Raw genomic sequence first — 72089 nt, 5'->3', positions numbered from 1 at the left:
GGTCTTGGTGAAATCAAATGTGGATGGGGGAGTGGCTGGGGTGCTTGGGAGGGTACGGGCAGATTTGGGTTCACTTTTTGATTTTGAAGTGGCAAGATATGGGTTTCACGCAGCAAGAGAACGTTGGAAAGGTGTTTATGGTTGAGAAGGAGTGGTTTGGGTAGGGGGGGTTTTGGGTTTGTTTTGTTATTGTGGTTGGGCCACCACTGCCTTTAAGTTCAAATTTTGTGTGTTGCGTGTTTCCTTTGAATTGGTGGCTTTTTATTTTGTTTTGTTGTGTTTATTGTGTGTGTGTTCTTTGGTTTTATTGTCTGTGTATTCCCATGTATTGCTTTTGGTTTTATTGAAATAAAAAAAAAATCTGTTCTTATCAGTTTAATATCTGATACGTCCCCCATCGGGGGACTATACATATTAAATGGATTTTTCGAACAGGGAGTCGGAAGCGGGGCTTGCTCCGTCCGCTCCACGCATCGACTCGGTATTGCAGTACCTCCGAGAACGGTGCACCCTCTGTTTCCTGTCAAAGAGAAGAAGGACTAACCTTCACCCCACTTAAAAACGCTGCCCTGCTCAAAAAGCAAGCTAACAGGAAAGAGAGCTTTTGGGAACTTGGTGCTAACACTTTTTCTGGTGTTCTCACTGTTTATCTTGGAAAAAGGGAAAAAAGGTCAAGAGACTGTGTGTGTGTGTGTGTGTGTGTGTGTGTGTGTGTGTGTGTGTGTGTGTCTGTGTCTGTGTCTGTGTCTGTGTCTGTGTCTGTGTCTGTGTCTGTGTCTCTGTGTCTGTGTCTGTGTCTGTGTCTGTGTCTGTGTCTGTGTCTCTGTGTGTGTGTCTGTGTGTGTCTGTGTCTGTGTCTGTCTGTGTCTGTGTCTGTCTGTGTCTGTCTGTGTCTGTCTGTGTCTGTCTGTGGTTTATTTTGTGTCTTTCCGTCTGGTTTCAAATCCACAGGCAACATTACATGTGTACCACTATATCAACTCCAAAGTAGAATTGTGAACTCTCTCCCTTACTTAGCAAGCTAGCATTAGCAAGAGCACTTGCGAACTAGGTGCCTGCGAAGCGCTTTTTCGGCCTGTTTCAGATTTCCCTCCATTTTACTTAAAAAAAAAAAAAAAAAAAAACGATAAAGGTCAGGAGGTCATGTGTCTGGCTGGCTGGCTGGCTGGCTGCATGCCTGCCTGCCTGGCTGCCTGCCTGCCTGCCTGCCTGCCTGCCTGCCTGCGACAGTGTCCGAGCTGGCAAACCCACGAGACTCTGGGCCGGAATATAACAAGTGTACCCGGATTCTAGGCCTCCGACCAGCATACAACTCTGGTTTCTCTTCAATCACGCACAAGTTTTTCGCCTTTTACTAAAGACTTCCGTGGAGAGCAACGCTCACGAGTTCAACGTATTTTTGGACGGGCTTTGCTCCCGGCAGAGCCCCATACCTTGTTTGAAATGAAATTGGCGCGGCGTACGCAGAACGGCCGCTAGGTCCGCTGCTGTCTTTGCCGCTCGTCCGGCTTTGATTGGGCCGAGTGACGGATCTCCTCGGTTGCGGCCCGCCGGGGGGTGGAAAATATGGAGCGCTTCACGGATTTGCGTGTCATCCTTTCGCAGGGGCCATGCTAATCTTCTCTGTATCGATCCAATTTTAGTATATGTGCTGCCGAAGCGAGCACATGGAGTGTGGGCGTAGCCAAGCTTTTGTTTGACGCCGTTTGTTGAACACGTGGAACCTCGCGGTCTTTGGGGCTGGCGGGGGATGACAGAGGGTGTAGCCGGAATTGTCCCGCACGCAAGGAAGCCCCGGGGTCCCGGGGGTCCGGCGTCAGCGGCCTTCCTTTCTGGGGTTATCGCTTCTCGGCCTTTTGGCTAAGATCAAGTCGTTTACCGCGGTAAGGCCCGGTACTACCTTAATGGACAAAAATGAATGGGCATGCATTGTTCATTGACGCTCTACCCTCCCAAAAAAAAAAGCTGCCTGTTTGGCGGCAGGAGGCTAGTTTTACTAACTTGGTGTACAGCCCTCCTGCCAAAACTGCAGTTCATGAAAATTCCACTAGAGGGACTCTAGCTCCACCGAACTCAAACTGGAGGAGAATCAGGGTTTCTAGAGTTGGGCAGCTGAGGTGACCGTCGTTTATATTGCCCGTGTACAGTTGTACTGCCCAATTGTACGCCCAATGGGTCTGCCCATTCTATTCGGTCATGGACCCCCGAAGTCAAAAATTTTGACATTTACTAGGCAAATGTACAAATTATACCGCCCAATTGTACATCTTATGAGAACACCCATAGACTTCGGTCAGAGAACCCTGGAGTCAAAATTTTGACTTTTACTAGGCAAATGTACAAATTATACCGCCCAAATGTACATCCTATTAAAACACCCATAGACTTCGGTCAGATGACCCTGGAGTCAAAATTTTGACTTTTACTAGGCAAATGTACAAATTATACCGCCCAAATGTACATCCTATTAAAACACCCATAGACTTCGGTCAGATGACCCTGGAGTCAAAATTTTGACTTTTACTAGGCAAATGTACAAATTATACCGCCCAAATGTACATCCTATTAAAACATCCATAGACTTCGGTCAGATGACCCTGGAGTCAAAATTTTGACTTTTACTAGGCAAATGTACAAATTATACCGCCCAAATGTACATCCTATGAAAACATCCATAGACTTCGGTCAGATGACCCCGGGGTCAAAATTTTGACTTTTACTAGGCAAATGTACAAATTATACTGCCCAAATGTACAACATATCAGACCACCCATATGCTGTTGTCCGAGACCCCCAAAGTCAAAATTTTGACTTTTACTAGGCAAATGTACAAGTTATACGTCCCAATTGTACAACATATCAGACCACCCATATGCTGTTGTCCGAGACCCCCAAAGTCAAAATTTTGACTTTTACTAGGCAAATGTACAAGTTATACTGCCCAATTGTACAACATATCAGACCACCCATATGCTGTTGTCCGAGACCCCCAAAGTCAAAATTTTGACTTTTACTAGGCAAATGTACAAGTTATACTGCCCAATTGTACAACTAATGAGACTACCCATACGCTTTGGTCCGAGACCCCCGGAGTCAACATTTTTACATTTACTGTGCAAATGTACCTATAATACTTCTCAATTGTGTGCCCGATGGGATCACCCATAATACTCTTCACTCCATACTCCCCCATTCCAAATTATGACATTTACTGGGCAAATGTACTTAGAATACTTCCCAATTGTACACCCAATGAAATTGCCCCATTATACACCTCAATCCATATTCCCCCAGTCCATATAATGACATTTACTGGACAAATGTACTCATAGTACGTACCAGTAGTAATCCCAATTGAATTACCCCATTTTACACTTCACTCCATACTCCCCCAGTCCAAATTTTGACATATACTGGGTAAATGTACTTATAATACCGCCTAATTGTACATGAGAAGGAGACATCTTAAAGACATGGGAGTTGGATTTTACAAGTGTACATGAAGAAGCAAATGTATTACACATTATTATTAAGCATTTTAAGCCTTTTCTACATTGTACAATTGGGCAGTATTTCCTACCCATTCATTTACATTGCAAATGTACACGAGTCAGTAAGGATAAGTCCTGTACATTTGCAATGTATTTGAATGGGTAGGAAATACTACCCAACTGTACATGAGAAGGAGACAGTCTGGACAGGGTGCAGAGTGATAAAGGAGGCACTGTGTCATAGAGGGAGGCATGGACTGATGGAAGAGGGGTAGAGAGAGATATTGGAAGCACAGGGTCATAGAGGAGGTGTGGAATGATGGAGGTGGTCCCCATGGATATAGGAGGCGCAGTGTTATTGAGGAGGCATGGACTGATGGAGGGGTGGAGATCAGGAGGATGGGCAGAGTGATATAGTAGGCGCATGGTCATAGAGGAGGTGCGGTATGGTGGGGAGATCAGGAGGAGGTATGTAGTGCTATAGGAAGAGCGGAGTCACAGAATGATGGAGGACTAATGAAGTGATGGATGAGGGGCAGAGGCGAGCAGCAATAGAGGTGTAGACAAGAGGTAGAGTAGATGAAGAGCAAAGTTAGAGTTCCCCTGATGCACCACATCGAAAATGGCTTGTCTGTGAGGGATAAAGGTCAAAATAGGTCACCCAATGGATTCCATTGGGCGAAACAGCTTTGGGGGACGGGGTCACACATGACATCTGGTGGACGCAGGACGAGGCCACCCTGTGATAAACATATCCGAAGGACAGCTCTTTACGACACTCGGAAACACTTTAAAGGCTGTGTTGAGTAGCCAATGTATTGTCAATGGGATGACTTGCAAAAAGTTTCGGGGGTCAGAGGTGACTTCCTGTGGACGCAGGAGGCTACAGATCGTACCAGGTAGACTAGGCCCACCCCCGATGAACATATCCGAAGCACAGCTCTTTACGACACTCGGAAACCCGTTAAAGCTTGAGGTGAAATTTGAGGAGTAGGCAATGTATTGTCAATGGGAGAGAGCAAAGTGTACAATTGCTGAATACAAATTGAACAATTGCAGAATGAAAAACTGCACACAGCTGGCATAACTGTGTGGATGATTCATCACCCCATTCCCCCGATGGAGCACGTCGAAAACGGTGTGTCTATGAGCGACCTACAGGCCGCAATATGTCAAAAACACATAAATCACTACTACACAGGATGTGTTTCGGGCCTTGTTTACGTCCAGGGCCTGCGTAATACATTGCCAGTGGCAATGTATTACACAGCAAATGTACAGTCCAAGAAAAACACAACAAGAGTACACCGTCCACAAGCAATGTTCATAAAAGGGGAGAACATACCTCATACCAGTTAGGGGTTCCCCTCTGTGCATTGCAAATGTACAGGAGTTACCTTAACTGACTCTTGTACATTTGCAATGTATTTGAATGGGTAAGAAATACTGCCCAATTGTACATTTAAGAAAAGGCTTAAAATGCTTAATAATAATGTGCAACACATTTGTTTCTTGATGTACACTTGGAAAATCCAACTCCCATGCCTTTAAGATGTCTCCTTCAAATGTACAATTGGGCAGTATATCCTACCCATTCATTTACATTGCAAATGTACACGAGTAGGTAAGGACAAGTCCTGTACATTTGCAATGTAAATGAATGGGTAGGAAATACTGCCCAATTGTACATTTAAGAAAAGGCTTAAAATGCATAATAATAATGTGCAACACATTTCTTTCTTGATGTACACTTGAAAATTCCAACTCCCATGCCTTTAAGATGTTTCCTTCAAATGTACAATTGGGCAGTATTTCCTACCCATTCATTTACATTGCAAATGTACACGAGTAGGTAAGGACATGTCCTGTACATTTGCAATGTAAATGAATGGGTAGGAAATACTGCCCATTTGTACATTGAAGAAAAGCCTTAAAATGCATAATAATAATGTGCAACACATTTGTTTCTTGATGTACACTTGGAAAATCCAACTCCCATGTCTTTAAGATGTTTCCTTCAAATGTACAATTGGGCAGTATTTCCTACCCATTCATTTACATTGCAAATGTACACGAGTAGGTAAGGACATGTCCTGTACATTTGCAATGTAAATGAATGGGTAGGAAATACTGCCCAATTGTACATTGAAGAAAAGGCTTGAAATGCTTAATAAATATGTGCAATACATTTCTTTCGTGATGTACACTTGGAAAATCCAACTCCCATGTCTTTAAGATGTCTCCTTCAAATGTACAATTGGGCAGTATTTCCTACCCATTCATTTACATTGCAAATGTACACGAGTAGGTAAGGACATGTCCTGTACATTTGCAATGTAAATGAATGGGTAGGAAATACTGCCCAATTGTACATTGAAAAAAAGCCTTAAAATGCAAAATAATAATGTGCAACACATTTGTTTCTTGATGTACACTTGGAAAATCCAACTCCCATGCCTTTAAGATGTTTCCTTCAAATGTACAATTGGGCAGTATTTCCTACCCATTCATTTACATTGCAAATGTACACGAGTAGGTAAGGACATGTCCTGTACATTTGCAATGTAAATAAATGGGTAGGAAATACTGCCCAATTGTACATTGAAAAAAAGCCTTAAAATGCATAATAATAATGTGCAACACATTTGTTTCTTGATGTACACTTGGAAAATCCAACTCCCATGCCTTTAAGATGTTTCCTTCAAATGTACAATTGGGCAGTATTTCCTACCCATTCATTTACATTGCAAATGTACACGAGTAGGTAAGGACATGTCCTGTACATTTGCAATGTAAATGAATGGGTAGGAAATACTGCCCAATTGTACATTGAAAAAAAGCCTTAAAATGCATAATAATAATGTGCAACACATTTGTTTCTTGATGTACACTTGGAAAATCCAACTCCCATGCCTTTAAGATGTTTCCTTCAAATGTACAATTGGGCAGTATTTCCTACCCATTCATTTACATTGCAAATGTACACGAGTAGGTAAGGACATGTCCTGTACATTTGCAATGTAAATGAATGGGTAGGAAATACTGCCCAATTGTACATTTAAGAAAAGGCTTAAAATGCTTAATAATAATGTGCAACACATTTGTTTCTTGATGTACACTTGGAAAATCCAACTCCCATGCCTTTAAGATGTTTCCTTCAAATGTACAATTGGGCAGTATTTCCTACCCATTCATTTACATTGCAAATGTACACGAGTAGGTAAGGACATGTCCTGTACATTTGCAATGTAAATGAATGGGTAGGAAATACTGCCCAATTGTACATTGAAGAAAAGCCTTAAAATGCATAATAATAATGTGCAACACATTTGTTTCTTGATGTACACTTGGAAAATCCAACTCCCATGCCTTTAAGATGTTTCCTTCAAATGTACAATTGGGCAGTATTTCCTACCCATTCATTTACATTGCAAATGTACACGAGTAGGTAAGGACATGTCCTGTACATTTGCAATGTAAATGAATGGGTAGGAAATACTGCCCAATTGTACATTGAAGAAAAGCCTTAAAATGCATAATAATAATGTGCAACACATTTGTTTCTTGATGTACACTTGGAAAATCCAACTCCCATGTCTTTAAGATGTTTCCTTCAAATGTACAATTGGGCAGTATTTCCTACCCATTCATTTACATTGCAAATGTACACGAGTAGGTAAGGACATGTCCTGTACATTTGCAATGTAAATGAATGGGTAGGAAATACTGCCCAATTGTACATTTAAGAAAAGGCTTGAAATGCTTAATAAATATGTGCAATACATTTCTTTCGTGATGTACACTTGGAAAATCCAACTCCCATGTCTTTAAGATGTCTCCTTCAAATGTACAATTGGGCAGTATTTCCTACCCATTCATTTACATTGCAAATGTACACGAGTAGGTAAGGACAAGTCCTGTACATTTGCAATGTAAATGAATGGGTAGGAAATACTGCCCAATTGTACATTGAAGAAAAGCCTTAAAATGCATAATAATAATGTGCAACACATTTGTTTCTTGATGTACACTTGGAAAATCCAACTCCCATGCCTTTAAGATGTTTCCTTCAAATGTACAATTGGGCAGTATTTCCTACCCATTCATTTACATTGCAAATGTACAGGAGTTGGCCTACCTGAGTTTTTTTCTATGTAAATTTGTCCTGTTAATGTCAAGAAATGGACAGTGGAAGTATGTACAAATGTGTTCTATGGGGTAATCACATTAGGTGCACAATTGGGAAGTATTCTAAGTACATTTGCCCAGTACATTTCAAAATTTGGACAGGGGGAGTATGGAGTGAAGTGTATTATGGGTATATCCATTGGGCATACAATTGGGATGTATTGCATGTACATTTGCCCAGTAATAATCACAAATTTTGACTGGGGAAGTATGTCCTGATGTGTATTATGGGGAATCCCATTGGGCGTACAATTGGGAAGTATTGCGTGTACATTTGCCCATTAAATTACAAATTTGGACTGGGGGAGTATGGAGTGAAGTGTATTATGGGTAATTCCATTGGGCGTACATTTGGCAAGTATATTATGTACATTTGCCAAGTTTTGTTCAAAATTTGGACTGGGGGAGTATGTTCCCATGTGTTCTATTGATAATCCAATTTTGTGTACATTTGCAATGTATTACACAGCCACCGGCAATGTAATACACTGGATATGTACATTTGGCCAGTAAATGTCAAAATTTGGACTGGGGGAGTATGCAGTGAAGTGTATTATGGGTAATTCCATTAGGCGTACATTTGGCAAGTATATTATGTACATTTGCCAAGTATTGTTCAAAATTTGGACTGGGGGAGTATGTTCCCATGTGTTCTATTGATAATCCAATTTTGTGTACATTTGCAATGTATTACACAGCCACCGGCAATGTAATACACTGGATATGTACATTTGCCCAGTAAATTTCAAAATTTGGACTGGGGGAGTATGGAGTGAAGTGTATTATGGGTAATTCCATTAGGCGTACATTTGGCAAGTATATTATGTACATTTGCCATGTATTGTTCAAAATTTGGACTGGGGGAGTATGTTCCCATGTGTTCTATTGATAATCCAATTTTGTGTACATTTGCAATGTATTACACAGCCACCGGCAATGTAATACACTGGATATGTACATTTGCCCAGTAAATTTCAAAATTTGGACTGGGGGAGTATGGAGTGAAGTGTATTATGGGTAATTCCATTAGGCGTACATTTGGCAAGTATATTATGTACATTTGCCAAGTATTGTTCAAAATTTGGACTGGGGGAGTATGTTCCCATGTGTTCTATTGATAATCCAATTTTGTGTACATTTGCAATGTATTACACTGCCACCGGCAATGTAATACACTGAAAATGTACATTTGCCCAGTAAATTTCAAAATTTGGACTGGGGGAAGTATGGAGTGAAGTGTATTATGGGTAATTCCATTGGGTGGTCTTTTGGCAAGTATAGCTTGTACATTTGCCATGTATTGTTCAAAATTTGGACTGGGGGAGTATGTTCCTATGTGTTCTATTGATAATCCAATTTTGTGTACATTTGCAATGTATTACACTGCCACCGGCAATGTAATACACTGGATATGTACATTTGCCCAGTAAATGTCAAAATTTGGACTGGGGGAGTATGTTCCTATGTGTTCTATTGATAATCCAATTTTGTGTACATTTGCAATGTATTACACAGCCACCGGCAATGTAATACACTGGATATGTACATTTGACCAGTAAATGTCAAAATTTGGACTGGGGGAGTATGCAGTGAAGTGTATTATGGGTAATTCCATTAGGCGTACATTTGGCAAGTATATTATGTACATTTGCCAAGTATTGTTCAAAATTTGGACTGGGGGAGTATGTTCCTATGTGTTCTATTGATAATCCAATTTTGTGTACATTTGCAATGTATTACACAGCCACCGGCAATGTAATACACTGGATATGTACATTTGCCCAGTAAATGTCAAAATTTGGACTGGGGGAGTATGCAGTGAAGTGTATTATGGGTAATTCCATTAGGCGTACATTTGGCAAGTATATTATGTACATTTGCCAAGTATTGTTCAAAATTTGGACTGGGGGAGTATGTTCCCATGTGTTCTATTGATAATCCAATTTTGTGTACATTTGCAATGTATTACACAGCCACCGGCAATGTAATACACTGGATATGTACATTTGCCCTGTAAATATCAAAATTTGGACTGGGGGAGTATGGAGTGAAGTGTATTATGGGTAATTCCATTGGGTGGTCTTTTGGCAAGTATAGCTTGTACATTTGCCATGTATTGTTCAAAATTTGGACTGGGGGAGTATGTTCCCATGTGTTCTATTGATAATCCAATTTGGTGTACATTTGCAATGTATTACACAGCCACCGGCAATGTAATACACTGGATATGTACATTTGCCCAGTAAATTTCAAAATTTGGACTGGGGGAGTATGGAGTGAAGTGTATTATGGGTAATTCCATTAGGCGTACATTTGGCAAGTATATTATGTACATTTGCCAAGTATTGTTCAAAATTTGGACTGGGGGAGTATGTTCCCATGTGTTCTATTGATAATCCAATTTTGTGTACATTTGCAATGTATTACACAGCCACCGGCAATGTAATACACTGGATATGTACATTTGCCCAGTAAATTTCAAAATTTGGACTGGGGGAGTATGGAGTGAAGTGTATTATGGGTAATTCCATTAGGCGTACATTTGGCAAGTATATTATGTACATTTGCCAAGTATTGTTCAAAATTTGGACTGGGGGAGTATGTGTACATTTGCAATGTATTACACAGCCACCGGCAATGTAATACACTGGATATGTACATTTGCCCTGTAAATTTCAAAATTTGGACTGGGGGAGTATGGAGTGAAGTGTATTATGGGTAATTCCATTGGGTGGTCTTTTGGCAAGTATAGCTTGTACATTTGCCATGTATTGTTCAAAATTTGGACTGGGGGAGTATGTTCCTATGTGTTCTATTGATAATCCAATTTTGTGTACATTTGCAATGTATTACACTGCCACCGGCAATGTAATACACTGGATATGTACATTTGCCCAGTAAATGTCAAAATTTGGACTGGGGGAGTATGTTCCTATGTGTTCTATTGATAATCCAATTTTGTGTACATTTGCAATGTATTACACAGCCACCGGCAATGTAATACACTGGATATGTACATTTGACCAGTAAATGTCAAAATTTGGACTGGGGGAGTATGCAGTGAAGTGTATTATGGGTAATTCCATTAGGCGTACATTTGGCAAGTATATTATGTACATTTGCCAAGTATTGTTCAAAATTTGGACTGGGGGAGTATGTTCCCATGTGTTCTATTGATAATCCAATTTTGTGTACATTTGCAATGTATTACACAGCCACCGGCAATGTAATACACTGGATATGTACATTTGCCCAGTAAATGTCAAAATTTGGACTGGGGGAGTATGCAGTGAAGTGTATTATGGGTAATTCCATTAGGCGTACATTTGGCAAGTATATTATGTACATTTGCCAAGTATTGTTCAAAATTTGGACTGGGGGAGTATGTTCCCATGTGTTCTATTGATAATCCAATTTTGTGTACATTTGCAATGTATTACACAGCCACCGGCAATGTAATACACTGGATATGTACATTTGCCCTGTAAATATCAAAATTTGGACTGGGGGAGTATGGAGTGAAGTGTATTATGGGTAATTCCATTGGGTGGTCTTTTGGCAAGTATAGCTTGTACATTTGCCATGTATTGTTCAAAATTTGGACTGGGGGAGTATGTTCCCATGTGTTCTATTGATAATCCAATTTGGTGTACATTTGCAATGTATTACACAGCCACCGGCAATGTAATACACTGGATATGTACATTTGCCCAGTAAATTTCAAAATTTGGACTGGGGGAGTATGGAGTGAAGTGTATTATGGGTAATTCCATTAGGCGTACATTTGGCAAGTATATTATGTACATTTGCCAAGTATTGTTCAAAATTTGGACTGGGGGAGTATGTTCCCATGTGTTCTATTGATAATCCAATTTTGTGTACATTTGCAATGTATTACACAGCCACCGGCAATGTAATACACTGGATATGTACATTTGCCCAGTAAATTTCAAAATTTGGACTGGGGGAGTATGGAGTGAAGTGTATTATGGGTAATTCCATTAGGCGTACATTTGGCAAGTATATTATGTACATTTGCCAAGTATTGTTCAAAATTTGGACTGGGGGAGTATGTGTACATTTGCAATGTATTACACAGCCACCGGCAATGTAATACACTGGATATGTACATTTGCCCTGTAAATTTCAAAATTTGGACTGGGGGAGTATGGAGTGAAGTGTATTATGGGTAATTCCATTGGGTGGTCTTTTGGCAAGTATAGCTTGTACATTTGCCATGTATTGTTCAAAATTTGGACTGGGGGAGTATGTTCCCATGTGTTCTATTGATAATCCAATTTTGTGTACATTTGCAATGTATTACACAGCCACCGGCAATGTAATACACTGGATATGTACATTTGCCCAGTAAATTTCAAAATTTGGACTGGGGGAGTATGGAGTGAAGTGTATTATGGGTAATTCCATTAGGCGTACATTTGGCAAGTATATTATGTACATTTGCCAAGTATTGTTCAAAATTTGGACTGGGGGAGTATGTGTACATTTGCAATGTATTACACTGCCACCGGCAATGTAATACACTGCATATGGACAGTTGTCATACCATGTATCTGGTTATCTATTTCACTGTTTCTGGATGTACCCCTGTACTGAGAAACATCCTGTGTAGCAGTGATTGTAGTGTAAACCTCCAAATTTGCACTTGGGGGAGTTTGGACCTAAGTGTATGGGTAATCCCATTGGGCGTACAATTGGGAAGTACAGCATGTACATTTGCCCAGTATTGTTCAAAATATGGACTGGGGGAGTATGTTCCCATGTGTTCTATTGAAAATCCCATTGGGCGTACAATTGGGAAGTATCGCGTGTACATTTGGCCAGTATTTTACAAATTTGGACCGGGGGAGCATGTTCCCATGTGTTCTATTGATAATACCATTGTGCGTACAATTGGGAAGTATTACATGTACATTTGCCCAGTAAATTACAAAATTGGACCGGGGGAGTATGTCCTAATATGTAGTATGGGGAATCCCATTGGGCGTACAATTGGAAAGTATCGCGTGTACATTTGGCAAGTAAATTACAAATTTCGACCGGTGGGAGTATGCACCGATGTGTATTATGGGGATTCCCATTGGGCGTACAATTGAGAAGTATCGCGTGTACACTTGGCCAGTATTTTACAAATTTGGACCCTCGGAGCATGTACTGACGCGTATCATGGGGAATCCCATCGGGCGTACATTTGCAATGTATTACATTGGCGCCGGCAATGCATTGCGCGGCTCAGGCCGGCGTACATTTGCCACGCAATCCCGGCATTAGGCTAGTACGGTCGCACGCCACCTGGTGGAATTGTCCGGTAGCGCGGTTTTTGGCACTTTTCGGAAAAAAAATCATGTCTCGGGCCCCGGGGGCCCCAGAGACGCGCCGTTTCGACTTTGGCGGACTGGAAGACCGTACGGATTTTACCAGGGGGGCGGCCTATTTTTAGCGCGAAAAAAAAGGGGGGGTACACCAAGTACGGGAGGCTAGTATTTTTTCAGGCCTTTTGCGCGGCTGGCGCCGACGACGTCCCTTCGTGTAGGTACAATGACCCCTTAGTCTGAAGCCGAGAGGGCGTTAAAGGCTGATTCTTTTCCGGTGACGGAACTGGGTCCACGGGTCCTTTCCGAGAGGTTATGGCCTACTGGCCTACAACAATGCTGGGTCGGTCCCCAGGACCGGACTGAAAAACACGATAAGGTTTGCATGGAAAAAGGACGATGAAGGCCGGATGCCAAGGGACACCTTTGCAAGGGCAGTACTGATGGGGGCGTTAAAACTCAAGGTACCGGAGGTGATGTGTCTGCAGGGGAATGCAATGGAGGCAGCGTACGACATGACTTTCTACACGGAACGGATGTGTGAGACAACGATGGACAGGGCAAAGACCTTGGCAGGTGAGCGGCCACTGTCATTCTTTAATATTACCTGTCTTGCAAAGACAAATTTCCGGACGATGAACGTACACATGTACAATCCCCACGTTTCGGACTTGGCGATAGAGGCTTTCCTTAGTCGCTTCTGTGACGTCACGTCAGGGGCGAAGATGGTAAGGGACTCATTGGGGTTCTGGAACGGTCGTCGCCAGTTCCAGGTGCTCCTTCGGCCTGACCCGGGGGGTTTCGATGGCTTCCTTCACCCCCCGGCCTACTTTTCACTTGGATCTGACAGGGGGATGCTCTTCTATGCCCGTCAGCCCCCTTTCTGCAGAAAGTGCATGCTCTATGGACATGGTGCGGCAAATTGCAGCGTCCAGAAATGCCGCTTTTGTCATGCCGAAGGCCATGAGGCCAAGGACTGTAAAGAGCCAAAAGAATGCCATGGCTGTGGTAGTAGGCAGCACCTGTTCCGCGATTGCCTGTCCCGCCAGAAATCTTATGCCGCAGCTGCTGCAGGGAGACAGGGAGCTGGCGTTTCGGAGGGGGGCAAAGGACCTTTCGGGGACAGCGTTGCGGCCACAGTGGGGGATGAGCAGGAGAAGTCACTCCCAACGGAGCCCACTCCAACCATCGAACCCAGGGCTGGGCGGCCATCGGAGATACTGGGGGGTAAGGTCGAGGGGCCAGCAACCCTGCAGCAGGGGACGGAAGGGGGTCGTGGAAGGAAGGGGGAGCCCGTGTCCACTCCTGCTGGGGCAGGGGGGCTAGGGGCCCTGGTGGAAATGGTAGAGAATCTGCCGGTGGTGAGGTCAGGTGACTGGGACGCTTCCATAGAGGGGCTGCTTCCAGCTGGGGGAAGTGGGGTGGAGTCGGCAGGCGTGGGGAAAACCCCAGAGCTGAGCCCTTACGAGGGTAAGAAAAAGAGGGCGAAGCGGAAGGGTGGGGTCACGGATGGGGAGGAATGCCTGAAGGAGGGGGTAGGGAAACGGGCAGTCGGGCCTCGGGACAGTCCCGTCGAGATTGTTCCGGAGTCCCCCCTGAACACCCCCATGGCTGTGACAATGGAGGACGTGGAGTCATCACCACCTGCCTTGTTCCTTCCTCCGGGAATCCGGGGGCCGCAGGACCCCCTTGTAGTGGCGGAGACCACTATCCCCAACCCGATTCCGGCATCTTGGGCATCGGCCCAGGGGGTGACGGACATAAGTGGGGATGAACTTGGGCCCTCCTTTGATGGGGTAGACTTTTCCCCAGAAGTGGGGAATGTGTTTGCCCCCTTAACGGGGGATATTGAACGAGGGAACATGAGGTGAGCCCCCTGTCATGTAGCTAAGTACCAGAAGGAATGGGTAAAGGGGGGGTCTGTTTGGGGGGTAGGGGGGGTTCACTCTTCCGGGGTAGGGGTGTTGTTCGGAAATAGGGAGGTGATGGTGGAGAGCACACTTGTAGTTTTGCCGGGGAGGGTCGTGGGGGTAGATGTCACTTTGATGGGGTGTAGGTATAGGGTGATTGTGGTGTATGGACCACAGTTGGCGGTAGGCAGGAGGGAGATGGTGGACTCCCTGGCACCGTTGTGCGTCACAAACAGGCAGTTGGTGATAGGGGGTGATTTTAATGTGGATTTAGGGTTGGGAGGGGATAGCAGTGCGGGGGCCATCACCGGGCTAATGGCCTGCCATGGCCTGGTTGACAGCGGCCTGTGCACTACCCCGGCGATGGCCGGTCCCACTTGGTGAAATTCCCGTGGGGTTGCACGGAGGCTCGATTACATTTTCGTCCCTGGGTCCCTTGGTCGGTTGTCCGGGCGGCTGTTGCCGGTGTTCTTCTCGGACCACGATGGGGTGCTCCTGCAGGTGGGTTCCCCGGGTTGCTTCTACGGTAAAGGATACTGGAAACTTCATCGGGCATTGCTGGAGGAGCAAGCTTTCATTTATGCCTTTGTGGAGTTCTATCGGGGGCTCGAGGGCCTCCGGTCAATGTGCAGGGGGGTGTTGGAGTGGTGGGAAATAGTGAAGGTAAGGATCAGGGTCTTCATAATAGGGTATTGCAAGAGGAGAAACAGGGAAGAAGGGAGAGAGGTCGATCGCATCCAGAGGCTGCTCGAATTAGAATACGAGGTAGGTAACCTTGGCGGCTCCTTTGACTGGGAGAGAGCAACCGCCCTGAAGGCACAACTCAGGGAAGTACACGAGCGAAAGGCTCGCTCCTTCCTGGAGCGCGTGCACAGAGGGTTCCTGGAACACAATGAGACCTGCTCTGCCGAGTTCTTTAAGTCAGTGAGGGCTAGGCAGAGTAATAAGGGTATGTACGGGGTCAGGGACGGTAGAGGGACTGTAGTAAGGGAGCCAGGGGAGATGGTCAGGGCAACTACCGCCCACTTTCAAGGCTTCTTCCAGGAGAGAGCCGTGGATGTAGAGCAGGGAGACGTGTTCTTAGGACACCTCTCTCGGCGTGTACCAGAGGATATCAGGGAAGCGATGGTTGCCCCGATCTCCCTTTCGGAGGTTGAGAGCGCCCTGAGGAGGATGGGGAAAAGGAAAGTTCCTGGGGTGGAAGGGCTGCCGGCCGAGTTCTACCTCAAGTTCTGGGGGACGCTGGGCCCGGCGGTCCTTGAGGTCTTGACAGCCATCCTTGAGACGGGGACTCTGGGGGGATCAATGGCCATAGGTGTGCTAGCCCTTCTGTACAAAAAAGGGGATGCAACAGACCTAGGCAACTGGCGGCCGTTGACCATGCTGTGCGTGGACTACAAGCTGCTGGCGAAGGTCCTAGCGGACCGTCTGCGCACAGCCCTACCCTACGTTGTCCATGAGGACCCATGAGGACCAGACGTGCGGGGTAGAGGGCCGCTCGATCAGGTGGAATCTACAGTTGATTAGGGACTCCGTCGCCTGGGTAGAAGATAGGGGACTGCCGTTAATGGTGGCAGCGCTCGATCAGGCGAAAGCCTTTGATCGAGTAAACAGGGACTATCTCTACCGTGTTTTAGGAAGGTTAGGATTTGGGGGGAAGTTCATAGGGTGGATCCGTATCCTATACAAGGAGGCACAATGCAGAGTGAATGTAAACGGTCACCTGGGTGATGTTTTCGACACTTCCTGTGGGGTCAGGCAGGGATGCCCACTTTCGGCCCTCCTCTTCGTGTTATACATGGAGCCCCTGGGGGCCGCAATTAGGGCAGACACAGAGGTGGAAGGCTTGCTGATTCCGGGAAGCGGCGGGCTGCACGTCAAATTGACACAGTACGCCGATGACACGACCCTGCTGCTCTGCAAGGACTCGTGCCTGACCAGGGCTCTTGCCATCATTGAGGACTTTACACGGGCGTCCGGGGCAGTCCTTAACCTTGCCAAGTCATTGGTTAAGTTCTTTGGAAGATGGAGCGGTAGGTCGGATGTGCCCGGGGGGTTATCTCCCTGTAACGGGGCCTTAAAGATCCTCTGGGTCCATTTTGAGAATTCGGGCTCAGCGTCCTTGAACTGGCAAATGGGTATTGCGGTGGTGAAGGGTAAGTTAGCGATGTGGGGGGCTAGGTCACTGTCCTTCGTGGGCAAGGTCCTGGTTCTCAAAGCAGACATCTTACCGTCCCTTGTGTACCTGGCGCACATTTACCCGTTGCCAGCATGCATGCGGAAGCATCTGGTGAGATTGGTGTTTCGGTTTATGTGGGGTGGCAGGTACGAGTGGTTCGCCAGGGAGCGTATGTTCTGCCCCATTAGTGAGGGTGGCAGGGGAGTACCGCATTTCCCTCTAAAGTTGGATGCAATTTTTGTGTCCTTCTTGTTGAGGGAGCTTGCTCATCCAGTGATACACCCGTCTGGGTACCTACTGCGGGTGTTTTTCTCGTACCAGGCGAGAAGTGCTATGACGTGGTCCAATACGGGTCCTCGTGCAGAGCAACTGCCGTGGCATTTTGATCATGCTGCCAAGTGGCTACGGGCACACGCCGGGGTTGAAGTCGCCCGAGTAGGTCTGGACCACCGTCAACTTTACGCAGCGGTCAGACAGGGAGGATGCCCGGCGCCCGTAGTGGGCATCCCGGCTGTGGTCTGGGACGGGGTGCAGCCGCGGGGTCTGGACAACCGGCTGAAGGACCTGAATTGGCTGTGTCTCCACGAGTGTTTGCCGGTACGGCCGATCATGTGCCTGCATGGCTTGACACGGTCCCCAACCTGCCCAAGACCCTCTTGTGGCGGGGAGGAAACAGTGAGCCACGTATTTTGGGACTGCGCCTTTGCTGGGGTAGTGTGGGCCAGGGCACAAGTGCTATTAGGCAGGGTGAAAGGGGACTTCAAGCTGACCTGGGCCAAAGTCTGACGGGGTGTTGGGGGTGCAAGGGGGACGGATAGGGAGGGTTTCCTGCTCGGGCTCATAACGAGCCTCTTTAAACAGGGACTATGGGAGGCCAGGCAGGACCTGGTACGAACGGGGAGAGATCAGGGGGTGGAGGGGATCGTGAGGAGGGTGGAACATGACTTGAGGGGAAGGATGAGGAGAGAGGTGGCCAAGTGGGGTTTCCACGCTCTCAGGGAGCGGTGGAAAGGGGGTTTGGGGGTCACGTGTGGGGAGCGCGAGTAGCGTGTAGGGATTTGGGAGGAGGGGGGTCTCGGATCGCGTGCCTTGTGCGTACTCACCTAACCGTGGCCCAGATGGGGGGCTGGGGACTGTGTTTGTTCCTTTTAAAGGGGATTTAATGTGCTTGTGTACTTTTGGTTTGGGGATATGGGACTGTGTTGGGGTGGGCTTTAATGTCCCTGTGTACTTTTGGTTTGGGGGGTTTTGATGTGCTTGTGTACTTCTGGCTTCAGGAGGGTTTTGATATGATTGTATACTTTTGGTTTGGGGATATGGGACTGTTTTGGGGGGGCTTCAATGTGCCTGTGTACTTTTGGTTTGGGGGGTTTTGATGTGCTTGTGTACTTGTGGCTTAGGACTGTTTGGGGGGTTTGATGTGCTTGTGTACTTTTGGTTTGAGGGGTTTTTGATGTGCTTGTGTACTTTTGGTTTGGAGGTTGGTGGGAGGGGACTGTTTTCTGTACTTACCGGTGGTGCCCCTGGGGGGCTTGGTTGGGAGCGAGTTTGGGTGGGGCTTGTTTGTTTACTTTGGACCCGTATGTGGGTGGCATGCATGGATTGTCCTGCACTGGAATGGAAATAAACATTTCAACAATCTGTTCTCATCAGTTTAATATCTGATACGTCCCCCGTCGGGGGACTATACATATTAAATTGATTTTTCCAACAGGGAGTCGGAAGCGGGGCTTGCTCCGTCCGCTCCACGCATCAACTCGGTATTGCAGTACCTCCGAGAACGGTGCACCCTCTGTTTCCTGTCAAAGAGAAGAAGGACAACGTTAACCTTCACCCCACCTAAAAGCTCTGCCCTGCTTAACAAGCAAGCTAACAGGACAAAGAGCGTTTGGGAACTTGGTGCTAACACTTTTTTCTTGGAAAAAGGAAAAAAAGCTCAAGAGACTGTGTGTGTGGTTTATTTTTGTGTCTTTCCGTCTGGTTTGAAATCCACAGGCAACATTACATGTGAACCCATATATCAACTCCAAAGTAGAATTGTGAACTCTCTCCCTTACTTTGCAAGTTAGCATTAGCAAGAGCACTTGCGAACAAGATGCGTGCGAAGCGCTTTTTCGGCCTGTTTCAGTTTTCCCTCCATTTTACTTAAAAAAATAAATAAAATAAAAACGATAAAGATCAAGAGGCCACAAGTCTGGCTGGCTGGCTGGCTGCCTGCCTGCCTGCTTGCCTGGCTGCCTGCCTGCCTGCCTGCGACAGTGTCCGAGCTGGCAAACCCACGAGACTCTGGGCCGGAATATAACAAGTGTACCCGGATTCTCTGCCTCCGACCAGCATACAACTCTGGTTTCTCTTCAATCACGCACAAGTTTTTCGCCTTTTACTAAAGACTTCCGTGGAAAGCAACGCTTACGAGTTCAACGTATTTTTGGACGGGCTCTGCTCCCGGCAGAGCCCCATACCTTGTTTGAAGAGAAATTGGCGCGGTGTACGCAGAACGGCCGCTAGGTCCGCTGCTGGCTTTGCCGCTCGTCTGGCTTTTATAGGGCCGAGTGATGGATCTCCTCGGTTGCGGCCCGCCGGGGGGTGGAAAATATGGAGCGCTTCACGGATTTCCGTGTCATCCTTTCGCAGGGGCCATGCTAATCTTCTCTGTATCGATCCAATTTTAGTATATGTGCTGCCGAAGCGAGCACGAGGAGTGTGGGCGTAGCCAAGCTTTTGTTTGACGCCGTTTGTTGAACACGTGGAACCTCGCGGTCTTTGGGGCGGGCGGGGGATGACAGAGGGTGTAGCCGGAATTGTCCCGCACGCAAGGAAGCCCCGGGGTCCCGGGGGTCCGGCGTCAGCGGCCTTCCTTTCTGGGGTTATCGCTTCTCGGCCTTTTGGCTGAGTTCAAGTTGTGTACTGAGGTACAACAACCTCTTAGCTGAGAGCCAATGGCCGGTGGGCGTGAAGGTCAGTCAGCTAGTGCTGGACTGCGAAACACTTTACAGTTTGTTTGGGCGGGCAGGGATGCGGTTATTTGGAATCGGGAGCGTTTTGTCCGGGCAATCCTATTTGAGGGATTGAAAGTGGACCCGGGTTTGGTTTATTGTCTTCAGAGGAATGTTGCGGCTGAAGGATTTGATCTGACCTTGTCGGACCAGACTCTGTACCGTCGGTGCCTTCAAGTTTGCAAAGAGAAGTCCGCGGTGGAGCCGTTTAACCGTTTCCGGATATTTCCTTTGTGTAGTTTAATTGTTAAGGTTGTTACAGTTCAATCAATCAATCAATCAAAAATTATTTATAAAGCGCTTTTTACAACAGCAGTTGTCACAAAGTGCTTTACAGAGACACCCGGCCTTAAACCCCAAGGAGCAAACAACAGTAGTGTTGAATTTCAGTGGCTAGGAAAAACTCCCTAAGAAGGTCGAATTTTAGGAACAAACCTAGAGAGGACCCAGGCTCAGAGGGGTGACCAGTCCTCTTCTGGCTGTGCCGGGTGAAATATTAAGAGTCCAATTGGAATAATAAATACATTTCTCTGGGCTAAATCCAGAGTATATTTGATTTTAGACTAGGTCAGAAGTATGACCAGGTGGACAAGGACAGGAACAGCAACGGTCCCCCCAAACCAGGTAATCCGCAGGTGTGGACCAGGACCTCATCTCCTTCTAAAATTTAAAATTGGAGGAAACTGAGAAAAGTTAGTAGTACATCCCTCATGTCCCCCAGCACAATAATATAGCAGCGTAACACCTTGGAAACTGAGACGGGGGGGTCCGATGACACTGTGGTCCTACCCGGGGGAGGCCCCGGAGAGGGCCCAACAGGCAGGAAATCAATCCAACCACATTGCCAGGCATCAACCAAAGGGACACCCACCAACCGCAACCCCCCTGAATGAGGGCTGAGTATTGCTAGGAGCGTACAGCCCATCTGCACAAGTGCGCAATAGAGAGTCAACAACAAGCCAGTGAAAGGCATTGGAGGGAGGGCATCCCAGTGGCGACGAGAGCCCACCTGGCAAGACAGCAAGGGTGGACAGTATCAAGCCTACTGGTCACCTTCACGCCCCCGGGCCAGGCTACACCTAATTATAAACCGTGCTGTAGAGATGAGTTTTTAGTAGACACTTGAAAGTTTGCACTGAGTTTGCATTTCTAACCTTAATTGGCAGAGCATTCCACAGGAGTGGAGCTCTATGAGAAAAGGCCCTGCCGCCAACTGTTTGTTTAGAAATTCTAGGTACAATTAAAAGGCCTGCATCTTGCGATCTAAGGTTACATGTAGGTATGTATGGCAGGATCATTTCAGCAAGGTAAGTAGGAGCAAGTCCATGTATTGATTTATAGGTTAAGAGTAAAACCTTAAAATCAGCCCTAACCCTAACAGGCAGCCAATGTAAGGATGCCAGGACAGGAGAAATGTGTTAAAATTTTTTTGTTCTAGTTAGGATTCTAGCAGCTGTGTGCAGCACTAATTGAAGTTTATTTATTAATTTGTCTGGATAACCAGAGAGAAGAGCATTGCAGTAATCTAATCTAGAAGTAACGAAAGCATGGATTAATTTTTCTGCATCAGTTTTTGATAGAAAGTTTCTAATTTTTGCGATGTTTCGAAGATGAAAATAAGCAACTCTTGAGACATATTTTATATGTTCTTCAAAGGAGAGGTCAGGGTCAAGGGTAACGCCAAGGTTTTTTACAGTTTTTTGGGATACGACCATGCAGCCGTCGAGGTTCACAGTGAGATCTGCTAACAACGCTCTTTGTTTTTTGGGTCCTAAAAGGAGCATTTCTGTTTTATTTGAGTTCTCTGTCATCCACTTCCTAATATCTGAAACGCATGCTTCCAATATAGCTAATTTAGGGGCTTCTCCATGCTTCATTGAAATATATAACTGTGTGTCATCAGCATAACAGTGAAAGTTAATATTGTGATTTCGGATTACATCGCCCAGAGGGAGCATGTATAGTGAGAAAAGTAATGGGCCCAGAACCAAGCCTTGAGGAACTCCAAAGCATACCTTTGACTTGTCAGAGGATATGCCATCCAAACTAACGAACTGATATCTTTCAGATAAATAAGATTTAAACCAGGCTAGAACATGTCCACGTAGCCCAATATTGGTTTCCAGTCTCTCTAAGAGAAGGGAGTGATCAATAGTGTCAAAAGCAGCACTAAGATCAAGAAGCAACAGGACGGATGCGGAACCTTTGTCTGAGGCCATTAGAAGGTCATTTGTTACCTTCACGAGTGCAGTCTCAGTACTATGATGGGATCTAAAACCGGACTGGAATATTTCATAAATGTTTTTTGTCTTTAGGAAGGCATTCAGTTACGGTTCACATGTATAATCCCTATGTCGGGGACGATAGCGTTGCTGCCTTTCTGGGCCGTTTTGGAAGTGTGGCAGGTGGTGTTCGCTACCTTCGTGATAGTTTCGGTATTTGGTCTGGTCGCCGGCAGTTCCGTGTGACCTTGCATAAGGATCCCAAGGGGTTGGATGGGCTGCTTCATCCTCCGGCTTTCTTTTCCATTGGGGCGGATCGGGGATATTTGTTTTACTCTGGTCAGCCCCCGTTTTGCCGGAACTGCCGGAGTTTTGGCCACCAGGCGGCTGGCTGTGGTATGGTGAGGTGTCGCAATTGTGGGTTGTCGGGTCATGTCTTTGCGGACTGTAAAGAGCCCCGGGTCTGCAATGGCTGTGGGGTCCAAGGTCACATTTTTTGTGACTGCCCGGCCCGACGGCGGACTTACGCTGCTGTGGCGGGGGGTGGTGATGGTGATGTGGAGGACCACATTCTTCGCCCTCTGGAAGACGTCATTGGCGAGATTATGGCGGACAGGGCTGCTCAGCCTGCAGGGGAGATGGACACGCCGGTCTTGGAGGGAGGGGAATCTTTGACAGGGAACAGGGATGACGGGATGATGAGTGGGCTGTCGGACGATTCTGCGGCACCAGCTGCCCCGAGGAGGCAGAGGTCCCCTTCTGCTGCAGAGGTGATGGCGTCCTCAGCGTCCGAAGGGACTGGGTCCTCCCGGGTCGCTAGGGGGCGGAAGAAGAAGAGGAAGAAGGACAGGGGTTCGGCGGTGGAGGCTTCTTTGGACGGGCTGCCTGTCGCAGTTGCTAACCGTTTCGAGGTGCTGAGCCCCAGTCTTGGGGATGCTTTGTTGGCTGGGGAGGTTGATTCTTCTCGGTCCGGGGATTGGGCGGCGGCCGCCGGAGGGTCTGGAGGCTCCATGCGCGAGCGGTCTTCGACGGTCTCCGTGGTACCAGAGACGGCCATGTCTGGAGCTTCCTCGTCTGCTGTCTTGGTTCCGGGGGATGGTGGGGCGTCCCGGTCGGACGGGCCGCTTTTGTCTGGATCGATGGCGTCCTTACCTTGTGGACAGGGACAGGGGGCTGTGGACTCCTCCTCGAGTCCGGAGCATGCTTTTGTTTCCCCACGCACACCAAACAGTGTGGATTACCTGATGGGGGAGAGTGGTATGGGGGTTGGGGATTCCATTGGCTAGTATTGGGGCGTTGTGCGTATTGGCTTGGTTGGGTTTTCTTTGTTTTTGCTTGCGACATGGCTTTGTTTACTGTTGTCACTGTTAATGTCCGGGGTTTACGGGATGCAGGGAAGAGGGGGGGTGTGTTCCAGTATTTATCAAGTGTGTACTTCCAGGTGTGTTTCTTGCAGGAGGTGCATTTGAGGGATGAGAGTGACGTCTCGGGATTTTCAGCTGGTTGGGTGAAAGGGGAATCCAGGTGGGGGATTGGGGGGGTACATTCCTCGGGGGTGGGTGTTCTTTTTGGGGATCGGGATTTTCGGGTGATGGGTTGTTTTTCTGTCGTCCAGGGGAGGGTTTTAGTTGTGGATGCTGACTGGAGGGGGGTTTGTATTCGTTTTGTCAATGTTTATGCTCCTGCCGAACCGAAGGGGAGGAAGGACCTTTTTCTGGCGTTGCCGGAGATTTTTGTAACTAACCGGTTTGTTTTGTTGGGGGATGATTTTAATGTTTCTTTTGAGGGGCCTGGGGATTTTAGTTTGCCTTATTTGTCGGCCATGGTGGGGGATTACTCTATGCGGGATTCCTTCAGGGTGGTTGATCCTTCTGGGCATGGGTTCACATGGGGTAATTCTCGGGGCGCTAGGAGCCGCCTGGATTTTGTTTTTCTGCCATCCTTGTTCGGGCTACTGTCACCCCTGTGTGGTTTTCAGACCACTCTCAGATTCAGGTGGCATTCACTGTGGATGCTATTGCATTTGGAAAGGGCTTTTGGAAGCTGAATTGTTCGGTTTTGGGGGACTCCTCCTTTTTGGAGGACTTCCGCGCTCACTATGAGGTGTGGGTTGGTCTTAAGCCTTTTTTTGATTCATTGGTGGATTGGTGGGAGGGTTTGAAAAGGAATGTGCATGCTTTCGGTGTTTCTTTTTGTTCGGCCAGGGCTAGGGCTGGCAGGGCTGCCTTTATGGGGCTACAGCGGGAGTTGTCCTCCCTGGTCTCGGCGGAGAATATGGGTGAGGGTTTGGATACTGTGAGGCTGGCAGCCTTGAGGCTGGAGTTGGAGTCTTATTTTAGGGGTAAGGCACGGGATTTCTTCTTCAGGTGCCAGAGGGAGAAGTTTGAGTTTGGCGAGGTGTGTGGGGCGTATTTTTTTAAGGCAGCCCGGGCGAGGGTTGTGATTTCATGTTTGCATTCTGCCGAGGGTTGTGTGGTTAGTGACCCAGCAGGGCTGGTTGGGGTGGCCTCTGCTTTTTACAGGGGTTCTTTTATGGGTAAGGATATTGACACTTCCAAGGCTGATTGGTTTTTGAGTTTGTTGGAGAGGAGGGTCCCTGTGGAGATGGCCTCTGCTCTTGAGCTTCCTGTCAGCCTCTCCGAGGTGGAGACGGCTGTGAGAGGTTTGCCCTCGGGTAAGGTGCCTGGGATAGATGGGTTGCCTAAGGAATTTTACATGGCTTTTTGGGATGTTTTACGGGAGGATTTTCTTTCGGTTATTAGGTGTGTTTTGGGGGTGGGTTTGTTGTGTTCTTCCATGAGGGAGGGGGTTTTGACTTTGCTTTTTAAGAAAGGGGATAGGGCCGATCTGGCGAATTATCGGCCTATCACTCTTTTGTGTGTCGATTACAAGGTGGTGGCACGGGTGTTGGCGGGTCGTCTTAGGTCGGTTTTGCCTTATGTGATCCATGAGGATCAGACTTGCGGGGTGGAGGGGCGGTCTATTTTTTGGAATTTGAGTTTAGTCAGGGATTGTATTGCTTGGGCACAGGACCGGGGTGTTTGTTTGATGTTGGTAGGTTTGGATCTGGAAAAGGCCTTTGATAAGGTGCATCATGGGTTTCTTTTTTCGGTGCTGGAGAGGTTTGGGTTTGGTGCAGGGTTTCTGAGGTGGGTTCACCTCCTTTACAATGGGGTAGGGAGTAGGGTTTTGGTTAACGGTCATTTGGGGGAGGTGGTCCCCCAGGACACTGGGGTGAGGCAGGGCTGCCCGCTCTCCCCTTTGTTGTTTGTTTTGTATATTGAGCCTTTGGTGGCGGCTATTCGGGCTGATTTGGGGGTTCGGGGTCTGCGCCTTCCGGGTGGGGGCCCCTCTGAGGTCAAGGTGTCCCTGTATGCGGACGATATTACGTTTTTTTTTTACTTCTGAGGGGAGTGTGTCTAAGGTGGTGGGGATCTTGCGGGATTTCACTCTGGCCTCAGGAGCTCAAGTCAATCTGGGGAAGTCCTTGGTTAAATTCTTTGGGCCTTGGGCTGGGCGGCGTGTCAGTCTTGGTGGCCTCTCGCTCTGCTCTGGGCCTTTGAGGATTTTAGGGGTCGATTTTGAAGGGGCTGACAGTTCCCGGATTAATTGGGGTCAGCGACTTTCCAGGGTGTTTTCGAGGTTGGGCCTGTGGAAGACCCGTCGGCTCTCTTTGAGTGGCCGGGTTTTAGTTATTAAGGCGGATGTGTTGCCGTCATTGGTTTATTTGGCATATGTGTTCCCTCTGCCTCCTTGTTTCCGGAAGAGTCTGGTGCGGGCTGTATTCTCCTTTATTTGGGGGGGATACGAATATGTTAGGAGGGACTGGATGGTCCAGTCGGTGAGGGAGGGGGGTCGTGGTGTTCCTGACCTCCCGTTGAAACTTGACATGGTTTTCTTTTCCTTTTTATGTAAGAGCCTGGTTTATCCATGTGGCCACAGTTTCATGCTGGAATTTTGGCTGTCAGTGCCGTTGAGGCGTTTGGTGGCCTGGGACAACTCCCGACCAAAGGTGGAGTCTCTGCCGGCATATTTTCATCAGGTAATTATGTGGAGCACACGGCACTCTGAGTGTCGGGAAGGTTTGCTCTGCCTGGATCACAGGGCGTTGTATGAGGCACTGGTGGTGAAGAGGGGTCCGGTCCGGGTGTATGGTGTGGGGCCTGAGATGTGGCAGGCTATTCAGTGGCCGGGCCTCACTAATAGATTGAAGGACCTGAATTGGTTATGTGTTCATAGGCGTTTGCCAGTTCGGGAGGTTTTATATCGGCACGGCCTCTCGAAGGTTAATTTGTGTCCAAGGGCTGGGTGTGGTGCTGAGGAGACGATTCCTCACGTCTTTTGGGATTGTTTTTTTGCTCAGAGGGTTTGGGGGGATTTGGTTTGCTTTTTTGGGGGACTGGGGGTTTTGTCTTTTGAGGGGATTATGTTAGGAAAGGGATAGGACGTGGGAAGGGGCGGGCAGCTTTTTTGCTCTGGCTTTTGGTGTCGTTGGGGAAGGTAGCCTTGTGGGATTCTAGGGGGGTCTTGGTGAAATCAAATGTGGATGGGGGAGTGGCTGGGGTGCTTGGGAGGATACGGGCAGATTTGGGTTCACTTTTTGAAGTGGCAAGATATGGGTTTCACGCAGCAAGAGAACGTTGGAAAGGTGTTTATGGTTGAGAAGGAGTGGTTTGGGTAGGGGGCTTTTTGGTTTTGTTTTGTTATAGTGGTTAGGGCCACCGCTGCCTTTAAGTTCAAATTTTGTGTGTTGTGTGTTTCCTTTGTATTGGTGGCTTTTTATTTCGTTTTGTTGTGTTTATCGTGTGTGTGTTCTTTGTTTTTATTGTCTGTATATTCCCATGTATTGGTTTTGGTTTTATTGAAAAAATAAAAAAATAAAAAAAATCTGTTGTTATCAGTTTAATATCTGATACGTCCCCCATCGGGGGACTATACATATTAAATGGATTTTTCGAACAGGGAGTCGGAAGCGGGGCTTGCTCCGTCCGCTCCACGCATCGACTCGGTATTGCAGTACCTCCGAGAACGGTGCACCCTCTGTTTCCTGTCAAAGAGAAGAAGGACAACGTTAACCTTCACCCCACCTAAAAGCTCTGCCCTGCTTAACAAGCAAGCTAACAGGACAAAGAGTGTTTGGGAACTTGGTGCTAAAACTTTTTTCTGGTGTTCTCACTGTTTATCTTGGAAAAAGGAAAAAAAGCTCAAGAGACTGTGTGTGTGTGTGTGTGTGTGTGTGTTCTCGTATTACTGACTGATTTAGGACCACGACTTGTATAAACACCTTCCATATTAGGAAATTTTTCCAAGTGAGGACCAAAAGCATGGTCCTCGCGAGGATGAGCAGTGGAATAGGTAGCTCACAGCATGCTAATATGCCTGGTCGAAATATGAGCAAAAACTTGTGTGGTCCTCAGGAGGTGGGATTTTTTGTCAAACTGGTCCCCCTATGGTCAGGTTTTATATTGCAGTGTGTATCCCAAATTGAAGCAATCACGTTATATCACTATAAAGTATTAAAAAAAATCATAATAAATGAGCAGTTTTTTTTGTATAAGTTTAATATTTGAATACTCTGCCATTTGTTTTAAATGTAAATACTAAATTGAATTCTACACCCCTCTGAGTAAATCTGTTTAAGCATCTTTGAAACTAATCACATCAATTATTCTGAATTTCCTGAATCTTCACTGCTACATTTGTAAATAAAATAAAAATTATTGCAGCAACTCTAACATTTAAGCATATCTCGATGCATTTTGATAATATTTAAATCTGGTTAGTACAAAGGGACCTTTTTCAACATATTTGCAGCAACACTAAAACAATATATATATCAAATATATATGCAGACGCCAAGCCAAGGTAAGCCTAATCAAAGCACAGACCTTATTTAAAGTGAATCTAAAATTCCATATGGGATAAATTTCTGGTGGAATATTGCAAAAATCGAAACTCAGACCACATTTAGAACAGATTTCTTTAGTCATGTCGCATACTCTGGATCAAGCAAGAAACTTGAGACCATCACACTTCCTCCTTAATGTTTAACAGTTGAGGTCACATATTGAGGAATCATCTTTTCTCATGCTCAATGGCTTACAAAATCTCTGCATAATGACCCAAAGATTTTACATTTCAATAATCTGTCCATTAGACTTTTTTCAAGTCTTCAGTAGTCCACTGGCTGTGCCTCATCAGTGTTATTCCCTTCACCTGTCAATGGTCATAATGTTATGGCTGATCGGTGTATAAAAATATACAATTGTTTTTAACTTTCCTTACGCCCTCTCTGAGGGCTTAGAGGGCCTTGACGGTTCCCCACTGCATCTTAGCAATAGCTTTACTAACACTTGACCTGTCAAATCTTCTGTTCAGAGTCTTCTCTTCACAGTTGATACTGTGATTTACCTACTTCAACCATTGTTAAGCTGTGGGTGATGCTGGTTTCCTCTGAAACACCTATAATGCAAGATGTTGCCTCTTATAAACGTTTCTTCTGATTATGTTGTATTTGGGTCTGCCAGACCTGTTCCTGTCAGAGTGCATATTGTTGGAGTAGGAATCCACTGCACTCCACTAAAAACACCTTCTTTTAACCAAAACAAAAGGCCAACCAATGTATAAATGTTTTGTTGTGCCCTTGAGTGAGGCAGTTAACTCTATATATAACAATATAACAATTAATTATTTAAATATATATGAGCTGGAGGTTGAAGAGTATTTTTCACCACAGAAAGTTGAAACCATAAAAGCTGTAAAGATGATAAATATTGTACTATGACAGGCAGCCAAGTGTTATGACAGTAACTTAAAGGTTATAGATTGAATCCCTGAGCATACAAGGTAAGAAACATTTTGTTTTGTCATTATTAAAAAAATATTGTTGGACCAGAATCCTGACAATATATTTAGGATAAATTTGAGGGTATTCTCTAGTTCTGAAGTAATGTCAAGTAATTTAGTCAGTCATTCACACTGGTTGCACCCTCTCAACTGATTTGAAATGTACACAATATTAAAGATTCATAAAATTTTACAGCAGGTACAGTATATGCTACTTATACTGTATTGGGGATCTTGCATTGGGGATCTTAACACAGCCCCTGGTTAATACCACTTCCTTGTTTATTCTTCTATTGTTTCAGATAGCTGACTTGAGATTGTGTTAAAGCTAGCGCTGTAATTAAAATAATAGTAAACAAATGTTCCATAGAAAACTGGTTTGAAAATCCATTATTAGGATACGCATTTATACTGTCATGCTTGTTGCATCTCCATCCCTGCCAGAGTGCATTGCGCTCGCGCACTTTTTGCCAGTGAGCACTTTTTCTATTCTCCTCCCCCACCTTGATAAGCGAATCCCTTGCTCGTGCTGAAGAGCATGATCGATTTGCACGCGCGCTAGCAGATGTGGAACGTTATTCCTTGATTTGTTGGCTGCGGTGGAACTTGCTGTCCTGTGTTAAGGTAAGAGTTGACTACCGAAATTATTATTAACCAGTATTTTAGACTAATGCTTAGGCTTGTTTTTTTTTTTGTAAGCCATGCAGTTTCTGGAAACGTAATTAATTTCGGGGGAATTTAATATTTCTGATAGTTGTCTCGTGACCTCGTGTCTGACTGGAGATGAATTGGAAACTGCTTTTTCAAACCAATTTAAATATGAAACATGTGATTAGTCATTATATATTTCGCCATATAATTCGCTGCTTTATGTAATTAGCTAGAGCTGTGAATTAAAATAATATTGACGATTGTCGAACTGGCTTGCAAAAAAGACGTATAACTAGCTAATGGTTAGCTAACATTAGCCAGCTAGCTTATTGAGAAAGTTAAAGGAGCTAGGCTAGCTAAGTTTAGCTACAACATAGGCTATCACTACTGAGTGGGGGAGTGGAATAGTCAATGTTAGGATCAGCAGAACGTGTGTTTGGAGTGGGGGAGGGGAATAGTAAATGTAAAGACCAGCAGAATGTGTGTGTAGTGTGGGGGAGGGGAATAGTCAATGTTAGGACCAGCAGAACGTGTGTATGGAGTGGGGGAGGGGAATAGTAAATGTTAAGACCAGCAGAATGTGTGTGTAGTGTGGGGGAGGGGAATAGTCAATGTTAGGACCAGCAGAAGGTGTGTGCAACAACAATGTATTTTCACATTATTGTGCAGTTTGGTATGAAACATTGAAAGGCTAAAACATGATAAATATTTCAAATTGTTAGCCTAGTATTTTCTTCTTTACTGGTTAGGGTATGCTTATTACTGATAAATCCAGGATTTTAAATATTAAAATGTTTTTGTTTATGCAGATTCCTGTGATGACAACACAACAGGTAGTGACTTATGTTATGAATGGTTGCTGTTATACCACAAGCAGGGAATGTGTACATTTATGTACAAATACTGTTTTACATTCAAAGTTGCATAGAAAAATAAGGGAATTATATTAAGTGGGTGTTTTTTAGCCAACAGTGATGTGCACACACCCCAGCCCAGATTATCTGTTGTGTGGCTAGCAATCTTGTCATTCTGTGTGACCAAACCAATTTTTTTAATTTGTCTTCCTTTACGCAGGCACTGCAGGGATTAAAATGCTGCATGGAGCTTTTAAAAAAGCCCCATTCAAAGTGTGAGTCCAGAATGGAAAAGAGAAACAGAGAAGAGCAGGTTTGTCTGTGATTTAGAATAAGGACAAAATGCAGGGGATTGAGTTGTTAGCATATCCTATTATCTAATTCAGTGGTTCCCAACCAGGGGTACTAGGGCCTCTCGGGGTACTTGGCCTCTCCACAGGGGGTAATTGAAAACACTCATGACAACATAGGCTTACTAGTGAAATTAACATGAGGGGGGTACTTCAGGGGTACTAAACGCAGTGCAAAAACATTTTGGGGGTACAGTAACTGAAAAAGGTTGGGAGACACTGATCTAATTTACCTGACATTTTGTTTCCTAGACACCTGATACTGATGTTGTCAGTACCTAGCAGCCGATGTGCAGTATTGTGCTGGGCGGAGTAGTGTTAGGAAGCCCAAAAAAAGCAATAAGCTACACTATAGGTGACTTGTTTCAAAGATTCCAATCGCTAGTCTGCCTTGGACACTTCTGCACATTTAGAGCATCAACTGATAGAGCATGAAAGACTTAGTGCAAGATGAGGAAGAAAGTGTAGTCCTGTTTTTTTTTTATCTTATTAATTGCAATTGCACTGAACACTGTATCTTTGGGGGTTGTTGTGTATTTCCAATATACTGCAGGAAAGTGGTAAGGCACACTACGATAAGTCGTACATAAGAACAGCTCTTACCCAGGGGATAATGGCCATGTACAAATCCCCCTTATGACTTATTGGTTAGTAAGGCAAATAGAGTAAAAAGATGTCATGGTGTGTATATATGTATATACACTATATGACCAAGAGTATGTGAACACCTCTTCAAATTCAATCAATCAATCAATCAAATTTATTTATAAAGCCCTTTTTACAACAGCAGTTGTCACAAAGTGCTTTACAGAGACACCCGGCCTTAAACCCCAAGGAGCAAACAACAGTAGTGTTGAATTTCAGTGGCTAGGAAAAACTCCCTAAGGTCGAATTTTAGGAAGAAACCTAGAGAGGACCCAGGCTCAGAGGGGTGACCAGTCCTCTTCTGGCTGTGCCGGGTGAGATATTAAGAGTCCAATTGGAATAATAAATACATTTCTCTGGGCTAAATCCAGAGTCTAATTGATTTTAGACTAGGTCAGAAGTATGACCACATGGACAAGGACAGGGACAGCAACGGGCCCCCCAAACCAGGTAATCCGCAGGTGTGGACCAGGACCTCATCTCCTTCTAAAATGTAAAACTGGAGGAAACTGAGAAAAGTTAGTAGTACATCCCTCATATCCCCCAGCACAATAATATAGCAGCATAACACCTTGGAACTGAGACGGGGGGTCCGGTGACACTGTGGCCCTACCCGGGGGAGGCCCCGGAGAGGGCCCAACAGGCAGGAAATCAATCCAACCACATTGCCAGGCATCAACCAAAGGGACACCCACCAACCGCAACCCCCCTGAATGAGGGCCGAGTATTGCTAGCGGCGTACAGCCCAATTGCACAAGTGCGCAACAGAGAGTCAACAACAAGCCAGTGACTCTTCCCCCGAAAGGCATTGGAGGGAGGGCATCCCAGTGGCGACGAGAGCCCACCTGGCAAGACAGCAAGGGTGGACAGTATCAAGCCTACTGGTCACCTTCACGCCCCCGGGCCAGGCTACACCTAATTATAAACCGTGCTGTAGAGATGAGTTTTTAGTAGACACTTGAAAGTTTGCACTGAGTTTGCATTTCTAACCTTAATTGGCAGATCATTCCACAGGAGTGGAGCTCTATGAGAAAAGGCCCTGCCGCCAACTGTTTGTTTAGAAATTCTAGGTACAATTAAAAGGCCTGCATCTTGCGATCTAAGGTTACGTGTAGGTATGTATGGCTGGATCATTTCAGCCAGGTAAGTAGGAGCAAGTCCATGTATTGATTTATAGGTTAAGAGTAAAACCTTAAAATCAGCCCTAACCCTAACAGGCAGCCAATGTAAGGACGCCAGGACAGGAGTAATGTGTTCACATTTTTTTGTTCTAGTTAGGATTCTAGCAGCCGTGTGCAGCACTAATTGAAGTTTATTTATTAATTTGTCTGGATAACCAGAGAGAAGAGCATTGCAGTAATCTAATCTAGAAGTAACGAAAGCATGGATTAATTTTTCTGCATCAGTTTTTGATAGAAAGTTTCTAATTTTTGTGATGTTTCGAAGATGAAAATAAGCAACTCTTGAGACATATTTTATATGTTCTTCAAAGGAGAGGTCAGGGTCAAGGGTAATGCCAAGGTTTTTTACAGTTTTTTGGGATACGACCATGCAGCCGTCGAGGTTCACAGTGAGATCTGCTAACAACGCTCTTTCTTTTTGTTTTTTAAATTGAGTGTTTCAGCCAGACCCACAAGGCAATTTTATATTTTTGCCGTACTAGACCTTTCCCCTAGTCAATGTCAGTCATTTTATTGTTAAACTGTCTACTGGTTTTGGAATGGGATGTCTCGAATAGGTGTGATGGTTGGTTGTCCACATACTTTTGGTCATATAGTGTAAAACCACATTTTTTTCCAGATAATCAACATACTAAAATAACCCCAATCATCATTCATATTCTGTGATTTAATTATTTGGGTGACCTTAAGGGTTGCTCAACATGTAGATGCAATGCAATCTGTATCAGCTGTTAAGTGTTATTTTTTTTCTCCCCCACAATTTAGTTAACCAAAGAAATGCTTGGATATGATACTGACAACTCAATAACCAGCACTGACAACAGTGAGGATGATTATGTCCCAACCTCATCGGAGTCATCAGAGGAAGACAGTTCCGCTGGAATATCTGGACTCAAGAGAAATAAGCCAAAGAAAGACGCACGTAAGAAATGCTTGATCAAAAGAAAAGAATACAACAAGACCTATGAAGGGCACACTAGTACCCCAAAAGATGTGAGTCTAAGCACTGAAACCTTGGTTGTATTGAAAGTCTCGCAGGCTGATGGTTCCAAGAATTACCACAAAAAAAGCACTTCTGTCTGTTCTGTGAAGAACCCCAACTGAAAATTGCATGTCATTTAGAACGTAAACATAGTAAGGAAATTGAAGAATCTCCTTCGCAAAAAAGGGAACCAGGCACACAAAATTCGGGTACATAAAGAGGGAAAAGGATTTTTGGTACCTTGTAAACAAACAAGTAATCAAGACAGCAATCCAGAGGACTATCAGCATTGTTTTGCTTGCTATGGGCTCTTCAAACGTAAATTCATGTGGAAACATGCGGAACGGTGTACACTAGCAAGTAAAGTTCACAAAATGATGCCTGGAAAAACCCCAATACAGACACTCGGTGCAAGCTCTCAACCGGTTCCTAAAGAAGTGAGTGAAAAGTTATGGAAACTTGTAAATCATATGAATCAAGATGACATAGCCCATGCAATAAAAGAAGACCGATACATAATCTGGGTGAAAAAATTTTCAACAAAAAGGGGGAGAACCGATCACAACACCAGCACATTCGTCAAACTATGTGAGAACTAGGGAGACTTTTGATTTCAGGTAGGATGGTGACACCTTTGAAAAAAATGAAGGATTATATCAACCCCAAGAACTTTGAATATGTCATAAAAGCTGTCAAAGAAGTGGCTGGCTTTAACGAAGAGACAAATAGGTTTGGAAAGGCCACTCTGGCCACAAAGCTTGGACAAAATATACAGAAAATTGCAGACATCTTTGAGAGTGAAGCTCTCATTGCACAGAATGAAGAGAAGATGAAGCTTGTCCGAGACTTCAGAGGTATATATCACCTTCGCTGGAATGAGATGATCTCTGCTGCTGCATACCGTACACTGGAACAGAAGAAATGGAATGCACCCCAGCTCATTCCATTAGCAGATGATGTAAAGAAAATGCATATGCACATGGAGGATGATCAGAAACGATACTACGAACAACTGTTAAGTCTAAAAACATCAAAAAATTGGAGCAATCTAGTACAGGTGATACTGGCCCAGATGATAATCTTCAACCGAAGGAGGGACAAAGAAGTGTCTGCTATGACTGGCAACATTTCTCTCCCGGGACAAATCTCCAATTAACCCTGATGTTTTAGAAGCATTGACAGAGGTGGAGAAAATGCTCTGCAAATATTTTGAACGCATAGAAACCTGTGGGAAGAGGGACAGGAAGGTACCGTTACTTCTCACTCCAGTAATGGTCAGATCTTTGGAGCTGCTTGTCAAGGAGCGGAGCTCATGTGGGGTGGGCGACTATAATATCTACTTATTTGCCAGGCCAGGATATGATACACATTTTCGGGGATCCGACTGAATTCGTGCCTATGCCAAAAAATGTGGAGCCCAGCAACCTAAGGCACTATCCTCTACTAAATTGCGAAAACAGGTTGCCACCCTCTCCAGAATGTTGAATCTCAATGATACAGAACAGGACCAATTTGCTGACTTCTTAGGTCATGACATTAGGGTACATCGCAAATTCTACCGTTTCCCTGAAGGAACTCTTCAGTTAGCAAAGATCAGCAAGATACTGATGGCCTGTGAACAAGGCAGATTGACAGAGTTCAAGGGGAAAAGTCTGGACCAAATCTCCATTAGCCCCTGTGGTAAGTGTCTAGGGTAATAGCGAGATGTTAACTTACATTTTTAACAATTTATTAAAGATGCTTTTATTTGTCTGTTGTGTTTTAGAAACTCTCATGTCTGAAAAAAAGGATGACACAGACTACTCAAATTTGGAATCGGAAAGTGTCTCAGAGAAAGCGGAGTCTTCTGAAGAAGAGTCTTCAAATGGAAACCTGACAGGTATTAGTGTACCAGATACAGTGCTGTATGAAACTGTGAACTGTGCAATTATAGATTGGTTCTGATAAAACAAAGATTTCACGGTGAACACAAAAACAGGCTTCTCACATTACAGGTTAATGTTTACCAATTCCATATGATGGTTTATGGTTTATCATGCATGTAGTACAAAAACAAACCTTAAAACCGAATGAGATGGTTTTCATGTTGTGTTGATAACTTACTTGATGCCTTAATGTGTTGGTCAGGTAATAGGATGAAAAACTGATATGGCTAATAATTTGTACTTAATTCCAATAGAGATGACAGCGATTCGTCACAGGCAGTCAGCACAGAAGGGGAAGCTGGGACAAAAGAGCTGTTCCCACAGTAAGCATGACTCCTGTTGCCTTCAGTCAGGGAATTTACACCAATGCAACATATTGGGTCCTATTTGTGTTGCACATTGAATTTGTAACTTGTATTTTAGACACGGCCGTATCTGAACAAACCGAAGACACAGGCTCCAACTGGGCATCAGGAATTCACTCTGATAGAGGAGTCTTCTGATACTGATCTGACAGGTATTTGTATACTTCATATATAAATTGGCCTATTGATGATACCATTCATTTTTTATGGTTTCTTGTTTTCATTTTTTTATCACATCCAAATACATGGGTTTGCTAATAGGCTGGAAAACTAGCATAGTTAAATATTTGGCATTTTTCACTTATGTATTTTGTGCATTTCTTTCAAGAACAGATGACAGCGATTCCTCACAAGCAGTCAGCACCAAAGGGGAAGCTAGGACGAAAGAGCGGTTCCTACAGTAAGCATGTCTCATGTTGCCTTCGGTCTGAGAATTACACCAAGGCAACATATTGGGTCTAATTTGTGTTGCACATTGTATTTGTAACTTGTATTTTAGAAGCTGCCGTGTCTGAAAAAATGGAAGACGCACACTGGAATTGGGCATCAAGAAGTGACCCTGATAGAGAGGAGTCTTCTTATACTATTCTGCCAGGTATTATTTTATGTTAGTAAGGTACAAAGATTATACATGTTTGAGAATGAGTACAAGGTACTTCTAGAACTATCCAGGATTTAAAGTTATCAGAGTAAAAACAAACCATAGGTTGGCTCTTTCAGCAAGAACTATTCCCATTATCTAGATCAACTAAGCATAAAAAAGACTGTAAAAACCTTGTCTATGTAATTTTTTCAGGAAAGACGTCAGCGAAACGAGACGTGCAACCAGGACCAGCAAAGAGGTTTGAAAAGCAGTCTTTTTCCCTCCCTGCCAAAGGGGCAAAACAGAAGTGGTCGAGTACGGAGGTGGATGCAGTTGAACATTATTTGATGGATTTCATTTGAATTGGAAAGACCCCTGGAAAACAAGACTGTGAGAGATGTATTTCTGCTTTTCCCCAAGCACTAGTAAACCGGGACTGGAGATCTGTAAAATTCTATGTACGCAATAGAATAACTGCAGATCAAAGACGTCCAAATGCAAAATACATGTGATTTTTATTTGTTCTAGCTACAAAAGTTATGTGGTTAAAATCTTAACTTGATATGGTGGTTACTCAACCTGAATCTTGAGTGTGAGCCAAATTCTGTAAACCATGAGTTGGTTTATATTTAGGAGCCTTTACGAAGTCTAAAAATCAACAGAAGTAAATGGGGCTGATGAGCATGTTTTTATTTTTCATCAGCATCAAACAAAATACAATTTTATTTTGAACAGGTGATTAAGACATTTATTATAACTAGGCTCACACTCAGCCAGCTGTTTTGGCATTTGTTATAGCTCTTTAAAGAAAGATTAACTGTTCATTTTTTGTCCAGTCAGTGACAAACCACTTTAATAGTTAGTAAGCAAAAATGTTATACTTTCAATGTAGACATTCTCATAGGCTTCTTTTATTTTTCCTGTTGAATGTTTACAAAAAAATTACTGCAATTACAATAAAAAATAAGTATACTTAAAATGATCTAAACTGTAACAAATTTAAATACAATTATTTAGTGTATACATTTAAAATATTTGAAGTGTTTTTTAAGACAAGATTAGTTAAATCCCAATTTAGAGCATTTTATTTTAATATACTGGAAATACTTAAGCAATAAAATACAGGGGGTGTTTATTTTGAATATACGATGTTTGTTTATCACAACTTTTTTTACTGCTGTCATTAGTGGTACCGGTTCATAATAGCAGTATAACATCTAAGGGGTTTGTAATATATCGCCAGTTTACCATGGCAAAGAGTTGTTTGTAGGCATGATATAACACCATTGATGCAGCATTAGGTTGTAGTACGTTGGCAATGTATCAAACTCCTGAGATGCCTTACCGCTCTTCTAAACCGTTCACTAACACAATTAGAGCAGTAGGAAGTGATGGCATCATAGCTGTGATATACAAACCATCATCCAATCAACAATCATAATTAAGTCTTAACAGTATATCATATCAGTATATCAAGGTATGACATTGACATAACTTTTTCTGCTCTAATTTTGTTGGTAGCAGTTTTATGTTTTTATTTTATTTTTTACAGCTGCAGTGTCTTACCTAAGAAAAGTTCTTACCTGTGGGATTTTGGCTGTATACCATACCCCCTTATTCATTTTACTTTTAAGTACATTTGAAATACAATTTCCTTGGAAAACAGATCATCTTTAAACATGTACATCTAAGGATGGAATTCAATTATGCATTATGTGTTGAAGGTTGCATTGAAACAAAACAAATGGAGATTGATCTTGTATTCTATGTAAGCAAAGAGAAATGGGAAGTCTTTGTTTTGGTCTAAACTTTTGGAATAGTAGAAAAAATTAAATTTTTTGCAGTATAAAATGAGTTTCTTACGACAGTATTTTGTAACTGTTTTTACAATTTAAAAAAATATTTGAATAGTAATATCTAGTTTTGTGATTGCATGAGATCTATTGATATCTCCTCTATAGGGTTGTCCCATAATTATCTTATAGCATAGGGTGAATTCAGACGACTGCTGTTTCAGCAAAATCTTTCTTATCCATTGACAAGATAGACAGTAAATGTATAGCAGTACAATTGCTGCGAATATACTGTCACAGCTTCAACACCCCGTGACGAGATTACCAAAATCACTTGTTGCTTTGTCCACCAACAATGCCTGTGTATTGTCAGTCAGCAAAGTGTTTTTAACTACGGTTGACAGCCAGATGTAACCATTACATTCAATCAGAACCCCTGCTCAAAATGTCTTTCTGTGAATATATTGTAATGTGGAGAGGCACTGGGAGTGGACGTGGGGTGTGTTCAGGGCCCTAGTGGTTGTTTTATTAACAAAATTAAGGGAGAGTGGAGGAGTTGAGGGAGAATCAAAAACCAATAATTTAATCCCTTTGAGGAAGCAGCATCAATTTCGGGGGACCTCCTGTTGGGGATTTGGGAGGAATGGGTGTCGGGGGTTGTAGGTTTGGCAGCGGTTTCAACATGTCCCATTTCCTGGTAATCTTCCTCTTTTTTTTCCAGCCTTCTCTTGTCCATCTATCCACACTTTGTTTATGTGGGCCTTGGCCCCGAGATGCTCTCAAGAAAACTTAAAGTGCCTCATATGATAAAGTCCCAATGGATGGCAGGTATGCAGGGCTGGTGCTGGTGGTTCCGTAATATTCTGGACGCTACAGTCTGTTTTTGTTGGTAGCGTTAGTGCCACACAGATTTGTGTGGGTGTGTTTCCACATTGGTTATTAATGAATCACTGCAAACGGTCCTAAGAAGTTGGTCATTTCTGAAATTATTTTTTGAGGGAATATGTCACTGTTGAAGTGATTTTCTAATGATAGATTTTTTTTCAAACTCTGGAAGGTAATTGCTGTGCTTCTTAAGTGTCTGGAAAGCATGGTTCCTGTGAGGTAGGCTTTTCTTGGAGGTCCTAAATCGTTAAGTAATACAAGACTGTGTGTGTGTGTGTGTGTGTGTGTGTGGTTTATTTTTGTGTCTTTCCATCTGGTTTCAAATCCACAGGCAACATTACATGTGAACCACTATATCAACTCCAAAGTAGAATTGTGAACTCTCTCCCTTACTTAGCAAGCTAGCATTAGCAAGAGCACTTGCGAACTAGGTGCGTGCGAAGCGCTTTTTCGGCCTGTTTCAGTTTTCCCTCCATTTTTCTGAGTATGTTCAAATTCTGTGAATAGTGGCAGTGAGTGTGGGTAGTCCGGGGCGGGAAGGGATATGGACAGGGGCGATACCGGGGACCCAAGGCTGGACATGGTACTGGTTGTGGTGTCGTCGTTGTGGTGTTCTGGTTTGAACACACCACATCAGCAGCCACTTTCTTTTCAGACCATAGACAACTCACCACCACTGTATACCTACCAGACAGACAGACAAATAGAGGGAAGGGACTTTGGAAATTAAACACTACACTACTGACTGACAGACTTAACATGCAATACATCACACATCTGGAAAATTGGACCTCTCTCCTTGACCTATTCGACTCCCCCATTGATTGGTGGGAGATGGTCAAGGAGAGAACCAAACACTTTTACACTAAAGCAGGCAAAACAAAGGCAAGATGCAAAAGGGAACAACTCACCAAATTAAACAGACGACTACAGAACCAGACAGAACTACAACAAGAAGGCTTCAATCTCTCAACCGAAATAGCAGTCACCAAACACAAACTGGCACTCATACATAGACAGGAACAGCAGAAAATCAAATAAACAAGCAAAATCAAACACCTAGAGGACGACGAGAAATGTACAAAATACTTCTTCCAGCATATCAGACGTAAAAAACAAACCATAGACACACTGAAGGACCACACCCAGACACCACAAAATGACGAACACACCATCACAGACATCATCACCGACTTTTACACCAACCTGTACGCGACTAAAATCACAGACGATGACTTGATCGATGGACTTCTTCAACACATCACCCCAGTACTTGACAAGGAGGAGGAGGGAGACCTGACACTGGAGGAGCTCACCCGGGCGATGCAGTCCCTAAGTACGGGTAAGACACCGGGTCCCGATGGGCTCCCTGCTGAGTTTTACATAACATTCTGGGAACATCTTAAAGTTTGCCTGGGGGCGGTCTACAATAGCATGTACAGGGAGGGTAAACTAGCACCCTCCATGACAGAGAGTGCAGTTACCCTCCTGTACAAGGGAAAGGGTGATGCCACTGAGCTCAGGAACTGGCGCCCCATCAGTCTCCTGGGCTCAGACTATAAGATCTTGGCAAAAACCCATATGTACCGGTTACAGAGGTCACTCCCGCAGGCCGTTGGATCCGACCAGACTTGCGGTGCTCCGGGGAGGTCGGCCCTGGATAACCTCTCAGCTGTTAGGGACATTTTTGCTCACTCTGTCGAACGGTCTCAGCCCTTTTGTCTTTTCAACCTTGACCAGGAGAAGGCCTTCGACAGGGTGAGCCATCCTTACATGCTGAGAGTGATGGCCAGAATGAACCTCGCTCTCAGTCTCCGAAACTGGGTTTCAATTATTTACCGCAACAACACCAGCAAAATCCTAATTAATGGCACCCCCTCTGCACCCATACCCATGCACTCTGGTGTAAGGCAGGGCTGCCCACTGTCAGCCCTGCTATACACCATTGCCATAGAACCCCTACTGGTCAGCATACGTCACAACCCCCGCATCACTGGCTACCCTTTACCCGGAGCACACGGCATGACAGTCAAAACCCAGGCATACATGGACGATATTACCATTATCACGACAGACACAAGGTCCATCCCACACATCACGCACGCAATCAACACTTTCTGCACAGCAACTGGGGCAATAGTGAACGGGACTAAGAGCGAGGTTTATGTAACACCGGACTGGCCAGCCGACCAGGTCTTGCCATACCCTGTAAAAGAAACGGTTAACATTCTGGGCGTATGTTTTGGCAGGACCAACCCCGGACGCCGGAGCTGGAAGGACGCCCTTGCCAAGGTCAAAAAGAAAATCGCTAGCTGGCAGGGGCGATCCCTCACGATGACTGGGAATGTCCTAGTCATTAAAGCCATTGTTTACCCGATCCTGGCATACATAGGTAAGGTTTTTCCACCAAACACACAGACAGCAAGACACATCAACAAGACCATTTATAACTTCATCTGGGGCAGTGACCAGGAGCGGGTAAACAGGCTGACTATGTGGAAAAAAGAGAACAAAGGGGGTAAGGGGATTCCAAATATTCCACTCTTCATAGCGGTGCAGGGCCTTAGTTACATCATTTCCAACATACGCAAACAGCACAATAAAGCCGTTTTTTTCCATACATTCTACTTTTCAACAACAATCAGACCATTGGGGCTCTGCACCCTTGACCATCGGACCCCTTACTCCTGGGACCCCCCTATGCACTACAAAGCACTAAAAACCGTAATCACCTCGCAATAGCTACATACCCACAAAAGCCAGGACTGGTCATTCAAAACACTTAGAAAATTCATCACGGACAGGGACACAGTTACAGCGATACCATCAATAACAACTGAACAATGCACCACAGCCTGGAAAAACATAGCTTCACCCGCACTCATGAACAGGCACACGGACATAGCGTGGATGGCTGCCATACTCTGCCTCCCCACCCGGCATTTTATGTATAGAAGGGGAATAGCCAAAACTGACCAGTGCCCGCACGGCTGTAGAGAGATAGAAACAGAAGATCACATCCTTTGGCGGTGCAGGGTGGCACAAAACATCTGGCTCATGACCTCTGATCTCCTCACCAGGTTGACCGGCACGGCTGCGACGACCCTCCGGGGTATCCTCTTCGACCACCAGCAGGAATCACCCCAGGAGAGGAACGACTGGAGGGTCGTCAACGCCACAAAGTAGACCATTTGGGAGACACGAAACATAAAGGTTTTTCATAAACAGGACACTCTCCCTATCATCACTGCCAGAATCCTCCGGAAAATCATCATAGATTACATCACCTTGGACACCCACCGCATTGGGCAGGACACCACCAACAGACACTGGAACATCATCGGACCGAACGAGATCATTATCACCCCCCCCCGTCACCAACCTGCCCAACCTTACCACGGTGCCCACAACCACAAATCCCAACACCCGCAGCCGAGCGGGGATCATGAGCCGCCACCTTGCACTCGACCCCTCCTACAGCCGTGCAAAGTACTGGACATTCCAACCACCATAGCCGATCTGCTACTCCACATGGACAGACATACATAAACATCCCAAAACAGATACATCATTCTTTGTCACCACGCAGTCACATTCATTTCCTGTGTCCTCCATCATGTCTCCGTCTATGCGCAAATGTTTTCTTAATTTTTTTTATCTTATTTATTTATTTTCCTTTAAAACCAAATAACATGACTGCAAACAGATATGATCTTCCTGTGTGCTTGTGTATATAGTGTAATATTGTAAATATTTGATGTATTGTTAAAACTGCCGTGAAAAGTAACATTCAATAAAATAAATTTTACTACTGGTTTGGGGGTTAAACGGGTGTTGGAGGAGGCGGGTGTGGGTCCTACTGCCGGATCATCTAGTCTTTCAGCGGCAGCACCAGGCGCAACTCGCTACAGTGAGGTTGATGGGGGGAGGGTGGTACAGGATTTTGTGGATGAGGTGGGGGGTGTTTCCTTCGACGTACTGGGGTCGCCTTTGTCTCCTCTGGATACCGAGGGGGGGTTTGCTAGATTGGATGGATGGTGATGGGACTTTGGGGTCAGTGGGGGGTGTTTAATATGTGATTGTATGGGATGATGTCTTCTTATATTGTTATATTGCTATGGTTTGTTTGGATGTCATGTCTGTGAATGTGTGGGGGCTCAGGGATCCAAGTTAAGAGGCAGGCTATTTTTAATTATTTGGGGGCCGTGCGTTTTGGTTTTTGTTTCTTGCAAGAGGTTCATTTATGGGATGGAGGGGATATCTAAAGGCTTACGAGGGAGTTGGGGGTTCTGTTTGGAGTGTGGGGGGGTGCCCTCATCAGGTGTTGGGATTTGGGGAGGCGGGAGTGACGGTGGAAAACAGTTTTTTTGGGGGAATGCTGGGGAGAGTATTGAGGGCGGATGTGACATGGGGTGATTTTCGGTTGAGGGTGGGGGGGTCTATGGTCCGCAAAAGGAGCCGGACAGAAGGGCTATGGTGGAGGGATTGGTGCCTTTGTGTGCTACTAATATGCTTCTGATCATTGGGGGTGACTTAATTGTGGAACTCCAGGGGGGCAGCGGCAGATGGTAGTGTGGGGGCTCTTAGGGTTTTCTTTCTTCACAGCAACTGGGGCAATAGTGAACAGGACCAAGAGCAAAGTTTATGTAACACCAGACTGGCCAGCCGACCAGGTCCTGCCATACCCTGTAAAAGAAATGGTTAACATCCTGGGCGTTTGTTTTGGCAGGGTGAACTCCGGACACTGGAGCTGGAAGGACGCCCTTTCCAAGGTCAAAAAGAAAATCGGTGGCTGGCAGGGGCGATCCCTCACAATAACTGGGAAGGTCATCAAAGCCATCTTTTACCCGAACCATCGTCTACCGCCTTCCCCTGCCCCTTCACACCAACCCCAACCCCCCTGGGTCCCCAGCCCACACTTCACCACACCTGTGTGTACTCATCTCCCCCTCACAACTTAGGTCCTGTATCCCTCCCTCAGCCCCCAAGCCTGATGTTTGACCTCTGGAGGTCACAGTAGTCCCCTTGCCACTTTCTCCCACGACTTCCCGCCACTTTCCCACACGATTTCCCACCTCTTACCACCTCCCCCTGCCCCCTCACACTAACCTTAAGGTTAGTGTATAGAGGCAGGGGGAGGCGGTAAGGGGTGGGAGGTCGTTGGGGAAAGTGGCAAGCGGACCACTGTGACCTTGTGAAGTCAGACATCAGCCTTGGGGGCTGAGGGGGGGGGGTACAAGGCCTAAGTTGTGAGGGGGAGATGAGCCCACACATCTCGTTGTGACTAAGTAGGGGTAGGGGCCCTAAAGGGGTTAACCCCTCTAGGTCCCTTACCTAAACTTAACCACACCGGGGTTTGTGCTCATCCTTCCCTCGTGACCCAGGCCCTGTATCCCTCCCTCAGCCCCCAAGCCTGATGTCTGACTTCACAAGGTCACAGTGGTTCGCTTGCCACTTTCCCTGACGATTTCCCACCCCCTACCACCTCCCACTGCCCCCTCACACCAACCCCCATGGGTCCCCAGCCCACACTTCACCACACCGATGTGTGTGCTCATCTCCCCCTCACAACTTATGTCTGACCTCCGGAAGCCATGGCGGTTCACCTGCCACTTTCCCCCAACACCCACCTCCCCCCTAAGTCCCCTCACGCCTACGCTGGCCCCTCTTAAGTCCTCGCCTCACCTTCACCACACCGGCCCGTGGGTATTCATCTCCCTTCCTCTTGACCCGGGCCTTGAATTCCCCCTCCCCCCGACCCCTAAACTTATCGACTGACCTCAGGAGGTCCGAGAACCGCTTGCCACACTACCCCACGATAGTGATCCCCTAACCAACGCCTCCTTGTCCCCTACTGGCCCGTCTCATGCAACCGCCCCACCGGACGGTCCTCCGACCCCCTCCCCACAATTGACCAGTCCCGCCCCAATTTTACCTACCAAAGGACCACCCTGGACATGGTCCGGTAAGATCTTGGACCCCCTATCACCGTCCCTCCCACCGGGAACGACATCCCAGGGCCCCCCTTGTAGCCCGCCTATGCAGCCGCTCATCGTATGGCGCCCTTGACCCCTTCCCCATATAATATCCACCCCAATCTTTATTTCTAAGAGGGCGGGACTACCGACATCACTCACGATAAACATCCCAGCCCTCCAGCCCAGGCATGCACAGCTCCATTCCCCAACTCGGCTTCGAGTTTTTCCAGGCCCGTTTTAGGTGTTACCGTAAGGTAGGCGGGTTCCACCCTTACTAGCGGGATCTCTCGGCCCATTTCTTTTTTTTCTCTAATAGTTTTCATTTCATTTGGTCCTCTAGCATCGTCTTTTTACACACTCTCTCCTGTTTCCTTTAATTTATTACTCAACCGTTTCCTACGCTCACTCCTCCACCTTGAGTCCATCGGCGAGTTCCTCAATGACGGCACCCTGCCCCGGGCTACACCCGCTGGGTCTCGGACATGGTGGCGGAGTTAACCCTGGAAGATGCATCTGACTGCACGACAGAGTCCCTCTCGGCGGCAGCCTTTACTTACCTGCGCTCCTGCTACCAGGCCCTCATGCGTCATTTCGACTCTCAGCAATGGTCCTCTCTCTGTCCCTCTCTGAGATCCACGCCCTACACTGCGCTGATTGGCAGGATGCCTGGTACATAGTGCGTCGCACAGCCACTAACCGACTGTCCAGGAACTCCCTCTTCCCCCATCTCTTCGACCGAACAAGGAACACCTTCCCCTCTCTACAGGGTGACTGGCCCACTGAAGACCCCCATATCTACCACCCCCTCTGTCTCTGCCCACCGAACCTGGGCCACTGGGCACTGTGAGACACCAACTCAGACCACTTGGATGTGTACAACTTCTTGAATATGTCAGTGGACTTCATCAGTTCTTCATCTGTGGCCCTGAGGGCCCTACAATGAATGATGTCACAGATTTTCCGAAGTGTATGTCCCAGTTTCAGGGCAAGACTTGGTGTTCGGTATGAGTGTTCGTCTTCATCAAATCCTGAAACTTTCTTAACTTCTTGCACAACTCTTTGGAAATTGGCAGGTTTAACAGCCTCCTCCAGTTTATGTATGGAGAAGTCCATTCGTAGAAATAACAACGAACATCCAAATTCCCGGAGCTTGTGCCGCATGATTTCGTACTTAGTAGGATCTTGTCCGTGTTTGTTGTAGAGTGACTGGGCAAACTAAATAATAGAGAGATTATTTCTCACAGCTGAGGCAATCTCATCCTGTTCCATCACACTTAGGAGTTTCCACACTCCATTTGAGATCTGCTGACAGAATGCAGACTCCACAGCTACAGCCAAACCCAATACTTTTGTTCTTCCAGGTTCTTTATCCACAACTTCATTTCCTGGTTTACAGGGGCATCTGCGGACATGTCTCCAAAGCTCCTTACGAATGTACATGCCTTGACAGTACATACAGTGAATACATTTCCCTGCCAGTTCTTTGCCCTTTGTTTTTCTCTTCACTTTAAACTTTTCACGCGTGAGATTCAAATATTCCTTACCGACCCCCCAGCGTGAGTTTTTTTGCACGTGACTTCAGTACTTTCCAGCATTTGAACTCATGCCAGCATTTGAACAGTCACCTTGCTAGGTAAGGAACACTACATGCATTGCATTGCAAGCTTCTCTCGTTGACTCGAATTCTAAGAGCTGCAAAAGTTGGTTGATTTATTACTGTAGCTAGCTAGAAAACGTCAGCTAACCGCTAGCAAACGTCAGCTGCCCGCTAGCTAACAAATCGTGACCAGTTATTCAGTGCAGTGAAAATTAATAAACTATATAAAATGCATACAACGGGGAACGTAACTTCTAGAAAGTTTTTGGAATGGTTTTGATCGGTAGTAGTCGCTAATATAATTCGTTTTTGTGTATTAGTGTTGGCTGTCTGTTGGTACGTAAGTAACACTTTTTGTCCCGATTTGAATGCTTTCTACCTGGTTAATATCATAGTATGGTCTTGAAACAATTACACTCAGGAAATAAATGTGAGTAAATAACAGCACAGTTTTACAAGCCATTGTTACGTTACTTGTAGCTAGGCATGCTAATGGTGCGTTCTAAACATGACGTTCTAATCACACCGGTGTGATCGTACGCTTCAAGGACCACTCTAGATTGATCACACCGGTGTGATCGTACGCGCCAAAGGGTTAAGGGGCACTGTTCCACTCGGTAAAACTGCTGTGTTGTGTCAAAAACTTCCCTTATTCCTTCTTTTTTCCATTTATACCTTACACTCTTTGGAGTTGTCCGGGAAAGAAAATGCATGTACTATTTCAGCATCGGTCATGTGTGTTCGCAAGTGGCGAGAAATCTTGGTTTGTGGCTTACCACAAATACAACAGTAATTTCTATTGCTCATGGTCAATTGAGTAATTAGTGGTGAGTCCTAGTTGTGAAGCCCTGGTTGTGAGTCTGGTATGTAATCGTCGTCAGACATTTACTGATCATCTGATGAACTATCCAGACCTGACAGCAGATCTGACTGCTTCTTCTGAGTTGGGAAAGCAAATTATTATACATTGTAATGAACAGTTACAAACAATATATTATAGAGTTAAAGACACATGATACTCACTTGGAGCAGGCCTTTGATGTCCTCATTCACAATTTTTCTGAGGCAGGATTTATTCCAGACCCCTGAACAAACTAACACATTTTACATATATACATTAACACTGTGGGTCAATTGAAATTGTTCTATCAAAGCACTGCACTGATCTCAGAACACAAAAATGGCAAACATATTCCCTGCTTTATGGACACTTATTGATGGGAATGTTCGTACATCCAAGTTAAAAACAAAGTGGATTGAGAAAAACCTAAAGCATGACACACTTACAGATCAGAGGCCTATACTATGAAGCAGTTTTTAGGGTTAGCGAGGTAACTTCAGGTTGAACACTGGATTTACAGTGTCACAACCGTTGATCACTTTTCATCGGGTTGCATCACCCTGGTAGCTTTTGCAGCACACCTCACCTGCTGTTATATTCGAGATCAAGCCTACTTACCAATCAATTCTCGATTGAAATTGGCGTCACCATTCTAAGAAGATCCCGGGAGCTCAGTGCGCGGTGCTCTTAGACAAGCAAGAGCTTTTAAAGCCCGACAAAAACCCATTGGCATTCTCTGATGAGCAGCTTTATGAAAGACAGATGCTCAATGGATGGAATTACGCATCTTTGGCAACTCCTTGAGCCGTAAGTTGCCAGTGCGACACATCGACGTCATGCATTTACAGTCTCATAGACTGTATCCATAGCAGTGTGTTATTTTGCTACAGGTAGCGAATGTATGCTGTGGGTATGGTGTTGTCTAGATTTTTATATTCTTCATATTTCTCATAAATTATAATTTGCTTCTCTTGAGTGAAATATGTGGCATTGCAAGACATGCTCGTCACTAGATGTGGAAATGCTGGGTTGATTCACTAAACGTTAGGGGTCTAACGATCCATCTACTACATCGATGTACCGATTTATATTCCTATGATCCAACTACATCGATCTGTGCTCAGCAAGTTGGCCTTCAGGACGACATATATCGATCTAACATTGTTTTAAAATTTAATCAATCGATTTTATCGATACTAGGATATAACCCATTGGATTTAAGCACGTCAGACTTTATATGAATGTTTTTCTAAGCACTTTTAATGACTTAATAGGCGATAAACGTTACTCGATTCAGTCTGCCTATCCGTGACGTCATCGCCCCGCGCCAGCAGCAGCTCAAAGACAACAAAACAGCATGGCAGATGGCAGAGGAGAAGCCGACAAGCGAGAGATTATCAAGCCATCATTGCGGTCCAGTGTGTGGAAACATTTTGGCTTTTGCAAAGACGCGCATGTTCTAAATAAGTCGCTCGCTGTTTGTAGGATATGTAGAGGTCAAGTAAAGTACAACTGCAACACGACAAATCTCTCCAACCACCTACTAAGGCGCCATGGGATTTCACACAACAACGACCGTCCAAGCACCTCTTGCAGCGTTCCCGCTGCTACAGCAGCGCAAGGTAGGGCTAGGCAATAAATCGATTTAATCGATTTATCGATTTTGTAGTGTAAAACGATTTTTATTTTGCAAACTCGAGTTTTTTGCCACAATAGTTTTTTCGGACTTTTCCGCGTTTCGTCCTTGTGCGTTACCATAGATACTAAAAGAAGCGCGTAACACACAATCAAAACAACATGGCAGCGTGTAGTACTAGCAGAGAACTACTTCCAAAGAAAGGCACAGGAAACTCCGTAATTTGGAACTGGTTTGGTTTTGATGCAGCAGACAAAACACAGACGAAGCCTTGCTGCAAAATATGTTTCAAGGCTGTTGCTACTGGAAGCAGCAGTAGAACAAATCTTTTCCAGCACCTGAGGAATAAACATCGCGAAGAATGGGAGAAGTGCAGCCGGCTCCGTAGCGAAAACGGCTCCTCTAGCACACCTGCTAAAAAGCAAACTACACTTCCTGAGAGCTTTACAAACTGTGTGTCTTATGATAAGAACGGAACGCGATCACATCACATGCTAAAAATATTAGATGCGAGGTACGTTGTCCCCAGTCGCAAGTATTTCGCCACTATAGCGCTGCCTCACCTGTACAATACAACTCGGGAAAAGATCCGCAGTGAGCTGGAGGAGATGCAGTTTTACTCAGCCACAACGGACCTTTGGTCCAGCTGGACGATGCAGCCATATCTGAGTCTGACGGTTCACTACATCAACACTAGTTGGACTCTGCGCAGCATTTGCCTTCAGACAGCGTATTTCCCCGACAACCACACTGGTGAAATAATTGCCCATGGCTTAAAAGACGCTCTCAGCTCCTGGGGACTTTCGGAGGAACGACTCGTCTGCATGACAACTGATAGTGGCACCAACATCATAAAAGCCCTTAAAGACAACAACTGGCCCAGCTTGCAGTGTTTTGGCCACAGACTCCACAACGCTATAGGTAAGAGTTGGTGTAAAAATAAATAGGTGCACATATTTGCACATTGTAAAGTACTGTTTGCTCATAATTTAATAGCCAGAACATGGTATATATTTCAACTGGTTTACACACATAGACTGGGTTACATAAATAAACCTGACCTTTCCTTAACCCTTGTATGGTGTTCGGGTCTGTCGGACCCGTTTTAATTTTTTATCAAAAGAAAAATGATACAATTAATTATTTTGTCAAACTGAGACTTATTGGCCTTGGCTCATTTTCTGTGAGGAATATATATGTGTGTGTGTGTGTGTGTGTGTTTTGTGTGTGTGTGGTGTGGGTGTGTGTGGGTGTGTGTGTGTGTTGTGGGTGTGTGCGTGTGAGAGAGAGATTGTGTGTAAGTGTGAAAGAGTGCAAGAGTGACTTTTGTGTTTCTACTCCTGCCATTCCCTCACGAGGTTGCAATTCTTAAATGTGATCTAACAAAGGTAAAGAGAAAATGTTAACCATATATGCTGTTTATATACCTCCGTGAAGTTGGCACCCCATAAAAGGAAATAATCTCCAAAACTATGCCATTCGTTTGTGCTGCGTTTGTGCTGATTTGTGCCGTAAAAACTGACGTTTGTGCTGGTTTTGTTTTTGAGATATTGAACATTGTTTTTTTGGTTGTGTTATGTCACTCCACCCCATGTCATTCAAAGCGCTCCAAACCGGTGTCATTCGTTTGTGCTCGGTTTGTGCTGATTTGTGCCGTTAAAACAAACACTCTATCTATTTCCCGTTCACAGATATAACAATTTTAATTCGGGAGCTGTGACGTCATCTCTCCACCCCATTTCGTTCGAATCTCTCCAAACCGGTGTCATTCGTTTGTGCTGCGTTTGTGCTCGATTTGTGCCGTAGAAAGAACCATCATACATTATTCCACTCTTTAGTTTAGACAAAATCTTTGCAGTAGTGACGTCACGCAAGCAAGCTGCGCTCTCCATCCATCTCGTCTACAAACCTGTCTGGTTCGTTGTGCTCGCACAGGGCCACAGATGTCATTGTTCTTTTCTTAATTAGATAAGGAAATGTTATATTTTAGATTTGTGCTAGATATTGACATTTGGTATTTATCATAGGCCTAATCGTCAATGCAATATGATATGTAGGCATAGCCTACTGTCACTATACTCTGTGTGACTTTGCCAATAAAAAAAAAAATTGTGTAGTGTCATAAGTTTTCTGAATACTTATAACAGTTTAGAGACATCGAAGGTATTTCTGCCCCCTTAAAAAACATTTGTTTACCTAGCACTGCATAGTGGGAAAACAAAACAGGAAAAGGCATCTGGCTGTGAAAAAGGTAAGCATGTGCTCTGAGATAAAATACTAAAAAAAGTACTAAAATCATGTGTGCAGGTCAATACAATTTGGAATATTTGAACATAAGAAATTGACAGACATATCAAAGATTTTTGGACAATCAGTTAAATTTATCATTACCAAATTATCCTCCATTGGTCACCTTAATAAGAGTAGAACTATGACATTCTTATGCCATGCCAAGTAATTAAGATATGTGCAATGTACTTTTCATGGCAAAAAGCTTGATGTTATGCATAGGAAATGATAAAAAGCTAAATACAACTCGCATGGAGAATGCTTTTATAGCCTACTAAATGACGAAATCTGTCGTGAAATACGGTTCAAATTTAATTAGGCCGCTATACAATTAGTTCATTGATCTTGGTCTGTAGAGAGTAATAAATCTGCGCACATAGATTAAAATGCAAATATTTTTAGAATAATTTCTTAATTCGCATGTGAACGCCATCAAAGTTTATCACAGGTTCCCGTTAAAGTCTGTAACAATCGCGGTTACCTTAAATTATCCATTTGTCTTTCTAAAGATGCATTGAAACAGCCTAAACTGTTAAAAGTGCTATATAAATGAAGATGACTTGACAAGTGCCAGATGTTCTATTTAATCCTCTGAAGTCATAAATAATTTTATTAAATTAACTTCACATTGTGAACAGACTAAAATGTAACTAATTCACAGAAAGGTTTGGTTGCTACTTAAGAAAGTGTTGTCTTTTTAATGAATTAGTCGATTAAGTTCACAAAAGGATTCTTAGTCAATTTTAAATTGAATGTTTTTTTTCTCCTGAAAATCGACTTAGTTATCCATAACATTGAAATAAAAGATTAACAGAAAACAATGACTTTGAGATGAGATTTTTACTGAAATATAGAAAATTCAACCTGTTCTTTAAAGCCAACAAATGACATTTTCTCTAGTCATAAAAAAGTAGCAATATCTAAACATGGCCAATATCCATTACGAAAAAGAAGTATACTTCAAAGTTCATTTTATGACGTATACTTAAGCAATGTTCAAGTATATAAGTATACTAATGTCAACTCGTATAGTAGAAAACTTGTAAGTGTACTATTTTAATACCACATGGTATAAATTGGCCCACTTTTGGCACATAAAATGTTTAAGTAAGTGTAACAATAGTAAACTGAGTGCACAACAGTGAACCTATACTAGTAGTTTACTTTTTTATACGTGTAGCAATTTTTTGGTTTATGAAAGTACACTTTGAAGTATGCTCTCAGTAAACTACTAGTTTTATATAACTACTAACTAGTTTAATGAGAGTCTTTCATAAAAAAATTGCTACAAGTATTTAAACAGTAAACTATACCCATAAAGTTCACTTGCAGTACAAATGAGTAATGTAATTATAGTTGTGCACTTAATGTTTACTACTGTTACACTTATAATATACTTTAATATAATAAAAGGGGGCCAATTTTGTCCCAAAGCGGTATTAAAATAGTACACGTACAAGTATATTACTAGTACATATTGACTTTAGTATACTTATGTATATTTAAACATACTTTAATATAAAGTTTTATATATTACTCAAGTATACTTCATAAAATGAACTAAGTATACACTTTTTTCATAAGGGATAAGATGAATGACAAGATTTTCTGAGGTAAATTTAATTGAAAGACCACAGAACAATTTGACTATTGTATTGCCCACCTGCTTTTATTTCAGCCATCATTTACTTGAGCTGATTTAAAAAAAAAGTGCAGTTTAAGTGAATGACAACTAAGCATGTCCCCCTGTCATTTTGCCCAACCTCTCGATTCCATTAAAGAAATAAAATATATAGTTAATTTGGCCCAACTACTTTATTAAAAACTACATTAATAAAAATAATTCCTGTTTTGATCAGATGCCTAGGAAACCAGTCTGTGGCCGTGATGACATCATCAAAGTCATCAGTGCTGCAAAGGAACAGATTATTAAAGGAACAAACATCGCATTTCCCACAGAAAAGGTGTGGACAGATTTAAGCAAACAACTAAATAACAAAGTTTCACCAAAGAACCTTTATACTATTGTGAAGACAAACAGGCACAATATATGGCAAATCCTTGATCTATGCAAAATCGACACAGACACCCAAGATCAAGGTACAAACTGTGACAGCTCACAAGAAAGCTCAGCAGATTTTCATTCAGCAGACACAAATCAGCAAAGTCAATGCTACAACATTACATTTGAGATCAGTCTCTCTCATCAGAAATGGCTAGAAATCTGGCCTGAAAAAGTTGATTACAATGACAAATCACTAAACACATGTAAGAGAGAATACACCATCCTGAAACGTGGTGCATGGACACACGTCCTGTATGAGGACATATGGAAAAATATCAAGACCTCATGCACTCTTAGATTCAGGAGGGCAAAAATCTTTCCAAATGTTGCATCTCACTACATAGACATAATTGGGCACTGTACAGAGTGTGACGCACAATTGTCTATAAAAGCAGATAAAATGCCAGTGGATAATGAACCAGTTGTGCTTCAATGCATAATCCGCAATGTTGATGACATTGTCTCTAAATGACGTGTCTCTAAAGAACTCTGGGAAGGCCGAAAACCAGCACATGTATGGCGAGCAACTGAGGCTTACAAAATGATGGATGTTGGTGACCCAGAGCCTAGCCACCTGCCAAATCTGGCAACATTAAGAAAAGCCAAACAAGAGATGGGTGACAAAGAGCTTGGAGACAAAGACCCAATCATGTCATTGCATCTACTAAAATACAGTGTACCCCACAATGGAAGCATTCATGACATAGGCCTTGATAGGTTTTTTTGTCATTACTGGACCCCATCTCAGATGCAAGTGTATCAAATGAAATCCAAGTACTCTGGCTCATTTATGAGTTTTGATGCAACAGGTACAGTTGTGAAAAGACTGAGAAGACCCTGTGGCAATTCTGGACATGTCTTCCTGTATCAAGGAGTTTTGTGTTCACAGGGAGATCATATTCCAGTAGTGCAAATGCTATCAGAGAGCCACACCATCAATTCTATTTCCAACTGGCTTACTGAATGGCAACGAGCAGGTGCTGCGGTTCCCAAAGAAGCGGTCTGTGATTTCTCCTTGGCTTTGCTTGGAGCACTGGTTAAGGCCTTCACTCCTTACCCAGACTTGAAAACATACATCAATCAGTGCTTTGGAGTGCTGGCAGGAAAGCCTGAAGAATCAAAGCTGCCACCTTGCTTCATCAGAGTAGATGTTGCACACAGCATCAAGCTCATTAGCCGGTGGGAATGCTTAAGACAAAAAGGAAACAGAGTTAGAGAATTTTATCTACGAGCCATGGCACAACTTTTACAGTCTGATACACTGGAAGATGCAAGGGAGCTCATTCATTCAATTGCAGTTGTTGCCTTCAGTGAATCAGAATGAAATGATGACAAAGGTTTACCTGTTGTCTCGGAAACATGCAAAGCACAATTGAAGAGACGATTTGCAGAGGGGGTCTTGCCATGTGTCACTGAAGATGACCATTTAACAGAGGTGACTGGAGTCGAGGAGACACTTCACACAGATCTGAAAACATGGGTTACAGAAATCTGTGAAGAAAGTAAGATGATTGCAGCACATCATGGTGACAGAGACAATCTTAACTTCCTTCCAGAGCTTGTCCCAAATATAATAAGAATGGCATGCTACCTACCTCTTTGGACAGCTGTGATGGTTCCACACTTCAAAAGTGTACACAACACAGCAAGCTCTGCAAATGTTGAGGCTGAATTTAAAAACATAAAACATGGTCTTTTCAAACATGAAAGTCTCCCCATCCGAATTGACCGTTTTGTCATACGCCACCTTGAGTTTCTTGAGGGAAACATGAGGCTTTCCTCTGCACCGGTGAAGACAGAGCACACTGAGACAAAGAATCAGAAGACAAAAACGGCCCATAGTGAGCAGGACACAGAGGTTAAGCAACAGTCAGTGGAGGAAGACCCTGTTGAAAACTGGAAAGGCCTCGGTGTTCATCCAAAAAAGCGACTGTCCTACTTGACCCCTTGCTCTGAGTGGTTGCATGCAGACATAAACCTGAAAAGAAAAAAGACAAGAATTAATGTCATGAAAAATGGCAACTACCAGGCTAATAAGCCCATCTTGGTTGACAAAATGCTTGTAAGTGTAAATAATACCTGTGCCTTTGATTCCTTTTGCCAGTGCCTTTGCTCTGCATTCTGCGACAGTGGGTCATTTTGTCATTATCTCAACAGAGAGCAAACTGACATGGTTGATTTAGTAAAGACCATAGTGACAAAAGGAGTTGCAAAAGAGGCTTATGCAAAGAGGGCAAAAATGCTGTTGGATACATTTGAGTGTGTTCACCTAAAATCAGGTGTGAGGCAGGTCAATGCGGATTGCAATGTTGCAGACATTATCGCTTCCACAATGAAAGAAATGCCAAGTGCAACACCTACAGCTGAGTGCTCTTCTCCATACTGCAGCCGACATACGAAATCGTCTAGGACCATCTATCTCCTACCAGTAAATGTAGATATTTTACAAACTGGTGGACTGAAGAGCCTCCAAGCAGCGCTGGAAGATGGTCTACACCTCAACAGGTCCAAATGCTTGAAGCCACTGAAATCACCCCAAGAGTGTCCAGACAGCTGGAAAGTTAAGGATGATCAATCAGTGAAATTCCTCTGTAATGGCTCGGTAACACACAGATGCATAACTGGACAACTGTTGTGTATCGAAACAAGTATGGATACAAACCATCCACTTTCGGAAATCCCGGTCCACATGGAGCTGGACAATCAGCTTTTCACTTTGCGAGGGGTTGTCGCATTCATTTCAGGACCAACAAGACAATCTCTTGGACATTACGTGGCATACTGCAGAAGAAACGGTTCAGCCTGGGAAAAATACGATGATCTGTGTGACTATGTCACAACAGTCTCAGCAAAAACCAAAATACAACCCCATGTCACCTTGTTCACAAAGGACTAAAACTGGTCTCTGCAGAAATTAGTCCATAACCAAGAGAATGGTCTATATTGATTTTCTATTGTAGTTAATCTACATGATCTCATCTCTATTCACTTTATGCCTGTTTTAACAGTTCCCTGATTTTTTAAACCAAAGTTCTATTTTTCTTTAGTAGCCTAATTGTTCTGTTCTGTTATTTGTACTCAGATCTATTCATTTATTCATAATATTTTATCTATTCATAACACTTCTCTTAGATGAAGTCAAAATGTTTTGTTGTTCTCTTATTTTATGGTTCTTTAAAAAAAGTTTGTAAATTCTTTTACAGAAATTGCTCTGATATTTTTTTACATTCATCTTGGCATTTAAAAGAAAACTAGTTTGGGAAATGTTGTCTGTTCAGGTAAAGTAGAAATATGCTTCAAAGACAGGTCAAAGTAGGGATGAATTTTTAAAAAGTCTGTCAATGACTTGCTGACATAGCCTAAACAAAACCCAGCCATGTATTAGGCATTTCTTGCGGGCCTGATCTTTGAACACCTGGTTGCAGTTAGTTTGCAATGTCCTCCCCGATACTTTGTTTTTCCTTATTTGTATGGTGTACTTTAAATCTGGTAAAAATAACATTTGTTTCACTCTATCTCCTCTAAAATTATTTTTTCAGCCATTTTGTCAGTGTCTCTGCCTATAGGCGCTTTAGACTTGTCTTGCTAATCCACATGATTATTAGGCTAAACTTTCAAAATACAATTCCATATAAGGTTACATTTCAGCACTTTGTGAAAGGATAGCGACGTTGCCCTGGACGGGAAGGATAACACTGGGAGTTGGAAGGGGTGTGTCGATTCTGTCTAGTTGTTTAAGAATGTTAAGTTCTTAGTTACATTTTGGTGAAACTAAATAATAAGAAATACAGGAGTAATCCTTACAATTCTGAGGCAGTAATATTGGAATGTAAAGAATTACTTTTAAATAGGCCTAACAGTAAGGATAATCTATAATGTATTAACTTGCACAATACTGCTGATATTGTGAAATAGGATTACACTCTAAAATACATTTCCTGTTTTAGTAATTTCAAAGCTGAATTTTATGTATGCTAGGCTACCATTACTCGTTTTCAACATCACATTGTTTTTTAGAAATCAGTAGGCCTAAGATGTTGATTTTGTGCTCAATTATTACTGGTGTTCACTGCTGTTAGCCTACTCTTATTTTTTCCTTTTTATCTTACACATTACAGGGGATATTTTTTTTTAGGTTAGGCCTAGGCTATATTACTTAACCAAAACCTTTGAATAGTTGTAGCTATATCTTGATTTCCAGAAGAAGAAAAAAACAAACGATTTATGATTTTTAAACAAAACTTTTACCAGCACAAACCAGCACAAAATGAGCAGAAACGAATGACACCGGTTTGGACCGATTTTTAGAGAGTGTATTAATAACTCGATCAAAAAAAATAATGTTCAATATCTCAAAAACAAAACCAGCACAAACCTTTGTTTTTACGGCATAAATCAGCACAAACGAATGATACCTGTTTGGAGCGATTTTAACGACATGGGATGGAGGAGAGTGTCTTAATAACTCGACCAAAAAAATAATGTTCAATACCTCAAAAACAAAACCATTGTTTATAGCCTGCGGCACAAATCAGCACAAACGAATGACACCCATCAGCGCGCAGCTGATCACCATCACTCATAAACCAGCTGCAGCTCATTCAGCTCATCCATACTCACTGTGTTGTCTGCTTCTCCTTTGTCATATTGTTGTTTGGTGCACCGTTCGTGTGTGTGTGTGTGTGTGTGTGTGTGTGTGTGTGTGTGTGTGTGTGTGTGTGTGTGTGTGTGTGTGTGTGTGTGTGTGTGTGTGTGTGTGTGTGTGTGTGTGTGTGTGTGTGTGTGTGTGTGTGTGTGTGTGTGTGTGTGTGTGTGTTCAGTTATCCTGTTTAATGTTGAGTCGAGTGTGTAGCCTACCTGTTTACGCTCCTGATCGTCTGTGTCTTCACTTCTGCTGGATTATTCACCTCATCACGACTGAGCACTTCATCACCATCACCGACCATCGAAGTCCCTGTGTCGCCATCATCATCATCATCATCAGTGTTTGTGGACTTATTGTGTCTTATCTCTGGACTATATAGCCTACTACATTAAAACTTGAGTCACTTGCATCTTGCTTCCGCCTATTTACCTTGACAGTCTTAATAACTCAATCAAAAAAAAGTTCCTATAGGCTTATCTCAACATACAACATCATAACCAAAGAAATAATGTTCAATATCTCAAAAACAAAACCAGCACAAATGTTTGTTTTTACGGCACAAATCAGCACAAACCGAGCACAAACGAATGACACCTGTTTGGAGCGATTTGAACTACATGGGGTGGAGATGATGTCACAGCTCCCGAATTAAAATTGTTATATCTGCAAAGGGGAAATATATATAGTGTTTATTTTTACGGCACAAACGCAGCACAAACGAATGACACCGGTTTGGAGAGATTCGAACGAAATGGGGTGGAGAGATGACGTCACAGCTCCCGAATTAAAATTGTTATATCTGTGAACGGGAAATAGATAGAGTGTTTGTTTTAACGGCACAAATCAGCACAAACCGAGCACAAACGAATGACACCGGTTTGGAGCGCTTTGAATGACATGGGGTGGAGAGTGACATAACACAACCAAAAAAATAATGTTCAATATCTCAAAAACAAAACCAGCACAAACGTCAGTTTTTACGGCACAAATCAGCACAAACGCAGCACAAACGAATGGCATAGTTTTGGAGATTATTTCCTTTTATGGGGTGCCAACTTCACGGAGGCTGTTTATATTGCTTGTAATTGGGATGAAGTAAACATCTGTTGAGTATCTTAACATAACATTTTTGATTGTTTTGAATTAAAAACCCAAAAATGTGACGGGTCCACCAGACCCACGAACACTGGCTGTGTAACAAAAACATGAACACACAAGGGTTAATCTGCATTCATTATACATTATGTATTAAACTGTGTTACAGCTATTAAAATTGTGATAAAAGTACAAAACAATTTTGAAAACTCGCGTAATCAAATATATAGTTTGGAGTGACAAAAAATATACTAAATATCTTTTCACATTTATTACAGAGAATGGTGTAAAGGATCCAAGGATCGATCTGCAAAAAAGCTGTATCAGCCTTCTCCTACAGCTGGAAAAAAAGACGAGACATGACAGAGTTTCAGGCTGAGCTTGGACTTCCCCAGCATCTTTTGATCTCAGAATCCCCAACACGTTGGGGGTCTCGTCAAAAGATGATTGAGCGCTTTCTCGAGCAAGAGAAGGCAATAACTCGTGTCCTGGGTGCGGACATGAAAACGCGTCATCTTGTTCAAACATGGCAAGATTTGGAAGTATTAGAAGCCACCAACAAAGCAGTGAAACCTCTCCAGGACTTCACTGATGCACTGTCAGGGGAATCATATGTCAGTGTGTCATGCATCAATCCAGTGCTGCATTTGTTTAAAACAAGTCTCCTCCTGCTGGAGGAGGAAGATTTGGAGCTAACAAAAACAATCAAAGCTAACATCATGCGTTACCTCGAAAGTAAATACTGTGATTTGGAGAAAGAGGAACTTTTGGACATGGCCACACTTTTAGACCCGAGTTTCCTTACAACCTACATTGATGCTAGCAAACTGGAAGTTGTCAAAAAAAGAGCGGTGTCTGAGATCTCTGCTCTCTGCAACTCTACCACAGAGGAAGCTGGTCCCTCAGCTGTTCAAGAGAACACCCCACCAAAAAAGAAAATGACTCTGGGTGCCTTCTTTAAAAACAGTGGACCATCCACCACTCCACACCCACAATCTGAGAAAACAAAAATTGAGACTGAGCTTGCAACGTATTTCCTTATTCCAGACATAGAGCCAGACACAGATCTTCTTGAATGGTGGAAGCTGCATCAGCCCAACTTTCCAAGGCTAAGCTTACTGGCTAAAAAATATCTTTCTATTCCAGCCACTAGTGCCCCCTCAGAGAGGGTATTTAGTGTGGGTGGGGGAATAGTTACCTGCAACCGGGCCTGTCTTAAGCCAGAGGTTGTGGACAGGCTCATCTTTCTTGCAAAAAATGCTTAGAATGAGCATGCACAATGTTTCAGAGATCTAACAAGCACCTGTTTTGTTATAGGTAAAAGTTTACATTTGTTCACTCTTTGAGCAGGCTATATGTCTGCCACAGGCATGTTTAATTTTTTATATTCACAGTTCACACTATACTGAGAAGAGTTTATTTTTTTAATTGTAATGTTATATGTTACAAAATTTCTTGAACAGAAAATTTAAGCTACTGTGAAGTTGTTGCACTTTTGCTTAAACCTGGGTTAAAGCTTGAAATTGTTGAATGACAGAGCCTCATTTACTTTTTGTTTTGGGATTGTACGCATTTTAACTCTTGAGGACAATCATAGCAATAAAGTTGCACTTTTGACACTATATCTGATGTCTGCAGTCATTTAAGTACATTGAAAAAAAAATCGGAAATCGAATCGAAACTCGAATTTTTCTTTAAAAAATCGAAGATTTTTTTTTTAGGCAAAATCGCCCAGCCCTAGCGCAAGGTAAAGTCAACTCTGCCGAAGCCTCAGGCCTCGCCTGCATGTTTAGTCAGAGACTAGGCCAAAACTCAGCTCAGGCGAACAACATCACGGCAACAATTGCCAAGTTTATCTGCCAAGACATGCAACCCTACAGTGTGGTTGAAAATCCGGGGTTCCGTGAAATGATTCAAACATTGGAGCCAAGGTACACAATACCAAGCAGACCACACTTCTCAGAAAAGGTTATTCCTGCATTGTACGAAAGTACTAAAAATGATGTGAAGCTGTCGCTTTCTCAAGCTGAACGAGTAGCGATAACGACGGATGGCTGGACGTCATGCTCAAATCAAGGGTATGTGACAATTACCTCTCATCACATTGATCTGGAGTGGAAAATGAAGACCTTTGTTCTGCAAACCAGAGTTTTAAGTGAAGCCCATACTGGTAAAAATATTGGTGCGTTACTGCGTGAAGCCTGCATGGAGTGGAAAATCTCAGACAAGAATCCTGCCATCGTCACAGATAACGCCAGGAACATGATTGTGGCCGGTGCAGAAGCCCATTTCAGTCCACACATTACCTGCTTCGCACATACACTCAACCTTGCCTGGCAGAAGGGTTTGGGGGTGGACCGTGCTTCCAGGTTGTTGGGGAAAGTGCAAATTTTTTTTGGATATTTTCACCGCAGCCCGATTGCATGTCACGTCCTACAGGAAAAACAAACTCTGATGGATTTACCAAAACATAAACTGATCCAAGACATAATCACCAGGTGGAACAGTTCATTCGAAATGCTTGAAAGTTTTTTGGAACAACAGCCAGCTATGATGGCAACTCTGATGTCCAAGGACCTACGAAAGGGGGTCACAGATGTAGGCACGCTGAGTGAGAGTGATATTGCCAACATGGATGACATTGTTCAGTTGATGGGTCCTGTCAAAATGGCAACCACTGTGATGTGTGAAGAAGACCAGCCAACTCTCTCTGTAATTGCTCCTCTTCAAGCAAAACTGCTGAAACACCTACAGCCATGCGAAGACGACTCAACCCTGGTTGCAGAGATTAAGAGGGTGATGGCCGATGACCTCTCCACACGCTACAGAGGCACCCAAGATGCTCTCAACATAGGTAATTAATTTGGAGTCTTAATTAAAATCAACTTCGTTAATATTTTAGGTTATTAGACTGTATTAATTTGTAAACTGCCACATCTTTGCGTTTTCAAGTTTGAATTTGAGTTGAGTTTTTTTCATTTGGAAAAGTAAACAAGATATCTGCAATACAATTCTTAGTTCATGGTGGCTTTACATCATCAATGTGCCACATTTCTTTTAAACGTACTGAAGTTTAATCTTCTGATTATTTTGTATATGAGGAGGTGGTCATCACTTGCAATGTCAGGTCAACTTAATTTAATAATGCAATGAATGCAATATTCTTGTTCTTTAAACAGCATCAGCGTTGGATCCTCGATTTAAAGAACTGCCCTACCTGGAAAAATAGGACAGAGAACAGGTTTACACAAAACTGGTTTTTGAGGCAGAAGTGTCCCACCAGGTAACTCTTCTCTCCTCTTTCTTCTGCTCTTTTCTCCTCTCCCCTTTCATTTATCCTCTCTCAAATCTCATCTGTTCTTTATCTTCCTCTAGATTTCTGTGTGGAGTCTTAAAGAGCAGAAATTTGAACAGTTAACACATTCTTACATCAATAGATGCAAGCAATGGGAAATCAGGAGGAAGACGAGGGAAGCTCAAGCACAAAGCTGTCACGATTTAATGAAGAGACCACAGGTGTGTTTCATGTCATACCAACAAAATATTGTTGTTGTTTTGTATTAATGACAAACATGACTATATTTTGAAATATATTTCTTATATTGTAGCTCCAAATGAGTCACCTCCTTGTAAGAAGAAAGCCTTAGATGCACTGTTTGGCAATTCCTTCACCCAAAGAGAAAGAAAATCCACAAGCGAGACAGCCAGAGCAGAGGTGTTAAGGTACCGAGCAAAAGATGCGTTGCCTTTGACTGAAAATACCATGAAGTGGTGGAGATCTCAGGAGAAAGAGCTACCTGTACTTTCAACCCTTGCTAAATGGTACCTGTGCATTCCAGGCACCAGTAGAGCAAGTTTTTAGTACTGCTGGTGACATAGTGAACGCACAGAGAAGTGTTCTGCGCCCAGATCATGTTGATCAGTTGATATTTTTGAAAAAAAATCTGTAGAGTCATTGAAGTTGGTTACACTTGATCTTTTGTTGAATATTGTTTGTTTATTAAAATGAGAGTAGTAGCAGGTTTAGCCACGGCTCATTCAACCTGAAGAAATGTTGGTTGCACTTTATTTTTGATATACTGTAATTGTATTATATTTATGTTGAAAAACAACAGCAAAAGGAGCAGGTAAACCTACTGTTAATTCAACTTGAAGAGATGTTGGTTGCACTTTATTTTTGGTATTTATATAGTAGTATTTTTATGTTGAAAAACAAAAGCAGAAGTAGCTGGTAAACCTACTGTTGAAATGTTGGTTGCACTTTTTGTACTTTTATTGAAAATGTATTGAAAATGAGAGCAGAACATGTTGTTGGTGTGTTGGTTGCACTTTATTCAAATAAAATGTGAATGCATTTGCCATTAATTGTTTACTTGTTTGTTTATATACATCATTAATTGATACCTGATTCCCTTACAAGAAACAACAGGAATCTAGGAAACTTCACCTGCATTGTCCAGTATCCAGGTATTTATTTCAGTCACACTGGTTGAATTTTTGGCTAATAAGTTACTGAATCGATTTCAAGTCACTGAATTGTTTCGGATCGTATCGTTCTAAATGAACCAATATCGGCCTTGAATCGTATCGACAACCACGAATCGTGATATGAATCGAATCGTTGTTAAAATGAATTGTTACACCCCTACTAAACGTATAACCGCTGTTGTGACACCGCTTGTGTGGGACTGAGATTGGTAGACTTGGTGAGGCCAGCTAACAAAAATAAATCCAGGGAATGTTGAACGTGTTTCGTAATGTAAGCCTCTGGTCAGTGCCAATTACGCAAAATGAAACATCTTTATGAAATCTGAATGATATAACACACTGCAATTGATCTCCCTCTGATAGTGAGATAGCTGTTTTCTATTTCATAATGACAATCAAACTGTGGAAAATAGTTGATAGAGTAGCCTATGCTGTGTACAAGGATAATTATTCATAGGTGTTTATAGAGTGGTTAATCATAACACAGAACACAGCCCATATATCCACCTACTGCCTGATTCACTTTATATCTCACCTCTGCATTTAAAGCCAAGCCACCTGAAGGAGGATGCAGGTCCCTCACACCGGAGGCACTTCTCCATGGAGGACAATGTATCACCCACCAGGCTATGTTTCTGAAACTGGAATGTTTCTTACCAGACAGTATGAGCAGCAACATAACGTATATGTTTATATCTTAAAATTATAAAAAAAATATTTCAATCTAATGTCTACATGATATTCAACGTACCTCAGTACTGTTGACAACTGTATCCATTTCACTTAGCCACTGAGTATCAGTTCGGCAGTCCATCTACAATAGAGAACAAAAGAAAATGGGTTTAAAATTAACACAGTGGTCTGTCTGTAAATTAGTTCATATACTTTAAGGGAGAGGATACAAGTGTGAAAATACAGCTTTATAAGTCTAGAATCTTCCAAAACAATGTTCACTAATGAAGAAAGCATTTGATTTCTTCATTATCATCAATTTCCAACCCACTTGCTAAGATGGGGACACTACTCGGCTGCAGTGGCTGGAAGCTTTTTTGTTGAGTGACTTTGTGCCTTCAGTTTTCAGACTTGCTATGATTATTGTTAATAAGTTGTGATCTTACATTGCATTACCAGTGATTGGGTCCTCATCCATCAGATCAAACTAAACTTACCATACACATTGGGACTAATACAGATCAAATGGAGGTAGTCCAGATACTCTAAAAAACAAGTCATGCAAACAAGTCAAGCAACCATCCACCCCACCTGAAGCCAGGACCCTATAAACTCCAAGGACCAAACAAGTCATATGTCTGTTATACACTGCTTTACACACCCTAAGACAATATACTGATATACACTGGGAAAATCATGTTACAAGAAGCCCTTACATACCATTGTTCATGTAAATATCACACTTAGGCGACAAACACACACACACACACACACACACACAAATAGTACCAACGAAATATGATGGTCACCACCAGGAACATAAAAATGCAACATGCAAAATTATATGGACCAAGTAAAAGGTTATTTATGCGGATGACAACTATTTATAGGTAGCTTCACATCTTTAATATAAATCATTAATCACCACATTTCACTTACTTTGTCAAAACCTGTGAGCAGACCAGTCGATGCTCCTTCAGACACCTTTTTTCCTGATGGAATTTTTGATATCTTTTGAGTTTCCATAGAGGGTTGTAATGTGGATGGTGTAGATGTATTGATTGTATAAGTTAGTGAACTGTTATAAGCTGTTGTAACCAATGAAGCAAAATATTAATTGTTTGTAATATGAGCTAAAATGGAAGGTGCAAGTAGGAGAATAGGACACCCTGTTCAAGCGGTTGCCGGGGAGAGAAAGATTTAGTATGTCTGTCTTGTGAGAAACAGGTCACAGGTCAGAGACACACACACATAGTCGGACAGATAACACAGAAACCCGAAGGGGGGCAAGGGAATACTTGCAGTTATCCTATAAGGAATAGAACTGGGATTGAGCCAATGGCGCACTTGCTTTGTAAGTTAACGCCTCTATCTTTTGGGCGTAGTAGAAGTATAAAAATTATATTTAGACTGTTGATCCTTAGACATTGTGCGGCGACACTTGTCTCCAAAAGCTTTTGTAATAAACGGAATATGCGGTATGGTAATTGACCTGACTCCTGGTGTTTTATTCTCCTTTCCAACAAACCAACTCGGGGAAGTGTTAGACTTCAACAATTTTGGGGGCTCGTCCGGGATTGGAAAAAGGGAGAAGGAATTCGACTAGGTCCAGTTGACCTATACGGGACTCACAGGTTCCAGCACCGGTGCATCATAAAAAAGGTAAGCAGAGCCTGTTATATCTAAATCTGCATATTGGCTATGAACTAAATTGTGGACCTGTGAAAAACGTAGTGGAACTGGTTTAAATTCAGGAGGTCAGAGGAACGGTCTGTGAGTTAGAGTCTCACTGTAAGTCGGGATTTCACTACTGGGACATTTTGGGTCCGTAGATTCATTTCTGTAACAGATACAACCTATTATGATGTATCCTGGTAATAACAACCCCTCTGGCTACAATAAAAATACATAAAAACAGACTTCTGGGTCACTAATATAAAACTCATCTGTTTGAAAGGCAAAAAAATTGTTTTCGGAAAACATTTCTGCCATTCAGCATCAAGATTTTTTTTTGAAAGCATAATGAGATTTTGTGTCAATGGTATTTCCTCATACTTTCATGCCTTTACTATCAAATTACACTGTAATTGGGTTGAAAATAATGAAATAATTATATAATAGAAGGTAAAAAATATAGGCACCCCCAAAACCTAGAAATGAAACACTATAAAATGAAAGATTATAACCCTATATAACGGTTCCTTTAGGTGTAATGACACAAAACGGCCAGCAGGTGGCAGCACTAGATCGCTAGTTACGTTTGGACTTATATATTTTATAAACTCAGAAAAATTACCAACTTCTTCCCAAAAACTCAAGAACATCCCCATACTATTTTGACTAAATATTTATTTTTATATCTTATATATAATACAAACGATGTATTATGGTTCAAAACATCATATATAGTGATGTACACCCTTGTAATATCTATTCTAGTGTACACATGAGCCTTTCTAAGATGCATTGGCAATGTCATTGCCTGGTGAAAAGTTCCATATTATCCTCGGACAACCCCAATTATACACGGAACGCTTCAGGAAAGTGGCTACAAATAATATACCATTGGAATCGGACGATTATGGCGAATCTATTTTTCTAAATATTTATGCAAATGAACACTGTCCACGGTATCGCGGATGTCGACTATGGATGGTTAATGGTGTGTGAGTTAGAGTCTCACTGTAAGTCGGGTTAGAGGCCCGTTAATGGTGTGTGAGTTAGAGTCTCACTGTAAGTCGGGTTAGAGGCCCGTTAATCGTTCTGGGGTTGACTACCCTACGCCACTTCCCGACGGGGACGGTGGAGAGTTGCGAGTTAGAGTCTTGGCAACCAGTCGGGTTAGAGGCCCGAGGACTTAGGGGCACCTCGAAATACTTATTGTGTGTAAAGGTTCACATTCAGCTGGGTTAGAGGCCCAGGGAGTTTGGAACTCCTTGAATGTTTTATAAGAGAACTGGGTTCAAGTCCCAAAAGTGTTGGGTCAGGGACTCACAGTAACATAAGTTAGGTTGAAATGGACGGGGAGTTTGAGAGAGAAGTTGATGACGATGGGTCCAGGTACGGGAAAGTGGAAACAATTGGGGATACAGGTGGCAAATGTAATGACGGTTGTAGGCAGGATGGACCCAATTCAGAAAGAAAAAGAAGGGATAGAAGAGAAATTGGTTAGTGAGGCAGAATTAAGGATGGAGGAAAGGAGACCATTACATGTTATTTTGTGGAATAAGGAGAAGGATTGTTCCAAAAATCGAGATAGAGTTAGAGACAAGAAGGAAACAGCAAATTTGGTCAAGAGAGGGAGATATAGAGAAAAGGAGAACGAATGGGAAAAGCACAGAAAAGAATGGTGTAAATTAGCAGTGTGGTGTCAGGGCGTAGACCATTTGAACAAAGAGAAAAAGGAACAGAAAATTAAGGAGGAGAAAAAGGGAGGAGAGATAGAACCCCCAGCATATGAAGATGACTTGGTGCTTGGTACAGAGCGTGCACCATTATATCCAGTGTTATTGTGATATCCAGGGGATATTGTCTTTAGACACACAGAACAGCAAGCCCATAACTCAATTCACAGGAAAGCAAGATAAGAGAAAGTTGAGTAGGAAGGCGGAGTCAGAGAGCGAGACAGACACTGAGGGGGAGGTGAAACCGTTCAAGGCAAGGGCAGAGAAAGAGGAGCGAGAAGGGGAGACAACTAGGAAAGAATAAACAGGATGAGATTACAGGGGCCATAAAGAGAAGGTCAGGCCGTACTAAAGGCAGGTTAGGTTCGGACGATAGTGACACAGTGAGAAGGACCAGAACTAGGCAGAACAAAGGAAATTCACATAGAGGACGGGTGGTACTCACAAGGAAAGCAGTAGGGAGATGGGACTGACTCAGACGAAGACCCCGACGCAGACAGTAGTGGAGACGGGAGTAAGGGAGACGTAGACGTATACCCTCTGCCGCGTACACCCCCACCAGAACATAAACTACACCATGATGCGGTAGAATCAATTCAAAAGACTCAAAATAAAATGTATACGCGCTCACAAGCAGGGGAAGCTGGTTGTGCTGGGTTTCAGCTGCCTCTCTTTAGAGTGTGAGGTGGCGAACCGCGATATAAACCATTGGGGCTGGGAGACGTACAGGCACTGGTAGATAAATTACCCCCGATGGGAGAGGGAGGTGGACTATAGTTGTCACAATTTGATAAACTCACAGCCGGTCAAATGTTGGCACTGGGGGACTGGAGGGCAGTAGCCGCCCGAGCCATGTCTGCCCAGGATATGATTGAGATAGAAAAAGGGGCCGCCACTAGGCGGAGCCCTGACAACACCCCTTTCAGTCAGGTGGTCGGGCGCATAGCCACGGCCCTGAGGGAACGATTTCCCTTGCCCGCTGAGGCCCCGATGCCCAAGTTACCTTGGGAAAAAGAGCAACACCCTAGACAGTATCTAGAAGTATGTAAATAAACATGGGCCAAACACACAGGGCACCACCCGGGGAAGGGAGGTCTGCAGCAGGAGTGGTTTAGAAGGGCGGTCTTAAAGGACTTCCAGAGAAAATAAAAGAGGCAATGATGGCAAATCCTTACTTGCCGGGTAGTGAATCACACGTATGGGAAAGACATGTAGTGCATCATTTACAGAGGGCTAAAGACAAACAGATACAGGAACTGAAAGAGAAACTGTTGCGCTTGCGCTGGTGAAGCCAAAGTGAGGTTCAATGAAGGGAAAAAGAAACACAGACAGATGGCAGCCCTAGGCTCCGGAGAACCTGACACACCCAACTTATACCCTGTTCCCACATGGGCACCCCAACCTCACGGTGGCCGGGGGGCCTTCACCGCGCCCTATCGACCAGGGACTCCGAGGGGAGGTTACGGTAGGGGGAGGGGGCGGGGTAGAGGCAGAGGTGCTCCAGGAGCCCAAATCCCATACGGAGCCTGCTTTACGTGTGGTGACCCAAACCACTGGTCCAGAGAGTGCCCACAGAACGCTGCAAGGGGCAGAGGATACCCAAACCAAGGGGCAGCTCCAGTTCCCAACCCACACGCCGTCCCACCACCTAGTGCACCTGGCCAATACCCACTCTCTTATGAGGGAGGGTGGGACCAGGAATGATGGTCTACAGGGAGGGGAGGGGACAGCGGGGGAAAGGCAGACCCCATGCTGTCCCTGAATGTCGACGGGAAGGACTTCCCCTTTCAGGTGCCACTTTTTCCACCATCACCGCAGGACTGTTATCCTCCAAGACAGAGAAGGTTGTGGGGTTTGAAGGGGTGGGACAGACTTTGCCAGTGACATTTCCTCTTAAAACGATACTGGGTAAACAGGCCCCCAGCCATCTGTATGTGGTGTCGACAAACACACCAGTGAACTTATTGGGGAGAGACTTGTTGATAAAACTGGGGGCTAATATCTTATGTTCTCCAGATGGACTAACTGTCACGTTACCAGACGGGACATCGGCGGTGTGCGGACCTGAAACCACACGCAAAGGGCTGTACCTGGTACAACCGGTGAAGGGTGAAATAGCAGAGATATACTGGGGACTATTGACACCGGAAAAGCCGGACAAACAGGGTATTTTGTCCCAGTACTTCAAATGGAGGCCGTGGATCTCCCTCCTTGAGCCGTACTTTCCTCCGCCAGACCCCCCACATGTAACCCTATTTTATGATCGGCAGGGCGATGAGGTGTATAGAGAGGGGTTTGGGGATGTAGTGTGTGGGGACACATGGCAGGTCGGGTCTAAATTCATATATGTAGGCCCTGAAGGGGTAGCGGCAGATGTACAGTTGACAGAGGAGCAGGATCAGTGGTACATGATGGCGGAGGAGTCCGTCCCGCATGTGTCACTAGCCCTGCATCCTAAACACCAAGCAAAAGACCTGGGGCCCATGGTTAAAAGGGCGGTCGAATGCACTGATTGGACACTCACTCAGGCGCCAAACGTATGGTACTCACCCAGCTGTAAGACGTATCGGTTAGAAGCACCAGGGACGGATTGGGTATATTTAGAGCGAAGGGAGATAACTCGGGATCATGGGAGGGAAAAGATGGATCACCCTGTAGCCACAGCCAGACTTATTGAGTTACCGGACTCACTGTGGTCCAAGGGCCCCACGGACGTGGGGCTCACTGATTGCCCACCGGTCACCTTTAAAATCGGACCGGGAGAGCCCATATGGCTGCCCCAGTACCCACACAAACCAGAGGCAGAGGAAGGCTTAGATGTGACATTGAATGGTTTGTGGCCCACAGGGGTGTTGGAGGAGTCAGGTTCCGCGTGGAGCACGCCTATCCTCCCGGTAGAAAAGAAAGGGACAGGGAAATACCGTATGGCCCATGATCTCAGAGTTATTAACAACATTTTACTCACACCCACTATACCGGTACCTAACCCGTATGTAGCACTCACTAATTTGACCCCGGATCAAAAATGGTTCACCTGCATTGACCTGGCTAACGCTTTTTTCTGTCTTCCACTAGCAGAGGAACTTCGGGATATTTTTTCTTTCACACATAGGGGTCGGCAATGGCGATACACAAGACTACCACAGGGGTTCGCGCTTTCCCCTGGTATATTCCACCAGGCTTTGAGAGAAGCGCTGCAGGGTAACTTTGGTCCAGTACGTAGATGACCTGCTGCTGGCGTCCCCGATGGTGGCCGCCTGCATCCAAGCTACAATGACGGTCCTCACCAGACTGGCAGAGAAAGGGTTCAAGGTCTCAAAAGAAAAGCTACAGCTGGTAAGGACGCAGGTCTCCTTTCTGGGCAGAGTAATCTCGCAGAAGGGAGCGGGGCTTTCCCCAGCTCAAAGCACAACCATCATCCACCATCCTAAACCCACTACTGTTCAGGAAATGCTATCATTTCTGGGGCTCACGGGGTACAGCCGCAATTACATCCCTAACTATTCAGGGCTCACAGAGCCACTTAGAGCGCTAGTTAAGGAGCAGGGAATGCGTAAACTTAAAGCCACTCTCAATTGGACCTGCCCGGCAGACCATGCCTTAATTTTGCTGAAACAACAACTAGCCACCGCAGCTGATCTGGCCATACCTGACTACACTAAACCCTTTTTTCTAGATGTTTCTGAAACAGGACAAGTCATGAACGGGGTCCTGTTTCAGAAAAAAGGGGGAGATAGGAACATCCTTATGTACATAAGCGTAGGATTTGACAAAACCGAAAAAAGGCACCCCACCTGCACACAGCATGCAGCGGGGGTAGCGAGACTCATTCAAAAATGCGCACACATAGTGATGGGGCATCACCTTCAGATACTCACAACACACAGTGTAGTGGCGTATGTAAATTCACAGATGTTCACTATGACTTCCCTCAGGCAACAACACCTAAGCAACATTCTCGGGGCTCCAAATTTGATTTTCACACATGAAGGGATAAATA

At 43.9% G+C, this 72089-nt stretch overlaps 1 protein-coding gene, 2 long non-coding RNA genes, 6 other non-coding genes and 1 pseudogene across 11 annotated transcripts; 8 read left to right on the top strand and 2 right to left on the bottom strand.

Moving 5' to 3' along the window:
- Nucleotides 1–327: 327 nt before the first annotated feature.
- LOC117595632 lies at nt 328–515 on the top strand. Its single transcript, XR_004576890.1, has one exon. It is a non-coding gene; the product is annotated as a U2 spliceosomal RNA (small nuclear RNA).
- A 794-nt stretch (nt 516–1309) lies between these two features.
- On the top strand, nt 1310–1427 carry LOC117595633. Its single transcript, XR_004576891.1, has one exon. It is a non-coding gene; the product is annotated as a U5 spliceosomal RNA (small nuclear RNA).
- Nucleotides 1428–1560: 133 nt separating this feature from the next.
- Nucleotides 1561–1667, bottom strand: LOC117595634. The gene has a single exon (XR_004576892.1). It is a non-coding gene; the product is annotated as a U6 spliceosomal RNA (small nuclear RNA).
- A 17057-nt stretch (nt 1668–18724) lies between these two features.
- On the top strand, nt 18725–18895 carry LOC114840980 (annotated as a pseudogene).
- A 544-nt stretch (nt 18896–19439) lies between these two features.
- LOC114840983 lies at nt 19440–19557 on the top strand. The gene has a single exon (XR_003782972.1). It is a non-coding gene; the product is annotated as a U5 spliceosomal RNA (small nuclear RNA).
- A 133-nt stretch (nt 19558–19690) lies between these two features.
- On the bottom strand, nt 19691–19797 carry LOC114840988. The gene has a single exon (XR_003782977.1). It is a non-coding gene; the product is annotated as a U6 spliceosomal RNA (small nuclear RNA).
- A 7367-nt stretch (nt 19798–27164) lies between these two features.
- On the top strand, nt 27165–27361 carry LOC114840979. Its single transcript, XR_003782969.2, has one exon. It is a non-coding gene; the product is annotated as a U2 spliceosomal RNA (small nuclear RNA).
- Nucleotides 27362–35038: 7677 nt separating this feature from the next.
- On the top strand, nt 35039–36267 carry LOC114840966. Its single transcript, XR_003782957.2, has 4 exons — nt 35039–35508; nt 35594–35707; nt 36008–36076; nt 36177–36267. It is a non-coding gene; the product is annotated as an uncharacterized LOC114840966 (long non-coding RNA).
- Nucleotides 36268–36458: 191 nt separating this feature from the next.
- Nucleotides 36459–37561, top strand: LOC114840967. Its single transcript, XR_003782958.2, has 3 exons — nt 36459–36518; nt 36618–36713; nt 36915–37561. It is a non-coding gene; the product is annotated as an uncharacterized LOC114840967 (long non-coding RNA).
- Nucleotides 37562–49143: 11582 nt separating this feature from the next.
- On the top strand, nt 49144–63635 carry LOC105010234 (zinc finger BED domain-containing protein 1-like). Of its 3 annotated transcripts, XR_002196405.3 has the most exons (5): nt 49144–50352; nt 59804–62379; nt 62705–62808; nt 62901–63041; nt 63134–63635. XR_002196405.3 is itself a non-coding variant. In XM_020044631.3 (2 exons), exons 1-2 carry the CDS (start codon nt 49593–49595, stop codon nt 51149–51151), a joined length of 789 nt encoding a protein of 262 aa, XP_019900190.2. In that variant the 5' UTR covers nt 49144–49592; the 3' UTR covers nt 51152–51577. The 3 variants fall into 3 exon arrangements, 1 of the variants encoding a protein (XP_019900190.2); XR_003782912.2 differs by lacking the exon at nt 49144–50352 and having other exon boundaries at nt 58734–62379; nt 62963–63041; XM_020044631.3 differs by lacking the exons at nt 59804–62379; nt 62705–62808; nt 62901–63041; nt 63134–63635 and adding an exon at nt 51123–51577.
- Nucleotides 63636–72089: the final 8454 nt, after the last annotated feature.

Source organism: Esox lucius, chromosome 15, assembly GCF_011004845.1.
Source record: "Esox lucius isolate fEsoLuc1 chromosome 15, fEsoLuc1.pri, whole genome shotgun sequence".
In the NCBI taxonomy this organism is placed as follows: Eukaryota; Metazoa; Chordata; class Actinopteri; order Esociformes; family Esocidae; genus Esox; species Esox lucius.
This window is presented reverse-complemented; position numbering and strand designations above follow the sequence as displayed.

Coding starts and splice junctions, on each gene's coding strand:
- LOC105010234 (XM_020044631.3), top strand. CDS start 49,593: ATGGCAGCGTGTAGTACTAGCAGAGAACTACTTCCAAAGAAAGGCACA. Junction 50,353..51,122: donor CAGACTCCACAACGCTATAG/GTAAGAGTTGGT, acceptor TCCCGTTCACAG/ATATAACAATTTTAATTCGG.